Source organism: Ochotona curzoniae, unplaced genomic scaffold (genome assembly GCF_017591425.1).
Source record: "Ochotona curzoniae isolate NIBS_2020 unplaced genomic scaffold, NIBS_Ocur_1.0 contig_2294, whole genome shotgun sequence".
Classification (NCBI taxonomy): domain Eukaryota; kingdom Metazoa; phylum Chordata; class Mammalia; order Lagomorpha; family Ochotonidae; genus Ochotona; species Ochotona curzoniae.
In genome coordinates, this window is record NW_024465405.1 from 48,097 (window position 1) to 119,747 (window position 71,651).

At 45.9% G+C, this 71,651-nt stretch overlaps 1 protein-coding gene across 4 annotated transcripts; it reads left to right on the plus strand.

The window, feature by feature from the left end:
- Positions 1-2,232: 2,232 nt before the first annotated feature.
- On the plus strand, positions 2,233-56,313 carry LOC121151090 (nuclear autoantigen Sp-100-like). Of its 4 annotated transcripts, none has more exons than XM_040972278.1 (13): positions 2,233-2,380; positions 16,246-16,403; positions 17,339-17,504; positions 18,581-18,664; positions 27,046-27,180; positions 27,831-27,905; positions 37,160-37,273; positions 38,818-38,871; positions 47,693-47,740; positions 50,743-50,790; positions 52,103-52,207; positions 54,820-54,962; positions 56,098-56,313. In XM_040972278.1, exons 2-13 carry the CDS (start codon positions 16,248-16,250, stop codon positions 56,263-56,265), a joined length of 1,296 nt encoding a protein of 431 aa, XP_040828212.1. In that variant the 5' UTR covers positions 2,233-2,380; positions 16,246-16,247; the 3' UTR covers positions 56,266-56,313. The 4 variants fall into 4 exon arrangements, with proteins under 4 accessions (XP_040828212.1, XP_040828211.1, XP_040828214.1 ...); XM_040972277.1 differs by having other exon boundaries at positions 2,234-2,380; positions 27,831-27,914; XM_040972280.1 differs by lacking the exon at positions 50,743-50,790 and having other exon boundaries at positions 2,234-2,380; positions 27,831-27,914.
- The last annotated feature ends 15,338 nt before the right edge of the window (positions 56,314-71,651 follow it).

The following is a 71,651-nucleotide window of genomic DNA, read 5'->3' on the forward strand; positions in this document are numbered from 1 at the left end:
CCTGGGGCCTCTTGCCAGCCATCCACTTTCCCAAGAATTTGCTTTCCTGTAGCAAGAAGAATTACTTTTCCATTCCCAGGCATGATCCAGCCCCTCACAAGCTCTTCCCCCTGTGGTACCCAAAGGCCCCCACTCCTGTACCCCGTCTCTGAGTTTCCACTAAGCAGATACCCGTGTGGGGGTGAGGGTTGGGAGAGGAGGAGCCAGGCTCAGTGTCACCCCATATGTTTATCTCTCTCTCTTTTAAAGATTCACTTTCTTTATTGGAAAGACAGATTTATAGAAAGGAGAAACAGAAACTGAAAATTCTTTGTTTCCCCAAGTGGCCACAATGACCGGAGCTGAGTGGAACTGAAACCAGAAGCCACAAGTTTCCTCTGGTCTCCCACATGGGTGCAGGATCCCAAGATTTTGGGCCATCCTTGATTGCTTTCTCAGGCCACAAGCAGGGAGTTGCATGGGAGGTGGAGCAGTTGGGGTACGAACTGATGCCCATATGGGATCCCAGCACGTGTACAGAGATTTAACAACTGAGCCACCGTGCAGGTCCCCATCACAGGTTCTTCTAAAAGCTGCAGAGTTGGTACTGTGTTCTGCTGAACCGGGGTGGGAAGGGGGAGGATTTCTGCACAATCGAGTGATTCCAAGAGGCTGTTACTGCCCACCCCTGTCTCTGCCCACTTGGGGCACAAGCAGATGACAACCCACAGAGAGAGCCACCTCTGTGTGCTTGAACACTTAGAGTGTCAGAATGTGCCCCTCCCCGACCCGTTGCATCTTTTCTCACACTGATTTCCAACTAGATCTCCAAGTAGACATAATCAAAATGAGCAGACACGTGGGGACACACACACACCAGCTTTATTCTTGCTAACAGCGCTTGAGACATAGATTAGACAGGTGGAATAGACAGCCCTAAAATAGACTCCAGAATTGGGCTGATCCACAGAGCCCCAGGCTGCCCCACACCATCAACCAACATCCCCATCCCCACCCTCACACCAGCCCCTGTCACTGTGCACTTGAGCTTGGTGGTACCCTGTCCACAAGCCCTCCCCCTGCCGCAGCGAGAGATGTCTACCCCAGAATAAGACACAAAACAGACCATGCGTGTGCACCTGCAGGTGCAGAGGTCCTGTGTCCTGCCGAGGATGTCCTGCCCAGCATCGGCCACTGTGTCCTAAGTTGACTGATCCCACTCCTCTGTGGAAAGCGAGAGTGGGAGTGGAGAGACAAGAAGCCCTTTCCTCCCTGTGTTTTCAAGGGTGATGTGCAGGTGCTCTTAAGGCAGCGGAGTGTCATCAGATCCCCTGGGAGGAGTTGGGAATCCATTGCTCTTATGCCTTAGCCATCCACCCCCTGCTTCCCTGGGCCCTGGGTTCTCCACGCCCCACCCCTGCTACTTCCAGTCCCTGCCCCCTCGGTTCTGTCTGGACTTCAGCTCCCCAATGGAGTCTTACAGCTGCATTTGCTCCCCTGTGCTTTGATGCCTACACCCCACATCAGATCACGGGTGACTTCAGTGTGGAAGGGTGAATCGGCTGCGGCCCCTGGGTAGGGAATCAGGGGAGCAGCACTATGTACTGGCTTGCTTCCTACCTCTAGGGGCCTCCTCCTCAGCCCTAGCTGGGGTTGCAAAGCAGCCCGCAGTCCTGGTTGGTACCTTGGGGGCCCTCTTGCCCCAGCCTGATCACAAGGCATGCTGGTGGAGTGCCCAGCACCAGGCACCCTGTGCTTTCCACACGCGGGCCTGCCCATCAGCACCACTCTTGGTGCAGCCTGGGCTTTACATGGGCCCGTGAGAAGGGCTGACATTTCTGCTTTCCTCCAGCCACCCTGCCCCACAAAGGGGCAGATGGGCAGTCAGCACCTCCGTTTGCTGTGTGGACTGTGCCCTGCTCCTGCAAGGCAGAAGCAGCTGAGGACAACTTGGGTTCAAGGCATTTTATCTTTCTGACTTGGTATGCACAAGTGGACTCCCTGGAGCTGGTCCTGCTGGCCCCGGGATCCCCCTTTCCTGTCCTCCAAGTGGTGTCAGCCACCTCTGAGGGCAGCAGTGAGGAGACAGCTTGTTTAGCTCTCAAGTTGTAGTTTCACTTCTCTTTTCCCCGTTTGGGTGGAGCCTGCTGGCTTCCCAGCCAGGCCCTCTGCAGTCGGGGGGGGGGGGGGGGGGGGGGGGGGGCTTCCTGCTAGGGCAGGGCACAGGCAGGGAGCCTGGGGGAATCAGAAGTGGAGCAGGCTGTTGGCAGGAGGGGACAGCAACAGCTCTACCAGGAGAGTTCTTAGCCACTTCCTTAGCTGTCTGTCAGTCCGCAGAGCAGCTCCAGTGTCCTCAGCTTCTGTGGTTCCTGGGGACTAGTGCAGATTCCCAGGAGATCAGGTAGGTGGGCTGAGGGAGCCCGGTGTGCGGGAATGGGCTGTGTGGGGCAGCTGGGCCGTTTCGAAACTAGCAGGGGGCAGTGCGCTGTGAACACAGCTGGAGGATGTGTGACTTTCTCATTCAGCAGCTTCTACTCCTCTGGCCAGCTGCCAGCAGACAGGGCTGTCCTGGTGACGGGTGCAGGACTGATTTCCTCGCGGCCTCTGAACGAACTTTCTCTAGGGTCCCTGCCTGCTCCTTCACGCAGGTCATGGCCATCAAGGAAGCTTAGAAAATAGCAAACATGGGAGGAAGCGCTTTGCCCATTTTCCAGCTTTGGGCGTGGTGGGTCTCACCCTGGCAGCAGGACCAGCCCTGGACTGACTCGGGTCTGAGCTTTTCTCTGGAAGAGAGGGGCCCGTGGGCATCAAAGGCTGGTGCAGGCTCAGGGGCTTTATTTTCACTCTTAACTTCCAGATGAGTGGCACTTCTGACATAGTCACAGAAATCGTCTCTTTTCCTGTAGTGGGCTCAGAAATAACATGGCCTCGTCGTTTTGATTTAATTTTTCACAAAGAAACATGATTTTGTTCATAAAATTTCCAATGACACAGAGGTAGACAAGAGAAAGAAATGCTGTCGCTCCTTCCATTCTCAAGTCCTGCGATGTCTTGGATGTGCCTTCCGTATCTGTGCACTTAACATAAATAATTGGCTTTGCAAATATTGAGGGTGCTTCAAAAAATGGAATGAAAAAATAAAGTTTGGGTTTTTTTGATGCAGAAAATATTTGAAATCTGTATGTACAGGTGTCTCCAGGAAATTCACTGCAAATACAGGTTAGGAAAAAACTATGCATGAAATTCCAATGAACTTTTGCAGTCCACTGATAAAATTTACATATTCTCCATCAGTAATAAATGGGACTAGACTATGGGTATAGGGTCTGCATTTTTCATTTTCAATTATTTTAGCAGTGGAAATCTTAGCAGTCTTTGTGTTTATGTGTAGCTCTACCTCACTCTTTCTAACAGCTACATGACGTTGCTTGCATAGGATTTATACATCCTTATTGTCAAACGAGTACCTGTGGATGAAATCTAGACTCTCGGTTGTTCACTTTGATCAACAAGCCATAGTGATGGTTGTGCTTCTCTCTCGCTGTGTCTCGCATGTAGACAAGTATTTATCTTATGTCAAAAACCAATAACAGGTCTTTTTGTTTGTTTCAAAGATTTACTTAGTTTTAGTGGAAAGGCAGATTTACAGAGATAAAGAGATACAGAGAAAATAATCTTCCATCTGCTGGTTCACTCACCATGCGGCAGCAATGGGTCTCCCACGCGGGTCTTGCAGGCCTCTCTCTCGGGTCTTCCAGGTCTCCCGCATGTGGCGCAGGGTCCCAAGGCTTTGGGCCATGCTCAACAGCTTTCCCAGGCCACCAGTAGGGTGCTGGATGGGAAGCAGAGCTGCCAGGATTAGAACAGCTGCCCATATGGGATCCTGGCACATGCAAGGCAAGAATTTAGCCACTAGGCCACTGTGCTGGGCCCCAGCAAAAACAGGTCTTGAGGCAAGGTTAGAACATTTACTGGCTGGGTCAGTGTTTTTAGTAAGAGCAAATGAGGGAAGCCATCTCTCCCCACTTGGCCAAACTTTGCGACTGGTGACATGTGACTTCTTGTTTCCATTTGTGTTTTCTGGTTGCACGGGCAGCTGGGGAGTTTGTGTGTGTTTAACAACCACTCAAATCCCCTCCTCTCTCGCTAGTTCATTCTTTGCCTGTGTCATTTGGGTTAGGCATTTGGCCTCCTGTTCAGGACATGGGAGGATTTGCTTGATATTCTGAAAAGCAGAAGTACGCTTTCCTCATCCTTTATCTTCGCAGTAGTCATGGCCATATTGAATACTCATTAGGGTTTGGTTCTTTAAATGTATATTCTTGTAGGAGTGTTTCTGAGCTCAGTGCTATAGTTCCGTGAATCACCCATGAAGCCATCATGTCAGCCACCGTGTGTTTGTTTCTCAGCCTAGAGTTCACATTCCTGCTTTGTTTAGGTTGTTGGGAGGCCTTCAGCACCTTGGGCTACCCTCTGTCCCTGTGCAAGTTTGCCTTCTCTGCCCCTTTGTTGTTTGGCATGCTACCGTGGCCTCACAGCCCACCTCGCCCGTGCTTGCCCGGAAGCTGGCTCTCATGTAACTGCCTTGGCTGAAAGTGAATCATCTCCCTTCTGGGCAGTTGGAAGATTCTTCTTAGGTGCTTGTTTCACCTGGGGGTGCCACCCGTCTGCACACTGCTTGCCAGCGCTGCCCTCTTGCCCAGGTCAGCAGAGGCAACACAAAGTAGGGACTTATTGGGTGCAGGTTTTTTTTTAGTAATATATGGGAATTGTGTAGTATGAAAAAATTCTTCATGAGCCTGGTATTCTATGGTATAGAAACAGTGATGGCAGTGGCTTGCCTCTTGGTCCCAATCCTAAATCATTTTTAAGTTGAAGAAAAAATTTTTTTTTTACTATTGCACAAACAAGGGTGTTGCCTGCTGTTAGTTTTCTTTTAAAGAAGGTTTTCTCAAATGAAAGAAGTTTTACAGTTAGCGTTCAATATTTCCAATATGTAGTTTGGCTTATTTCTGCTGTTTCTCACTTATAATATTATTTTTTATCTGGGACTATAAAAGATGATATTTATTTGAAAGACAAAGTTAGAGAGACATGGAAGAGAGAGAGCAAGAGTGAGAGAGAGAGAACTTTTGTCTGCTGGTTCAATTGCCAAAGCGCAGCAACGGCCAGGGCTAGGTTAGGCCAAAACCAGGAACTTCTTCTGGCTTCTTTTAGGCCTCCCACACAGTTGCAAAACTGCTGTTTTCGCATGTACATCAGCAGAAAGTTGTATCAGAAGTGGAATAGCTGGGACTGGACCCAGCACCCACATGGGACACCAGCACTGCAGGTGTCAGTTTAACCCACTGTGCCACAGTGCTGGCCCTGTCTTTCTCCTCATCCTCCATATTAAAGCTTTTAGCAGCTCTTTTATACCGTCCTCCACCAATCACTTCTCCCTGTGGGTCCACTTGGCGCTACCTGATAGGCCAGTAGCAATGACATAATCACAGCAAGGGCATCAGCCTATCCCTGTGACTTCCTGTTTATCTGCTGGCGAGACCAACCCCACCTCCTGGTCCTGGGCCAGCCGCCATCTTGCAAAGGCCCTTCCTATTCCTGGGAGTGGCTTCCTCACCCCGCTCCCCACAAACATTGGATTGTAACAATGGGCAACAATGTTAGCTGTGTAAGAAAGGGATGAGAACCTAGAGGAATGAGAACTTATAGACATTAAAGGACATTAGAAATAACTGGAGATCCCAAAAGAGAGAGTTGGAAATTGATCAGCATTTTATGTATGAAATGACATGGCCTGGGATGTGTGAAGTGCTGATCATATCTGAGACTGAGACTTGGAAAATGCACCAGTTGGTAGGATATTGAAGCCTATATATTGGCTGGAAAAGTTGCAAAAACTTAAACATGAGATGTTAGACAGCAATGTGTCAATATACTTAAAGGCCTGGGAATCTATTGGATTTCCCAGTGGATATTGAAATTGTAAATTTCTTCAGCAGTTCTGATAACTCCAATGTTGAAGTTCTCAGTGAATAGGAAATGGTCAGTGCAACGAGAGAGAAAAGGATAGAAAAGATTTTATAGGCTATCGAATTGGTTGGTTTATGTTTAACTATTAATTCCATGGGAAGTTTATTTTTACATGTGAAATGAAATGCAAAGCTACTTTTAAAATCCAAGCATTTATGTAACAGCATTGCCAGACTAGTTTATCCTTTATTGCTTTGAAATAACATCAATTTTACATATTAAAGAATCTTGCAAGGAATATTTTACAAGGGGGTGTGCTCCTCGCACCGTGGGCCAAGCCACCACCATCCCATAAGGGTATTGGCTCAAGTCCCAGCGGCCCCACTTCTGATCCAGGTCTCTGCTGATTGCCTGGGAAAAGCAATGGAAGATGAGCCAAGTGTTTGGATCCCTGCCTCTTGCATGGGAGATCCAGGTGAAGCTCCTGACTTCTGCTTGGCTCAGCCCTGACCATAGTGGCCATCTCATTGGTCAACTAGCTGCTAAAAAAAAAAAAAACTGTCACTGTGACTTTCAAAGAAATAGATCTTTTGTTATAAAAGGCTCAGGGAAAATGCTTATATGAAAAAAGCATGTGTTTCCAATAATTTTTGCACTAAAAGTAAACTAACCATTTCATTCCATGTTTTTTACAAACTTTTTGAGGTACTCTCAAATGTGAGTCTGTGCAGATGATTTCTGTTGATAAGTATTCTTATTTGATAAACTACTCTTATTTGTATTTTAATATTGAAATGACTTATTGACCATTATTTTAATGGGAAGTACAATCCCTTTTCATAGATCTTTTCAAAGCACAGTTGGCTCTTCTGGAGTTTTATTCCCTGAGAAAAATTTCAGAACCAATTGATAATGTTCTGCAGCCTGTCTAGCTGGGAAGCCTTCCCGGGGCACCCTAACCTCCCCATCTAAGCAGTTCTGGCTGTCTTAGGCTGATGTGGCTCACTTCTGAAGCTGGACCTCTCCTGTGTTGGAATTGTTGTGGGCATAATGTGTGCTCTTCTTTCTTTCTGTCCTTCACTCATGAAGAATGCACAGATCTGCATATATTTTAAAAATATCTTTCATATCTGAAAGTCTACTTTCACAACTACCAAAACTGTGGTAAGCATAGAGGTTTACTATGAAAATTAGTCTACTTCTTTTTTTCCATTTTCAGTATTGCTAATGAGAAGCCTGCAGCCATTCAGGTTCTTGATCCTTTCTTTTGTATCACTTGCTTTTCATTCTTTGAAATTACCAAGTTCTTTTCTTTCATCCGTTGGTTCTGACATGTCTGGATCGTTTGGTTTAGTGTGGGTGTAGTGTTTAGTCACTTTTCTAAGTCCTTCAGGACTATTTGAGATGGAAATTGATTCCAAATCTCTTAAGTTTGATTCTAATGTTTCTTTGATTATTGTTGTACATCTTTGAACCTTTTAAAGTTCCTGTTTTTGGATTTTAGGTCCTAGAATAGGTCTTCCTTCTGGAGTCTTCTTGGGCTTTCTTGTGTTTTGCATATCTACCATCTATAAAATTTTTTCAGATTGTTCTTTGCTTGTAGTGATTTTTAAATTTCTTCCATTTGTTCCATTAAATAAAAGTGTAGGTAGGTTTTCTAATGTAACCTGTCTTAGAATTTCTGACATAATATCTTCTTGGTCCTGTCACACTGATTTTCCATCTGCTACTGGGTGGTATTTACCAATAGTTTACTGTAAGGTCTTTATCATATGTGTCTATGAGCAACTTTGAGCCCAAATCTTTATTTCTTAATTTGTAGTTGTCTGTTTTTGACGGAATGAATACACCAGCATCCAGAAGAGATTGGGAGTTGTGTGTGTCTGCTTTTCATGCTGGCACTGCAAAGCCTCAAGGGAAACTTCTAGGTCTGTTTCAGCTTGCAGTTTGGATGTTACAGTTCTGGGCCAGGAAGCCCCTAGTCTGATGTGTCCTGGAGGCTTCTCAGCATGGGTGGGGGGGAATGATCCCATGGTGTTCTAGGAAGCAGGGGAACAGCTAGATGGGACCTAACTCAGCCATTGCTCGAGAACACCTTCGAGGCTTGTCCGTGGCTCCCACTCCCACTTCAGCCACCAGTTAGATCAGGTCTCCACTCTTTCTTTTCTGTTGGGTTTTTTTGTTGTTTTTTTTTTTTTAGATTTATTTATTTGAACTTGAAAGTCAATTACAGAAAAAGAGAAAGATTTTCCATCAACTAATTGTCTCATTCAACCTGCCACAACAGGAAATGCTGCCCTGGTTTGAGGCCAAAGCCAAGTACCAGAAACTTTCATGGTCTCCTACGTAGGAGATTCTGCCTGCATCCTGTATCAGAATGCCTGGATTTTAAGTCCGTGATCCACTCCCAGGTCCAGCTTCTTGCTAATGAACACGCAGGGAGATAATGCTGATGACTCAAGTAGCTGGATCCCCACCAGCCTCTTGGGAGAGACCCAGATGGAATTCCTGGCACTTGGCCTTAACCTGGCCCACCACTTGGTCGTTGCAGATATTTGGAGGGTGAATCAGTGTATGGGAAAATGTCGCGCCCACGTGTCTTACCGCCCAGCAATAAGACGCAGACGCGAGTGAAGTCTTCTGCGGTAAAATTTATTGCGAGCACCAAGATGAGGAAGAGAGAGAGGGGCGACCCCAGCAGGCTGTCTGCTCTTATGTGCTGACTGGCCCCGCCTCCGCCGATGATAGGTCGGCGTCATGATCACGCAGGGTCCTGGGCGACCGGATTCGTCAGTCCCCAGTGTTCACGTGCCGGCCACGCCGCAGCTCACTGCGCATGCGCTAGGCACCTGCGCAGTACCGCGAAGGCTACGTGACTCTCCACCACGCACGAAGGTGTGGCTTCTTCGGCCGGCGCCATTTTAGGTACGGCATGTGGCCAGTGCATACAGATGCGGCTTGCAACATCTCTCCCCTTCTTATACAATAAAAAAAATAAGCTGGTATGGCCCTGTCTTAGGTTGTAGACTCAAGGCGCACGATCCGTCATAGGGAGGCTGCGTAGCTTGACGTAGTCCCTGTCTTAGACCGATAATTGTCTGGGTCTATCTTACCCGTCATGGGCTACAACCGCGGTGGTTGTAAAGAGCAATGTCTCGACAAGGCAGTTATAAGAGTGACTACCCTCTCGCGTGCAGTGGACAAGTCCTGCGAGGTGCAAGGGCTAGTCAGGTGCATCATGCTCGAACTCAGTGCAATGCCATAATGGCCTGAGGTGCAGGAGCCATGATGTCCATGCTCTTAACTAAGCCTGTTGAAGCATGCTCAACCATACCATGGGGGAGTCACCATTCTGCATGGCTAGTAGGGCTTGATGTATTGCCACACAATCTCGCTGAGTGCGGCGTCTCAGACGACACAGGCAAAAAAGGCATAAGGCACAGCCTGCACACAAGAGCAGAATCAGCACAACCACTCCCACCCATTCCTTAATATGGGAAGTGATGTTCCAAATCCAAGTGGCCAGGGTTTCAGCAACAACAGGATCCACCCGTGTAGAATTAATCTGGACAATGGCAATTCTCAACTCCGACTGTAAAATATCAAATTCTCTCGTCCAATTTCCTAAAAGATAAGAAGAAAGCTGGCAAGAAAGATTAGCAGTCGTTGAAACATTTTGAAAAGGAATAGAAGTAACACATAAACCTTGACACTAAAATTCTCAGGAAATGCTTGAATACAAAGCGTGTCCTGTAGGGGGAATAAAAAATTACGCACATTCTCCTTAATATCATCATAAGGGAGAAAAGGCAAATCCAAAGAAGAAAAAATCAAGGAAACACTCAGGCTGAGTGGGCAGCCGGTAAGGGTCGTGGAAAAACACTCAAAACTCCTCATCGTGGCTCAGCAATCACGGTCCTCACAAGCGCCATACAGACCATTAGTTGCACCATCAGCCGTGTTTGCACTGGGCGGGGCACCATTGTCCTGTGGGATTGTAGGAGGAGCTTCTGATTGCAGGGTTGCATGAATCTTCCCCAAGTCAGATCCTCGGGCAAGCGTTCCAACGGTTGCAGAAACGTCAGAAGGCGGTGATGGACAGAAACGAGTCAATCGAGCTGGAACCCAAACCGGAACTGGGGCGTCCTGTGGAAACACACAAATGGCTCCTCGAGCCTGCCTAATAACTGGGTCTGGGCCCTTCCATTTGGACTCCAGAACATCCTTCCACTTGACCCAAGATTGCTCTTGCGCCGTGTTGAGGGAATGACGATCTGCAGCACTGAGGCCTTGCTCATCCAGCTGTAAAAAATTGATGGTGAAAAGAGCCAGGGCTAGAGTGGCCCGAGGGCTCTGACTGGCGAGGCCAAGTGATTCCCAGGTGGTTTTTTGTTTTTGTAATATTTCTTTTTTTTTTTTTAAAGATTTATTTTTATTATTTTTTCATTGGAAAGGCGGATATACAGAGAGGAGAGACAGAGAGGAAGATCTTCCGTCCGATGATTCACTCCCCAAGTGAGCACAACGGGCCGATACTATGCCGATCCGAAGCCAGGAGCCTCTTCCGGGTCTCCCACGCGGGTGCAGGTTCCCAAAGCTTTGGGCCGTCCTCGACTGCTTTCCCGGGCCACAGGCAGGGAGCTGGAAGGGAAGCGGGGCTGCCGGGATTAGAACTGGCGCCCATATGGGATCCCGGGCGTGCAAGGCGAGGACCTTTAACCACTTGCGCCACCGCGCCGGGCCCTGTAATAATTCTTTAATAGAGCGATGAGCACGTTCGATTATTCCCTGACCTTGTGGATTATAAGGGATGCCAGTCACTAATTTGACACTCATTTTCTGCATTACACGTGCCACAAAATCACCAAAGGGCTCATCCGGCTCCTGCTTAACCTGTGTAATGCCCAGTTTCTCTTGCCCTTTAAGTGAAAGAGCCTTCCAAGCCTTTATAGCTGCAGTAGAAATTTGAGTATATACTGGCCATGGATATCTATTTTGATCATCAGAGTATTGGCCTTGTCCGGAAAGCATATTATAAGACCACGTCAAAGTGTCGCCGCCGCGCTGTTGATTTGCCCGGGCGGTCTCAACCAAAAGCTCTTGCCAGAGGCCCTTCCAATTTAGATATGATCCCATATTAGGGAGAACAGCCTTCACCACAAATTGCCAATCAGAGGGAGTCATATTCATTCCCCCCATACGTTCTAACAGGGACAAAGTGTAATTGGCATGAAGACCGTATTGCTTTACAGACATGGCCAATTCTCGCACTAATGCTGCATCTACCTGTCTGTAAACTCTTTCCCTTTCTTCTTCTAAGACGGGGAACATATTTTGAAGTTCCCGGCGTGTGGCTGGATCGATGAAGGAGGAGCCGGCACCACAACTCATGGGCGGGGCAGATGGCTTCACAGCAGGAGGAGCCATTAGTGAAATGGCTCCAGAGCCCTGAGGCCATGGGCCGAGCGTGGCCGGCGCAGTAGCACCGCCATTCTCTTTCTTCTCTTTTTCTGATCCTCCTCTGCTTCCTGCGGGTTGTTTGCGTCCTAAGCGCCTATCCCGCTTGTACCCTTCCTCCGCATCGGATGTCTCCAAACTTGATGAGGAAGATCCTGCTTTCAGTTTCACCTTTATTTTTTGCTTCAAACCGGTTCTCCTCTCCCGCTCTGTTTCTGAGAGACTATCCTGGGCAGACTGAAGGGCTTTGTCACTCTCTCTGACCGCTCCCTTACGGAGGGCATAAACCATCTGCAAAAATTTCACCAGAGAGACCTGTGCGCCCATGTCTATAACCAGAAGCAGTGGCTCATATACCTCCGATTTATGCTCCTAGTCACCCGAAAGTTCTCCCTCTCAGAGCTCCTTACCTGTTTTTTGGCCGCAGTTCTGACTTCCTCCCGTTCGAAATGGGAGGCCCCCTCCAGGTCCCGGGTTTCCGGCACCAGTTGTCGCGCCCACGTGTCTTACCGCCCAGCAATAAGACGCAGACGCGAGTGAAGTCTTCTGCGGTAAAATTTATTGCGAGCACCAAGATGAGGAAGAGAGAGAGGGGCGACCCCAGCAGGCTGTCTGCTCTTATGTGCTGACTGGCCCCGCCTCCGCCGATGATAGGTCGGCGTCATGATCACGCAGGGTCCTGGGCGACCTGATTCGTCAGTCCCCAGTGTTCACGTGCCGGCCACGCCGCAGCTCACTGCGCATGCGCTAGGCACCTGCGCAGTACCGCGAAGGCTACGTGACTCTCCACCACGCACGAAGGTGTGGCTTCTTCGGCCGGCGCCATTTTAGGTACGGCATGTGGCCAGTGCATACAGATGCGGCTTGCAACAGGAAAACTCTCCCTGTCTCTGTCTCTGTTTCTCTCTCTCTGCCTTTCAAAAAAATAGAGATAGGGTCCCGTTTTTCAGAATCTGCTTTTTGCTTCCTGGCCTAATGCAAGCACATGGCTTAGGCTCTGCTGTTTGAAAAGCCACATAGTGTGATGATCAAAGAGGGTGGTTGGAGGTGGGAGCGTTGGGAGTCAGGAAGCTGGAGAGAAGGTGGCCTGAATTCCAGTTCTGTCACTGTATGAATCAACTGGGGTAAGCCTGGCTTCACACCTGTAGAACACTGGTGACGGTAATGGTTCTCATTTCATGGAAGGGCCAAGAGAAGAGACAGTGTAGCACCATGGAAGGCACACTTAAAAGAGTGTGCTGTATCAATCAAGCACTCACAGTATTTCTAAATGTGTTGCAACAAATTGGAACCTTAGAATGCTGTACCTTTTCAGTCCTGAGTGTCCATTTAAAAAAAATTCAGGTTTTAAACAGCCCAGAAAAGGCCATGGAAAGCTACACACAGGCATACAATTGGCATGGGTCGGGGGAAGACCAGGCTGAATCTGTCCACGTCATCCATTGGCAAATCAGGCACCAGTGTGGGACTACCCATTTCGGTCGCAACAAAGACTAGTGCACAATACAGAATGTCAGGGTGAGGGTGCCTGTACTGGAAGGGACCACAGTGCCCAACCAGCCTGAGAACAAGAAAGGAAGTGGGCAGAGCCGGCAAGGGGAATAAAGGAGGGTTCCTTTGCTGGACAGCTACTTCCGCAGGAGAGCATAGGCTGGGATGGGGGCAGACCAGACTAGGCAGAGCTACCACACCTGTGTGCCTCATGTGGACTAGATCAGGGAAAAGCCAGGCTCGGCGGATTATTCCTACTGGTGCAAACAAAATTAAAGTGGGCGAGGGTTGTTTGGGCTTAGCTGCAGCATCAGCTGGAATCTGGGAGTGGGAGAGGTCTGGGAGGGAAATAGTGGGCTCATCCCTCTTGGGTTACCACTTCCACGGGAGGACATAAAACTAAGATAGCGGCTGGGGTGGAATGGGGTGTGGGACAGACTGGATTACTGCTACACATACTGGCAAACCAGGGTAGGGGGCGGGCCTGGTGGGGGTTATTGTGGGTCGCTCCAACTAGGCTGCAGCTCCCACTGGTTTATGTGAGGGCCAAGTATGTGCTGGGCAGAACCAGGCTGGACTGCAACACCAATTGGTTCCAGTGGAAGTTGGGAGTGAAAACAGAACCAACCCAGCAATTGCAACCACCAGCTGATCTGGGCGATGGACTGTGCCAGGCCCTGTGCTTGCTAGCACATCCAAGAAGTTTTTTTGGAGATCTTCCTAATCTACATGCTGGACTCAGAACCCAAACGAAGAAAAGAGAAGACAGAACAGGTCAACCAACTATCTCAGCTAGGATGGACTATGTCAATCAGTGGATTTTTCAAAGACCTCATAGTGCTTGGAGTGGCAAGATTGACAGCAATTCATAACTGTTGCAATATCAAAACCACTTGAGCAAGACCTCAGAGCATGCCCTACATCCGGGACCTGGGGAGGGTGGGAAATTTGGTGGGCCTTCTCCCTTAATATCCCCCTTTAAACATGAAGGTAACAATATGGAAAATATACTAGTATTATCCACTTTCCTGTAGCCCTTGAACCTTCTTACCCTAATTAACTATGTAAAGATTGTCAAAAAAAAAAATTCAGGTTTTTGTCTTTGATTTAAGTTTGGCTTAGCTACATTCCTTCTCTACTCAGGTTTTCAGAGTGTTTGTCATCAAGGATGTTGAACCTTACCATGAGCCTGTTGAGATGATTTGTTTGTCCTTCCCTCTGTTAATGTGATGGGTCATATTTATAGATTTGTGTGGTTAAACCACATGTACATTCCGGGAATAAAGACCACCTGATCCCAATAAATGACCCTGTTGGTGTGCTACTGTATTTGGTTTGCTAGTATTTTATTGGGGATTTTTGTAATCACGTTCTTAGGGAATTTGGCCCAGTAATTTCATTTTCTTAAATTGTTGTTTTCTGGAGTTGGTATCAGGGCAGTGCTGATTTGGAGGTGTTCTCATCAATTGTTTGGAACAGTTCGAGAAGGATTTGTATTATCCTCCTGATTGTTTTGTAGCATTCAGCCATGTTGCCATCTAGCCCTGCACTTCTAGTTGATAGTAGATTCTTTTTTGTTAGTAATTCAGTTTCCTTACTCTCTTCAGATTTTCTGTTTCTTCTTGATTCAGTCTTGGTATGTTTCCAGGAATTTCTCTATTTCCTCTAGGTTACTAAATTTGTTGGTATGTAACTATTCATCATAGATTCTTAGGGTAATTTGTGTATCAGTGGTATCAATTGTGATGTTTTCTTTTCACTTTTTGATTGGGTTGTCTGTCTCCTGATTAGTCCAGCTAAAGGCTTCTCAATTATGCTTTTATTTTCCAAGAATCAACTCTGACTTTTGTTGAGCTTTTTTCCTATCGTCTCATTTATTTTTCTGTAGTTTAATTCCCTTCCTCCTGCTGACTTTAGGGTTGGTTTTTCTTTTTCTGGTTCCTTGAGTTGTAAGTTGGATTGTTTACTGAGTTTCTCTCTTTTTGTTCAATCCCAGTGTCTATAGCTAAAATCTCTTCTCTTAGGATTGCTTTTTTTTTTTACCAAAGTTTTGGTATGTTATATTTCTATATCCATTGGTGTCAAAAACTTTAAAAGTCTTCCATTTTTGTTTTTTCTTTCACTTGCTGTTTGTTCAGTAATATGTTAACTTTCATGTGTTTGTGAATTTTTTCAATTTTCCTCTCATTACTGATTTCTAGTTCATATCATTATGGTTAGAAAAGATACTTGGTATGATTTCGGTCTTTCTATTTGTTGAGACTTGTTTTGTGGTCTTGGTGATCTATTTTCTTTCAACACACACGCCCAGGCTCTCTTTGGGAACCATTTACATAGACTGTGATTTTTCTTTCTTTCATTTTCAGTTGTGTGTCTGTGAAGTCAGCATGAGTGTCTTGTAGGGAGCAAGCAATTAGATCATGTTGGACTTACTATACTTTTTTCTGCCTTTTGATTGGAGAATTTGATCTATTTGCATTCAAAGTAATTATTGATAAGTAAAAATTTACTGTTGCCATTTTGTCAATTACTGTCTTACTCTTGCATAGTTTCTTTGTTTCTGTATTTTTTCTTGTTAAGTTCATTTATAATTTAATGCTTTTTGGTAAAGATAATACTTTTTTCGCATTTTGTGCATATACTGATTTTTTTGTAGTTATCACAAGGCTTGAAAAATATCTAGAGTTGTATGTAATTGAAATTCAGTTATTATCAACTAAAATAGAAGAGCACCAATTTGTGTTAACACAAAACAAAACCAGTTGTCTTGGGAGATATGGTTGCCATTCTTGTTACACTCTCAGCTTACAATTGTTATTATTACACCATGTGCTATCACTCATAACTACGTTTTTGAGGTAGAATGGCATTTCTCACTTAATTGAGTGGTTTGATGACTGTGATCAGAAATAGGGCGTTTTGCTTTTGTCTTTTTGTGATCTGTTTTCTCTTAATTGCTCATTAAGATATATTTTCAAGGACGGATCCTGTTTTTCTTTCATTATTTTATACTCCTGTCTGAATGCCCTTCTTATTCCATCTTAATTTTATAGGAGTTAAGGTTTTTCAATTGAAATACATTCTACATATGCTTAGGTGGGAAGTACCTATAATCGCTGTGATGCAGGATGGGCTGGGCAGTCCGCAGTTACTTCTTCTGTGACCTGTGCGCTTCCTCCCATTTCATCTCTATTGCTTTAGCTCCGTTCATTCTGGCATCTACCTAGGATGCTTGCTTTGAATGTGCTGGTGCGTGGTGGCCTTTCCTTCCCGAGTGTGACCTTAGGACCTCCCACGGGCCCTGTAATCCTAATGACCATTTTCATGGGGTGTGCTTTCCCACAGAGATGTCCACAGAAGACGAAGAAGAAAAGCTCATCTATGAGGCAGTGTTAAATCATTTCAAGAGCTGCAGAGTGGAGATCTCACATGCAATAACGCACACATTTCCTTTCCTGCATGGCCTCCGTGACCGTGGACTCATCACGGATAGAATGTTTCAGGTAAGTGAAGTCCACTGTGTCACAACCTGGTGTACTAGCAGCCACTTAATTTATGCTCTGATATTCCAGATTCAATTTCAAGTTACAACCAGTGACAGACAGGTGTTTCTGTAAGTGCTCCTGTATCACTCATGCCCTGCTTCTCCCAGACGCAATGGTGTTATGTGACGCCCTCTGGAGGTGGGCGGATGCACTGGTGATAAGCCAGAGTTCACACAATTGCACTCTTAGATGGGTGCTGTCTTGTATATGTCATACCATGTAGTTCAAACAATCATTCATTGTAACATAAACTAAATGTTATAAATAATTTTAGTGGATTAATGGTTTTACTGGTTTACTGAAACAGTTACTGGCACAGCACTTTATTTCAATTAATGTTGATTCAAAATATCTAAGTCCAAAAGCCTTAAAACTCATTGGGATGAATTTAGAAGTAGAGGCTTGCTTGGTTTTTCTTTCATTTGTGTGTGTGTGTGTGTGTGTGTGTGTGTGTGTGGCACTTGTGTAGTCTTAAGAGTTTGAGTAGGGCCCAGCATGATAGTGCAGTGGCTAAATCCTCACCTTGCATGGGCCGGGATCCCATACTGGGCACCAGTTTGTGTCCTGGCTGCTCCACCTCCCATCCAGCTCCCTGCTTGTGGCCTGGGGAAGCAGTGGAGGACGGCCCAAAGCCTTGGAACCCGGTACACGTGTGGGAGACCTGGAAGAAGCTCCTGACTTTTGGATTTGGATTGGCTTAACTCTGGTCATGGTGGCCACTTGGGAAGTGAACCAGCAAGTGGAAGATCGTTCTCTCTCTGTGTGTCTCTATCTCTGCACCAAAAATTGCCTTTTCAATAATAATAAGTAAATTTAAAAAAAAAGAATGAAACTGACTTCTGGAGCTTGTTGTAGCTTAATATTCTGTGTTTTTGTATTTTGTATTTTTTAAGGATGCTGAAGAATCTTGGAGAAACATGATGCCTGTTGAACATGTGGTGTATGATGTTCTTGAGAAACTGGAGAAGTTTGACGAGACTGTTTTCGAGGCAGTGTTCAGCGAGGTCAACCTGCAGGAATACCCCAAATTAGTTCCTGTTCGTAAAAGCTTTGAAATTGGTAATTATGTTAATTGTCTACCTTTAGGAGTTTAGGGTAAAATATTTTCAGCAAGCATGTACTGAGTTTCTAACACAAACCACAGACTGTGCTGGACAGTGGAGATAAAGTACTTGTCAAGACAGACGCGGCATGAACCTTCTTGGAGCTTCTGGCATGATAGCAGGGGTACAGCCGCCACTCAGAGATCTGCTGAGCCAGGCGTTTAGAATAACAAGATGACCAGCATGACACGGGCACCACGGTTACTTAGGAGGACACAGGACAAGTCACAGAAAATCCCAATGAGCAGAACCAGTGGCTTCTGTTCCACTGGAGCCCTTGTGCTGGTCTACACTGCAGCCCACCCCATTGACTGCAGCCTGATTTGAGCGATAGACAGTCTAACTAACTGTGGGTGCGGGACCCAGCTTGGCTTGGTACTCTGTGCTCATGGGGTCGGTCTCTTGTAAAAACCTCCCCAGCCAGTTTCAGGGACACCCAATGGGGGCAAGGCCAATTGTAAGAGTCACCACACTGAAGGGAGATCTCCTCACCCCTTACTCTGCTTTCTAAACAATAAAAGAATCTTTTTTAAAAAGAGGTACCAGAGAAAAAACCCCACATGATTCTCTTTTATTGAATATGTTGCTATCTGCTTTCTCTCTCTCAGCACTCTTTTTTTTTTTATTGTTGTTTACATTGTATTATGTGATACAGTTTTATAGGCACTGGGGATTCCCCCCTCCCCTGCCAAACCCCTCCCCCCATGGTGGATTCCTCCACCTTGTTGCATAACCACAGTTCAAGGTCAGTTGAGATTCGTTCCTTGCAAACACATACCTAGTCTCTCAGCACTCTTTAGGTAACACAGCCCACAGTGCTTCCACTTCTGTTTTCTCCAGCCTTGCTTGTCTTTTTCTGTCTGGAAAACATAAAACCTCCCTTGCTGACATGCCATCTCCCATGGACTGATGGGGAACGTTCAGTTCTGTGGGATGCACTGATCCGGAAACTGGAGAATCCTAAGCAGGTGGTTTTGTGACTTCCATGGTTCCTGCGAAGATCTCTAACCGCCTTCTCATCTCTGTCTTCAGAAGTCAACCGCAAGCTTCAATTCCAGAACAATGTCAGAGGCCACATAGAGGAGAATTCCAGGATTCAGCTGCCACTGGAACAAGGTAACAAGCATTTCTCACTTGTAGAGGGAACGGAGCCAGCTGGGTTCTGGACAGAGAGGATAAGCCAGGGATGGAACGTGGGAGGACACGGAGAAGGTCAGGGACACGAGGGAGGACATTGAGAAGGCAGCCGAGGTCAAAGTGGAGGAAGCCAGACTTGCACAGCTGAAACACCTGGAAACAGTAGTGCTAGAGAACCTTCCAGACAGGAGAGCTAGGGGTGGAGCCCTGAAGGGCTCAGAAGCATGGCCCGTGGCCAGCGTTAAAGAGGAGCCCAGATGAAAAGTTTCCACTATCTGGTCTTTGTCCTCTAACACACAGCATCTGAATATGTTAAACTGGTAACACGTGTGACTCCATATCCTTGATAACTATCTGTGTGTGCAGGTGCCAGGAACAGGGAGGGATGAATGGAGGAGGAGAAAGGGTTCAAGGCTGCAGGGTGTGGCAGGGCTCCCTGAGGGATCCCCAGGCACGTCGGGAGTGGAGAGCAAAGGGAGACAAGGAGAACCCTGCAGCTCACAGCCCACTGACACAGAATAAAACGGATGATTTGATGTACCGAGCATATATAGCTCTTCATATACTTTTTGTGGTAAGAACACTTAAAATCCGTTTTCAGTAATTTTTAAGAAAACGAGATGCTGTTGTGAAGCACAGATGAGCTCTGTGATGGTCCTCTTGTACCTGGCTTGTTTCCCTCAGTGTTGTGTCCTCCGGGTCATGTGGGTTGATTCAGGTGATAGGAGCTTCTTCCTTTTGAGGCTGAGTCGTATTCCTTTGTGTAGATGTCATCTTTGCGCATTCCTCTGTCGCCGGGCACTTGGGCTGACTTCACGCCTCGACTTCTGTGTCTAATACTGCTCTGAACGGGGGAGTGCAGGCACCTCCGTGACATATTGACTGCATATACTTGGGATAAATATCCAGGAGTGTGACTGCTCTGTCTTACGTAGTTGATGTGTGATTTTCAAGGAATCTCCATTTTGTTTTCCATGATGGCTGTACTATTTATAACCCAGCCAGCAGTAGCACCGGGGTTCCCGTTTTTAGACATCACCACCGGCATCTGTCCTCTCATGTCTTTCTGCTAAACACCAATGCAGCCAGCGTGAAGTGACATCTTCTCATGATTTTACGTTATGTTTCCCGGGTGGTTAGTGGTGCTGTGCATTTCCCATTTACACGTTGGTCACTTGTATAGGTCCTTTTGTGCAGGACTTTTTTGATAATAAAATACCCATTATTAATTTATTATTGAGTTGCTTAAGTTAGTTCCATCATTTGGGTCTCAGTCATTTAGCAGATAGATTTGCACATGTCTTCTGCCATAGTGTAGGTTGTCTCTTACCTGTGGGTTATTTTCTTGACTCTACAGAGCTTTTGGCTTTAGATAATCTTTGTTGTTGATTTTTGCTTGTATTGATCATACTTTATGTGTCACATTGAAAATCATTGCCAAGACCCATGATATGTAGCTCTTCCCCATGTTTTCTTCTACAGTTTTAGGTCTTAGATTGAAGCCTTTAATTCATTCTTGATGGATTTTTTCAGGTGATTTTGATGAAGGTCTAATGTCACTCTCTGGTCTCGTGTTATCCAGTTGTCCCAGTACTGCTTATTGACAAATGGTCCTTTCCGCATTGTGTGTTCTTGGCACTTTTTCTGAATAACAGTTGACCATGCAAGAGTTTATTTCTAGACGCGCTGTTGTGCTTCATCTATTTAGGTGTCTGTGTTTATGACAGTAGCGTACTGTTTGGCTTACTGTAGTTTTATAGTGTACATGTGTATTTTAAAGATTTATTTATTGTTGATGAAAGAACTACAGAGAGCAGTAAAACACACACATTCACACACACACACACACACACACACACACACAGGTATCTTCCATCTTCTGGTTCATTCCCCTGATGGCCACCCTGACCATAGCTGGGCCTTCCAAAGCCAGGAGCTGGTAGCTTCTTTCAGGTCTCCATGTCAGTTCAGAGAGCCAAGATCTTGAACATCCATTGGTGCTTTCCCAGGCCATTAGCAGGAAGCTGGATAGAACTGGAGCAGCTGGGACACAAACTGGTGCCCATATAGGATGCAGGTTTCACAGGTGGAGGATTAATATATTACTCCACTGCACTGTCCCAGTATTTCTTTGCTGTCAGATACTGTGACGCCTTCAGCTTTGTTCTTTGTCATCAAGTTTGCCTCAGCTAGTCAGTCTGTTGTGTTTCATAAAAATTGTAGACTTAGTTTTGTTTTGCTATATCTGTAAAAAAAAGTCATTGGAATTGTGAAAAAAAATTATATTAACTCTATAGAGAACTTCAGTACTACACACAGTCCACAATATAAATTTTTTGAATTCATGAACATGAAAAATCTTTCCATTTATGTTGTCATCTTTTTTTTCGAGATGTATTTATTTTTATCGGAACTGCAGATATACAGTGAGGAGGAGATATAAAGAGGAAGATCTTTATCTGCTGGTTCACTCCCCAAGTGGCTGCAATGGCCATAGTGGAGCTGACCTGAAGCCAGGAGCCAGGAACTTCCTCTGGGTCTCCCATGTGGAAGCAGAATGCCAAAGCTCTGGGCCATCCTTGACTGCTTTCCCAAGCCACAAGCAGGGAGCTGGATGGGAAGTAGGGCTGCTGGGATACACACTGGTGCCAATATTGGATCCCAGCAGGCGTAAGTCAAGGACTTCATCCACTAGGCCATCAAGAGCGGGTCTATCTTGTCATCTTTAATTTTTTTTAATCAAAGTTTTAGGATTTTTAGTGTACACATGTTTTACTCTAAATTTATTTCTCTGTATTTTGTTCTTTATCAGTTCCAATGTAAATGGGATTTTTTTTCCAGAGTGGCCATGGTTAAAAATGGAAAAGCAACATTTATAGAAACACCGCTGACTTTTTTTTCCTTCTTTTAAAATTACTGTTATCGTGCCCGGTGTAGTGGTGCAGTGGTCAAGGTCCTCGCCTTGCAAGCCCAGGATCCCATATATGCGCTGGTTCTATCCCGGGAGCTCCACTTCCCTTCCAGCTCCCTGCCTGTGGCCCGGGAAAGCAGTCGAGGATGGCCCAAACTTTGGGACTCTGAGGCCCAGAGGAGGCTCCTGGCTTCGGATTGGCATGGCATCGACCGTTGCGCTCACTTGGGGAGTGAATCATCGGACGGAAGATCTTCCTCTTTGTCTCTCCTCTCTGTATATCCGCCTTTCCAACAAAAAAATGATAAAAGTAAATCTTTAAAAAAAATAATAAAATAAAATTACTGTTATCATTTTATGATACAGTTCCATAGGCTCTGGGATTTCCCTCCCACCCTTGTCAAGTCCCCTCCTCCTCTCCCAAGTTTACCTATATCATTACTATAAGTTCTTCATAAGGAGTCATATGTCCATCATTGTGGGCATGGTAATGGCAGAGGGGCTAGCATTGTATTGTCAAGATGTAATTAACAGTTTCATTGGGAGTTCATCTTTGGTCTGGAAGTAGAGATACATACTGCATTGTATCCTCACATCTGGATATGACAGACTCCATTTCACAGTTACTGTACATCTCCTTAAGTGAAAAGCCACAATACAAAATCAACAGCAAAAAAAAAAAAAAATAGAGATTTACAATGCCATGAAGTTCAATAACATGATACCAGATATGAATATGAAAGTCTCCATTACAAAGTTACTGTACATTCCCTTAATTGAAAAGCCATAAAACAAAATGAACAACAGGAAACAAAGAAATTTAAAATGCCATGAAATTAAATAACATGTAAAATAAAATCAAGAACCTTCTTGAAGAAAATGATGCTCCTGTATGTTCTACGAGTCAGTGAAGAATTTAATGGGAAGAACATGTTTTGAATGGATAAATTAAAGATATATATATAAAATCCATGAGATATGGTTTCTGCTGATCTTTGTTGGTGAGATATTTCTCCTGTAGGCAACAAATAGATGGGTTTTGCATTTTTAATGCATTTTGGGTAAGTATGACATTTGACTGAAGAGTTAATCCATTAACATTCAGGATTAATATATAAGGGTGGTAATTTGGTCCTGTCATTTTAGCAATGGGTTGTTCGTTGATTTAGTCTTGTGTTGTTATTTCACTGGGATGTTCTTCACATTTGCCTTTGGTTTTGGTAGGCGCTATTCCTCTTCTCTGTCAAGAGAACATCTTTAAGTATCATGCGTAGGTCGGGTCAGAAAGAGGCATATTCTTTAAATTTTTTTGCTTTACTGTGGAAGAATTTTATTTTATTTTCAAAGACAAAGGAAAGCTTTACTGGGTATGTAATCCTGGGCCGACAGTGTTTTGCTTTGAGATTCTGGAATATGTTGCCCCGTTTTCTTCTGGCCTATGGAGTTTTTGTGAGAGATTTCCTGTGAATTTAACTGGCATTCCTTCATATGTCAATTGATTTTTTTTTCACATGCACATTTCAGGATCTTTTTCTTATGTTTGACTGGAGAGAGCTTGATTATCATGTGTCGTGGTGGAGATACTTTTGGTCAATCCTGTTGGGTTTCTGGATGTTGTTTGCCAATTCTTTCTCTAGATTAGGGAAATTTTCCCTTATTATTTCATTAAATATATTTTTGAACCCAGCTTCTCTTTCTGCACCTTCTAGCACTCCCATAACTCTTACATTTGGCCTTTTAATAGTTTCTCTTAATTCTTAAATACTTTTTTGAGCTTGACCCAGCTCTGCTTCCAGCTTTTTGTCTGTTTTCCGCTGGTGAAAGGAAATATCTTCCAATACTGAGATTCTTTCTTCTGCCTCCTTCATTCTACTTTGGAGACTCTCCATTATACTTTAATTTTTGCTTGACTGTATTATTAATTTCTGATATATCAACTTCCATTTGATTCATTTCCTGTGTGACATAGTCCTTAAATTCCTTGAATGCCTGCTTCATATGCTTCTCGTTGATAAGAAGCTTTAAAACAAGTGTTTTGAATCTGTATCCTCCACTTTCTCGATGTTCCTCAGTTAACTCTGAGGCTTTGATTCTTTGTAGGGAAACTTCAGTAATATTCATTGTGCCTTTGTTTCTTCTTTTGCTCTTGGTCATTGTGCTTCTGATGATCAGACTCTTCTCCTTGGGCCAGGTTTCTAAGCTGTGTCACCCACAGCTCTATAATTCGATTTTTCTTATTTGCTAAAGTTACTTGTGCCACTCCCTCCAGCGAGTTCCAGTTCTGGGATCTTATGTTAGACTTCCACTGTGGTCTCCATAGCCCCAGTTCCCGGCTTACCAGTCTCCAGCTCCTGTGATACCGTACTGAGGCTGCACCATTGTCCGTACAAATTTTTCTCCCGCTTGTAGGGGTTTGAGCAGTTCCCAGGATTACAGAGACACAAGGAGTCCTATATACCTAGGTTGTTGGTGGTGCTGCTCTTGCTGGAACCTGTTGGCCATTAGGTCTGAGGGCCACACGGACCTATTTTGACCTGTATGATGCCAAAGTTGATATTATTTTCCCTGTGGGACAATTGCTCAGTGAGTACGCTCAAGCTCAGTACAGACACAACTCACCGTGTTCCTTTACTCCTTTTTTTGTTCTTAAAGATTTATTTATTTATTGGAAAGTCAGATATACAGAGAGCAGGAGAGACAGAGGAAGATCTTCCATCCGATGACTCACTTACCAGATGACCGCAATGCCTGATGCTGCCGATCCGAAGCCAGGAGCCAGGAACTTCCTCCAGGTCTCCCACGCGGGTGCAGGGTCCCAAATCTTTGCGCCATCCTCTACTGCTTTCCCAAGCCACAAGCAGGGAGCTGGATGGGAAGTGGAGCTGCTGGGATTAGAACCAGTGCCCATATGGGATCCCAGGCGTGTTCATGGCGAGGACTTGAGCTGCTAGGCCATCGCACCGCCAGGCCCTTGTTTGTGTTTTAATAGACCTTGCATCATACAGCCATATAGAAGTGTCTCTTCTTTGTTCATACTGACATTGCAAGGAACTTCCTCTTGGATCCATTATTGTTGGACTCCATTAGTTTTAGTATGCTGTGTTCCCATTTTCATTTCTTTCACGGCTTAACAATGTTTTCCTTTCAGTTTCTTCAGTGAGATAGATGCTGGTTCTTCTAGAGTGCATTTTTGCATTTTTGGATTATTTATTTATTTGTCTTTATTTGAAGGACATAAATTTAACGCAGCAGTCATCAGAAAGCTAGTACAGACTGAGTCGGGTTCCCATTGGGAAAAGTCGGGCACTGTATTGTTTGTATGGTCCTTTAACATCCTCAGGTAGTCAGCACTGATCTACACAGCCCTGTACCTCCTCATGTAGTCAACCCTTGTCTGCATATCCCTGTCTCTCGTACAGTGACTCATACTGGCCGTGGCTCAGGCAGCATTCAAGATGTGTTGATTCCCATAGTGACAGATCTCTGCCCACAGTGTCTTCTAGGGTCATTTCTTCATGTATCTGCAGACTTCCATTCAAACACTGAATAGCATCTCTAGGTAACCATCAGTGATTTCTTGCTCTGTAACATAACAAACCATGCCAGAATGTACAGGCTCAGATCATCTTCGTTGAATTTTCTTCATCGTATCTGTCAAATCCTGTATAAGTACCCCTAGCCTGTCCAATATCTTCATCCCCAGCAGGATCGCTCTGCCTCAGCTCCCTGCCACTCTCACTCACATGGAGAAAGAGTCTCCTGTCCGGCCTCTTCCTCCAATCCTGCTCTCCTCACACCCATCCTCCGCACTTCAGCTGAATGAGTCTTTCAAATATGCAACCCAGGCCGGATGATTTTCCTCGTTAGAATTCAGGTCCCTCTTGTGGCCTCCCCATCAGGTCACCATTGCTTGGCTAGGTACTGAAGGGGGCCTGCCTTGCAATCAGATTCCATCTCCTGCTTCTCAGCCCACACACAACAATCCCGTCCTGCCCAAATTCCTTGACCCGTTTTAGTGCCTAGCTCTCTCTCTCTTACACTTCAGTCTTTGCATATGCTTCAAAAATAGTTCAGGGTATCTTCTCAGATTGAAAATATACCTACCTTAGATCTTGCAGAGACCAGTAGAAAGGTGTGCTGTGTTCATTCCGTAGAAAAGAATGATACAGCAGCACTGTTCGTAAAAGCCAAGCACAGCCCAAATGGATAGAAATGTGTTTATTTTGTATGGTGTATACTATAGAGCAGTGAAGATGGCTATACAAAATGAGTATAATGCCTTTTATAACTATGTTGAGTAATATATATGAGTAAAAGAGACAGAAAGTGTGTGTGTGTGTGTGTGTGAGAGAGAGAGAAAGAGAGAAATGAGAGAGAGAGAGAGAGAAGAATTCTTCTGGGAGTATCAGAATATTAAGAGAGTATGATTCCATTTGTATAAACTGCATTAAGAGGTAAAATTAATCTTGGTGTTGGAAGTTGAGATGGGGATTCTCCTGGGGCAAGATGGCGGGGACAGGGAGTGTGAGAGGTCCGTGGGTGGCTCCTATGGTGCTGATCATCTGCTTCTGGATCAAACCGTTTGCTTAGCGTGCGATCACTTAATACCCTCTGTTATTTATGTGTGCTCTACTGCAAGCATAGTCTTTATTTTTTTAAATAACAAGGGAAATACAGATTGAAAATTGATATAATAAGTAGATGGGTGAAAATAACAAGAGTCAAAAGGGACAGCTAGGGAAGGATTCATAAAGAGCCGCAAAAGAGGGGTGGAGTGAAGCTTAAACACAAGCATTGAGATGGACGCAGAGAGATTTCCTAACGACGGTAAAGGCATCCTGAGAAAGGGGCAGTGAAAAGTACCGAGTAAGAGATGGTAAGGGGACTGCTGGAGAAACAGATGGTGATGGAGCCACTTGGAGTAACAGATGGTATGGGAGCCCCAAGCAAAGATGGTTGGGTGTCCCTGGATTATTAGACCATGAGTGGCTCCTGAAGTAACAGACGGTGAGGGGACGAATGGAATAAAAGATGGCCATATGCCGCTCAAGTAACAAACAATGAGATCCTGGAGTAATAATGGTTAGTGGGCACATGGAGGAACAGATTGTGATGGGACCCTGTAAAAGATGGTGATGGGGCCCTGAGTAATTGATGATAAGGGGGCCCATAGAGTCACAGATGGTGAGGGGACCAATGGAATAAAAGATGGGCTGGTGCCTCTGTGATAACAGATGTCGAGGGAGCCCTGAGTAACAGAGTGTGAGGTACCCCTAGAGTTATAGATGGTGAGGATGTCCCTGGACTAAGAGATGGTGAGATGGCCCTGATAACAGATGGTGTGTGGCTAGACCCCAGGAGGAACAGGTGGTGAGGGAGCCACAGGAGGAACAGATGGTAAAGGGTCCCTCAGTAACTTAGGGTAATTTCTTATTTCTCTTTGCTCCAGGTTCAGTATCCCCTGGCCCTGTAATCCACATGAACTCCTCTCCTTTGCTTCTGATGGATATAAAGAAGGAAAGGGCAATTTTAGACTCAGGAGCCCAAGCAGGAACTGACTGCAAGCAGCCCTCTGAGATCATAGGTAAAGTGACTGAGAGAGTTTTGCTTAATTGTGATTCCCAGGTGACCAGCATTGGGGCTGAGGAACTCCAACGGGGAAGGTCAAACAGAGCATGTGCCCGGGATGCAGGCTGAAGGGGAAGGTTCCGCACTGTGTCCGAGCTCAAGGGAGGCTTTAGTTCAGCAGAAGGGATGCCTGAGATTCAGAGAAATGGATGTTGTGAGTATTGACATCAGAGAAACTATTTTCAATAAAGAGAGGAAGGCAAGAGGCTAGGCGTCAAGTAACTGGGACAACAACCAGGAAACAGTGAGTGTGGAGGGAAAAGCAGCAGCAAGACGAACAGGTGTAGGGAGACACGGGTGCCAGGACAGGAGAATGGGACAGTCGGGTGTAGAACCCAGTAGAAAGCTAACATAGGAGTGAGAGGCAAGTGTGAGTGTGGGGACAGACATGGAGTGAGGGTGGAGGTGGAAGATTCTGGTGGGCTTGGTGAAGCTGCCCACTCTGCGTCACTTTGGTTAGCTTTCGGCTTAGGGCCTGCAAGCACCTGCCAGTCCCACACATTCAAGGCATCAGCCAGGGACTGAGTTCCCTCAGCCTCTCGGGTGTTCTGATGATGCTCTTTGCTGCCGCTCGAGACTAAGGGAGAGTTTTGCTCCTTTGTGCAGTCATCCACAGCAAGGAATCTGAAGCGCTCACCCATGAAGACCCGCCCCCAGAAGCCTCCACTTCAACCGCGGGAGGTGAGCCTGGTAAGGAAGGGCCGGCAAGGCTTGGGCGGCGGGAGTCAGAATGCAGAGTCATGTTTCCCTAAGTGTTGGATTCTGGGTCTATTGTCTACGATGGTTCCAGCTTATCCTAGGAATCCCATCATCTGCATTCATGCTACTCGACTCTTTTAGGAAATGCAGGGAATGAAAATTGCAAGAATTTATTTTTGAGAATTGGACCATGCTTTGGATGTATGTAGGGATAGGATAGCAAAATGATGCATCTGTCTTTAAGGTTCGTTTCTATGTCTACAAGGTTTTGGATATATGCAGTGGTGTCTATGGAGGACAGAAAGCTAATATTCCCTGTGGGAAGGTCACATTGTCACCTGATCCAAAGCTTTGAACAGTGGCAGAAGAGAACTCACCAGCCAGCGGGTGGGAGCAGCAGTAGACAGCTCAAGCTCTCTGGACCCCAAGTTTTGTTTTTGACAAAACTGTTCTCCCATGGGTCATGGCGTATACAGTGATTTGTCAAGAGATCTGCATAAATAATAGTTCCTTTTTCTCTTTACACCAATTTTGGATGATAAGAGGCACGGACATTATCATCTTTATTTCCAAATGATAAAACCCAATCACGTAAGTGTCAGGCGGTCTTCCCTCACAATTGCATAAGGGAGTAAAGACAAGGCTAGCGTCTCGGATTCTGTGTTTATTTGCTTTGCAAAACGAGCAACAGAAACACTTGTCAGAATGTTGAGTTATCTCAGTCCTGTCTACAGCATGTGTTGGAGTCAGTTTGTAATTCCTCTACATATTTTTGTGGACTTTTTTTAATAGACCCACAGGATTTTAGAAGCACAGCTGGAAAACACACTAAGGAGAGACCTAAAAACTAATGAAAATGTTACCTGTTCTGAGGTTACAAAAGAATCGTATTTAAAGAATTTGTTTGTTTTATTTTCTCATGATGTTCTCTAAAAGGAAATGTAAATTTGCTTGAATTTACAGACACCACACATCGCAGCATTTTTGTTGGTATAAGTAGACTACTTACTCTAAGGAATACTTCCAGTGCTGTGGCCTACACATCTTAATCTTTATTCCAGGTTCTTACTGAAGCAGAGATAAGAATTCATATCAGGTCCATACTTACAGGGCACAGATGAGGCAGGAATAAGAGAGAATGAGTGGACACACGTTCAGTCTTGAGTGTCAGCTACTTCACTTGGTGAGAGCTGCTAGAGAGCTGCCTATGAAAAGAAGTGAGTGAGGGCTGGTCCAAAAAAAGACCCCCATGCATAGTCAAGAACAAAAGAAGACCCTTCACAACCCCTACAAGTTATCAGGCTGTTTTATAGATATGGGGTGGTGTCTGGGTGGAATTTCCGCTTGTGTAGTTTTCTCAGATTCGTTGTGCCACCATGTCGAGTTTTAGCTTCGTCTTGCCATCATAGCTCTCCCCTTCCTGGTGTTAGAAGAGACACAGTGCATTCTGGGAAGGTGAGCATACTAAATTGACAGGTAAAATGACAAAGTTGCACAGCAGGACTCGCAGAAATTTCAGCTCACTTATTCCTCCATAATCTCCCAGCCAACTTCCCACACATCACTAAAATATACATATATGTATTTATATATGTATACATATATATGTATTGGCTTGAACACTGAAGAAGATAATTTATCAGCTTTGTAAATAGTTCAAGGAGGAGCCAAGTGTGGGCTTAAGGGGTGGAGGAAGTGCCCGGTTTTAGCACAGTATTTCAGGTCTTCCCTCCATCAGAGAGATGGAGAAGATAAAAATGTGCAATAGCCAGTGGAAGGGGTAAGAAGTAAGAGAAAATTGTGTAGTGTGGAAAGGGTAGAGTGAGGCAAAGCTGACTTCCGCCAGCAAATTGTCGCTGCTTTTGGAGACAGAATTGAGCATCAGTTACCTACAAGGCAGCTATAGGTCAGGTACCAGAATCTGCAGGTTTCCAATGTGTTTTCAAATGTTCTCATTAGAGACTTTCCATTGAATTAGTTTCTTGATCACACACTGAATCCCTGAAAGAATCCTGCTCTTATGTGCAGCAACAAGAACCATGACCCAAGTGAGGTATTAAATGAGGAAAAAAAGGCCCAAGAAGTCTCTCTTTCTTCTGACCCCAGACTATATCAGTAAGAATATAAGAATTGCAACCCCAGGGCCCCAGAAGAGCAAATCCAGTGCTCTGCTCCCTGATGGTTCTCAATACACCTTGAGCTGTACTTCTGGGATACCATTGTTTGCATTTAACCTTTGCGGTCCTCTTGGGAAAGAGAAAGCATCGTGAAATCGTTAAGACTCTTGCTTAACTGGATAGCTCCAATTGCATTAATGCTACACTAGTGAGACTTGTGGAGTATTCATTGTTCCTCTAGCTGGATCTATTCTAAGTGTTTGTCTCAGCATAAGTTATAAGTGCAAGAATAGGAGCAGGACATACTTATCTAAAGAGATTAAACAGATGGTGCACATTCAGAGAAGAGAGTGTGAGAGAAATGCAACTCACCCGTTCCGTGGCTTTGTGTGTTGGGTAAGGGGTGGTTCTCTAGTTGAATATACAAACAAGGATGAGTTTCAGGATATGTATGTGTGAAACATGGAGGGGGAATAAGGGAGAGAGAAGAATAATGGAGGGAGAAATGAAGAGAGGGAGGAGAACTCTGCAAAGAACCTGGAGCATTTCTCTGCGAAGGTCAGTAAGCATGTGTTCATCATGGTATCCTACTTTGTGATGGAGGAAGCTCAAGTGCATCATGGGAAAGTGGGTGTACGGAATAGGCTTAGAATGATTTTGTCCTATTTTGTTCAGATAATGCAGAAGTAAGGTGCAGATACTACTAGAAACCTCTCAGCTTTTTGTTCACTGACTCCCTGCCCAGGTCGTATCAAAATGATGATCTTGTCTACCACACCTGATCCTATCTGTTAGTACTGTTGAGTTGTTCTCTTTCACCACCTCTTGCATTTTATAAATCATAGCAAGCACGGTGTTCCACTATTTGTTGATGAGATCATCATTAGTCACAAGCTTCAAAGGTCATCAAAGGATAATTTGTTATTTAATTAACGTGGATAAAAGGGTTTCAATTATAGTGTAAGCATTGTCTTACATTGTGATTTTCCTAGCAGTATTTTGTTATGCAAAGCTTCATTTTGTAATCACAAAAATCTTAACAACGAAGTAGGGTAGTCAAGCTATCCTGGCTTTATAGATGAGAAAACTAGACCTCGTGATTGTTAAAGGGTCGTTGACGAATTTACCTAGACAAACAATAAAAGGAAAAGGGGATAGGATCCTGAAATCCTGTCCCTGGGCCTCAAGTACAAGATTCCACACAAGTGTAGGTGGGTGTGAAGGTGCTTTAAGTCTTGGACAACAGATTTGATTAAACTCACAAAGGCAGTGAGTATAAATTTATCAAAGGAGGTTGGAAGCTGGCCTCTGGAAAGCACTCAGCTCAGAGATTCCCCGATGACTGGGCACTCCGACCATGGGGTGGCTGACACAAGGCACACATGTTTCTCAGGCTGCTGCCTTCTCCCTGCACTTGTCCTGGGTTGGTCTTTAATCTCATACAGGTAAGTAAGCTGTCTTTGGGCTAGCTGCTTCGAAGCTGGCATTTAAAGCAGATAAATAGGCAATTTTGCTTGAAAGAATAAAACAGTTTTAGCTTTTGTTTTTCGATTTTCCTGCATTGTCCTTTTTCTTGATATTTCCGTTGGAACCTGGTCATTTCCCTCCCTCAGTAGGAAGGGGAAAAAATTAATCAAGTTTTTATGATGATGACAATCTTGTCTGCATGTGAACTGTCATAGAATGCTAAGGTTTTTTGTGTCCAAATAATGATTCTCCTGCTTACAGAGCCCATGGATTTCAACAACTCATCTACATTTAAGAAGCAGCTTAGGAAAAGAGGTTGGAGAAAATAATAACTTCATAATTATCAACAAGCAGTATTTTCTAAAGGAGATTCATTCTATTCTTTGCTATTGCCTTCAAAGTAAAACACAAATTTGATTTCATAGTTTAGCCTTTGCATTTCGCTGGCAGGCTCATATAAACCCAGAGAAATCAATGACTCAAATACAATAGAAACTTAGCTTTTGTCTCAAGTAAGCAGTCTACAGGCTTTTTACACAAGGGGAAGATGGAGCCCTGTTTGTCAGGGACGTGACCAAGCTGAAGATCTGCCTTCTTCAGTGTCAGCCTTCTTGGTTTCCCCTAAGAGAAAAGCGAGGCTATAAGCCAGCAAAGATACATACTTAAAGGGACAGGTCAAAGAAGAAAGATGATGCAGTGTGAGAAGCCAGAGTCCGACACAGAGCAGGATGCCCACTGGGGGATGACATTTTCTCAGCTTACCCACACAGGTCGTCAGTTCCAGGCAGAACCCCTCTTGCTGTGTTATTTCAGCATTTCCCAGTTTCCCATTGCTATTAAACATTCCCAGAATGGTAGGGAGCAGCCACCATAGCATTCCCTAAACTGGATCCACCTGCCTGAGGCACTGCAAGCCAGTCATTGACACTGCAGTGCTGGAAAAAATCAGGTGTTTATTACAAGTGCAAAGGGAAGGAGCCAAGCGTCTGGGGCTTGATTCCCATGGTCCCTGAGTGTGTAGGGGGTAAAGGCTAAATTCTGTGAATCTGGATTAAAAGCTGGGGAAGACCACTGCATGATCAGCTCGTGTGTGGGTCCCCTATTGGTCTCCAGTTAGTTCCCAGCACTGGTGGATTGCTTTTGATGATTCAGTGACAGGCAAGCAACTTGTTCTGAAGATGCTGGATGGCAAAGTGGGCTCCAGCCACCGAGGGCCCATGGGCTAGTTGATTCTTACCTTGTTTCCAACAGAGTTGGAATCTTCTGCAAAACATCTCCCCTGAAGGCTAACACCAGGATGTTGGCCACGGGAACAATAAATGAGTTTGAAGGCCTCCCTGTAGGTTCTTGTGAAGCTCTCAAGGTGTTAACCATAAGGACAGGTGTGTCACTCTGTTGCCTTAGTGAGTTGGCTTTACAGAGGAGCCACAAGCTCAGGAAAAGGTAGTGGGACCCAGTTACACTTGGAGTAGAATATGCTCCCATCTTGGTTCTCTTGTTGCTGCTCACTGAGACACCCAGGAAACATTTGCTCCTTTTTGCATAGAGAATACGTGAACACAACTCTTCAGAATGCAGTGAGGATGAGGCAGCCCCAGTCTGTGAGAGCTGGGAGCTGAGGAGTGAGCTTGGTGAGAAGGGTAAGGACTGCCCAGCTACAGAACCTCAGGAACCAAGATGAGAGGTTTTCTTTCCTCCTGCATTGAACTCTGAGCACAGCCATGGTCGCCTTCATCATGGGAGCTCATTCTCTGTATTTACCTCTTCTGGGCATTTTGGAAATTGCAAGAAAGGACACGCATCACTATAAATTTGATTTGGCAAGAACGAAGGCTGTAGGTGAATAACGGTGCCCTTTTTGCTATATATACACCAGTTTTATAAACCCCAAAGAATCGGCTCTCCAATGTGATTTCCACTTCTATCCATTCTCCATTTTACAGAAAAGAAGGTGCAGTGTAATATATTGCCCAATCTTGTTGAAGATTGATGCAAAACTCGAAAGGCACTGATCATCCTGTCTGATTCTCAGCAGAAAGACAGTCTTCCTTGTTCCTATCAAATCCAGTGCCTACGTTTTGACAGATCCTCCCAACATGACATTGGCCTTGCAGCAATGCTCAAGATAGCTTAGCAATTCTGATTTAGCTTCACAACAGCTTCAAAGGAGAGACAAGATAACTGTCATTCCTCCCACTTCACAGGTGGGAGACCCCAGTACCTCAACATTTAAGGATCTTTTTACACATGACATACAGTAGGTCAGGAGAAGAGACAAGACTGACATCCCAGATTCCTCCTCAGAAACCTGTAACCCTCTGTACAGATTCTCCGAGGCCAGGTACATTTTGGAATTTTGAAGTGTTGATGATTTAGACAGTGTGGTTGTGTTCTCCATGGGCGGAATCCCGTTCTCAGGCATTCTGCATTCAGGTTTCTGCAGCAGTACGCACGTGGTCATCATGGTGTCCTCTTGTGATGGAGGAAACTCAGGTGCGTAGAGCTGTCTGAATCGTCACACCAAGACTGGCTTCACCTAGACTCCTGGCAGCTCACATCCTGATTCACTGCTTAACTGATTCACTAGTTAACTGCCGAACTTGGACAAAAGCTTGTTTTCAACTGCCTTTGATTTTGGAGTTCAAGTAGAGGATTGAGACTCTGCTCCACTGGTAGTGATCTGGTTCCTTAGATGGGAAGAGGCAGATGACCACCACAGAGCCTTTGCAGTCTACATCCTACCTACAACCTAAGTGGTAATCAGATTCATAAACTTTCCCTTCTAGATCCTGCGACTGCTGGGAACACGTCTGTAGGCGGGACACCAAAAGGAAAAGGCACAGAGCAGTTAAAACTCTTGACATAACAACTCGTTACTTCCCGATTCAAATTCCATTCCATCTTGTGCTATATTCTGTAAAATCAATGAATGTGCTGGCATTTCAGATGATTGTACATTGTGTATTTTGAATTAGATGAGCTGGGCTAATTGATGTCACAGACAGACCTCAAGACATCCCATGGCATGAGTGCAGTGCAAGCTTGTTCTTGGCTCACATGAGCAGGACGCAGTAGTTCTGGGGTAGCAGGTACTACAGTCCGCACTGTTGGACAGGGTTCAGCCGGTAGAGGTTCTGACATTTCTAAATGTTTCTTTTGTGATCCCTGGCTTAAGAAACAGGTGGGAGCAGCAGAGAAATACTCCAGGAGGCAGGAAGGGTCAGAAGAGTAAGAAATAATGTCTGAAGGGAGTGCCTGTGGTGGCCAGGTTGCCTCAGTCCTGGCCTTGGGGCAGAACCTGGAACAACCTGAGGCATGGGCCAAGTGAAGCCACAGGGTGGCCTGTGGGTGGCATATCCCTGTACCTCCTGCAGTCCCTCACGAGTGACTCAGGTAAAGAACAGTGAGCTGTGGAACCCTGGCCTGCAGGGTGTTGGGAATCTGCATTCAAAGCCACTGTTTTCCAGAGGTGTTTATTCCAAGCACTTTGACCGTCTGGTATTCTGTTACTCCCAGAAAAATGAAAGGAGGTGGGAAATTATTATGAATTCAGCAGATGAGTTCTGTCGACTAAATGTATATGATGATATTGCTGTCATAGACAAAATAAATAGTAAAACGATGATATCCACTTTCACACCCACTGTTGATAATTAGATTTCTCTCATGACATATTGATTGCCAACCATTTCAGTTAGTATCATGAAATGATATATATCATGAAATCATGAGATGACTGGCTTGGCTGTGCAATCATAGAAAGAAAAGCTTCAGATAATTACTCTCAAATCTTAGTGTGGCTTTCGACAGGTGCCCACCACTGCATAATCCAGTCATGCTGTGTTATTTTAGACCTTCTTTTGTCACCCCAAATGCTTAAGATTCAAGCTAAGTCTTTCTGTTCTCACTTTGGGATGAGGAAATAGAGGCACAAAAATACGGTGGTCAAAAAACTAAAGGAACAGCAGGTACCCACAGCCCACAATGTCACTGTGAGTTGACATGTAACAGGCAAGAGGAGAAAGCTGTGTGAGGTGATCGCAGTCCAGAGAGGACCCCAGGGTTTCCCTGGGAAGTGTGCTTGTGCCTGATGTAAGACAGAAAGCTTACTTAACAAGAACAACATACACATACGTTTAGACACACATGCACACATGTATGTATACAATCCCAAGTAAGGGGGGGGAATTATGAATGGAACCAGCCAGTTGTTATTGCAAAGCATTTGGAAGGACAGATTCAGAAAGGATAAACAGAGAAATATGGGGCAACAGATAAAATCATTGTTGACGAAAAGGAGGTAAAGTAGCATGGGCAACCAAAAAACCAGGGAGATCAGAGGCTCCCCAAATCAAAGAGCTAGAAATGTACAGAGGCAGCCAGGCAGGAGGAGAAGACCTGCTATCTTGGAGGCCATACTAGGTATGGGGTCAGGTGCATTTTTTTTCACAGTTCATTTTGGCTCTGGACATAGCTCAGTCTGGCCACAATCAACAGTGTCCTGGCTAGTCATATGGGAGACCCAGATGGAGTTAAGGCCCCTGACCTCAGCCTAGCTTGGCTCCTGCTGTTTGGGGTCTTTGGAAGGTGCGCCTGCAAATGAAAGATCTCTGTCTAGATCTCTTTGACTTTCAGATAAAAGTAAATAAATTTATCAATAAAGGTTAACATAAAGATGAGCTTGAGAGAGAGCTATCATTGAAGAGAGAAGAGAAAGGGAAACAGCGGTAGGAAGACAACCACTCCACTAATACAATGAGAACTAAGCAGAAACAAGACGTATGGGATGATGGATGGAGAGACGCAGAGATGAGATACATGATGAGAGCTATGGAGAGAGTTAAAGAACAGTGGTGACAGGGACGGGGCAGTAGTATGAAAGGGAGAGAACAGATGGAGAAACCACGGGATCTGGGATGAGCACGAGACCAAAGCACCTGGGAGTGATCACAACAGCCAGGAGTTGTCAGTCAGGTGTGTCTCGGTGTCACAGCTGCTCCTGCGACTCACCTGGATTACAAAGAACCTCACTCCAGTTCCAAACCCAACACACCCAAAGCCTCATCCTTTTTTTTTAAGATTTATTTATTTTTATTGGAAAGTCAGATATACAGAGAGGAGGACAAACAGAGAGGAAGATCTTCCGTCCGTTGATTCACTGCAGAAGTGGCCTCAACGGCTGGAGTTGCACTGCTCTGAAGCCAGGAACCTGGAGCTTTTTCTGGGTCTCCCACATGGGTGCAGCATCCCAAGGCATTGGATTGTCCTCGACTGCTTTCCCAGGCCACAGGCAGGGAGCTGGGAAGTGGAGCTGCCAGGATTAGAACTGGCATCCTTATGGGATCTTGACGCGTTCAAGGGAAGGACTTTAGCCACTAGGCTACTGCCCCAAAACCTCATCTTTCCCCTAAAGCCAGGCTGTGTTCCTCCAGGGCTCTTTCTTCAAAATGTGCACTATCCATTTCTTCAAGTTGAAATCCTCTAAATTATTCACAAAGCGGGGAGGGGGGTAGAAACAGTGGGGAACATAGAGAGGAAAGGGATTCCTTCTTGATGAGGAGTGGAGAGGAAGGGGCCCCTAATGTTGGGGGGTAGAAAGGATCTGTGGGGAGACGGGTCAAAAATGAAACTTCTTTACATGTCACAATTTAGGAGCAGAGCTGTATTTGCATCGACCTGAACATGGGAATTGCCACTGTGTCATGTGCTTCTCAAAGGGAGGCCAAGAAGCACAGACTGGGAGTAACCAAGCTTCTAACACGACAGGTAAGGGAAAGCTGCGTGAGGGTGCTGGGGTGACTGTGACTCAGCACGTACCACAGACCCTGCAGTGGCACGTGGCAGGAGGTGGGGTTCAAGGAGTACATCAGGCAGCCTTGGGCTCTCCATCAGGAATCTGCAAGTGAGGGTGTGGGGACTCTGACACCAGAGCTGCTGCTTCTCACTGTGCCTGCCTGTGAGCATCCTGTAATAAGGAGCCAGACTCTTTTCCCCTCTATCTGCATAACCTGACTCTTTGAGAACTGCGTGGAAGCAAGAGATTGTTGTGAAGTCGTGTTTAGTGGGACACAGCCTGTTGGTTAAGTATGGACAGTGTGGTAGAAATGTCCTGGTAAAACAGGCAGTATCTAATTTGCTGTATCAACCGCAATACTAAAGAATGGATTTCTGAGATGACCTCTGCCCTTGTCTGTGAATCAGTAAGCTGAATATTCTGTTGCTGCTAGATAACGGGTCACTTTGTCACAACCCTCACTGCCAGCAGATAAAAGCCTCTTAAACTCAATGTACCGTTTTGAAGAGGGCCCCCTTCTCCCATTAACAAGAAGCTGGATCGGAAGCAGAGTCGCTGATATGAAATGTGGGATGCCAAGCTGCAACGTAACCCTCTGCTCTGCATCACCTGCCCCTAATAACACTTAATCATTACATCTGTGACACACACTGAACAAGGCGGATGTCCTTGTGAAGAAAGAATTTTTAAAATAGCCCCGAATCTGCTGCATGCTGGCCCCTACCGTCACTGTGGTAATACAGGTCTAGTTTAAACTTGCTTGTCCATGTTTCATTGTTGGCTGTCAGGTTTTCTATTTTAGGGTAAAGACCTGTGCTGTTTAGATGCATGTTCCATTTTGCAGAGTGACTCCAGAAACTTGTTTCTTGAAGTACCTTTAAATATTTCTTCAATTATTTTTATTTTCTTCAGGAATTCCAATGACTGGTTCACTGCCTTCTCTTGACTATTTTCTTTGTCGTTTTTAATTATTCTTCTTCATTTCCTTTTTGCTTTTCCTTCTATAGTCTGTGTCCTGCACTTCAATTTCTCGAGTTTCTAATCTCTATTATCCCTATAAATTTGTCTTTATTTCTCTGATGATTTTTCTTCTACCTACATCTTAAGTTCTGACTGTTATAAAATTCTGTAGGTATTCAAGCCAGGCTGCTGAATTCCAGGAATCAAAATGCACCAGTGATTTCTGAGGGCTGCAGTGGCCTGACTGCCTTGACATGCCCCTGCTTCTAATGTTAGCTTTCACCTGACTTCAGCTGCTTTCCATATTTTCTCTATTGTAAATGGATAATAAAGCCCCATGTGGATATGTAAAAGCACAGTGTACGTTTTGGCTGTGTCTAAGTGTACAATGTTTTGTGGAAATTATTATTTCCCCATGATAATAACTGCCAACATGGTATGTTAATGACTGGGGAATGAAGATTTAAAAATAAAATACCTGAAGGCTACTGATGTAAAGAACTTGAAAATCTGCTTCTCTTACAATCTGAAAGATTATTATTTTTTCTGTTTGAAGGACAAAAGCAGAGATGCAACAATAAACAAAGAAACCTCCAAGGTGCTAAGAAAGGTACTGGGGCGGCAGGGCAGCAGGGATAGGCACAGCGGGGGCACTGGGTTGTGGAGGGTGGTCCTTGGCTTTCTCCATGGTGCTGATCTTTCTGCCAGATGCTGTTGTCTTTGCTGCAGCCCACAGATTTCCTGTGTGCCGTGATAGCTTCACAGCTGCTGGATTATTCAGAGTATAAGCTATGTCATTACAACAAATAGTATCCAAAACAAGCAGTTTCAACACAAATACATTAGTTGTCATCTAGAATTCCAGAAGTGGTAGGGAGAATCTGCCCTCCTTGATAGGTTTCAATCTCCAGGCCCACAAAGGCCACTCTGACTGTCATTGTCTCCCATCGAGTGGGAATGGAAAAAATGAAGAAGAGAGTAAGCCTTTCATTTCCTTGATGAAAATCTGATCACATCTTTTTGGCCAAAACTTAGTCAAAGCTAGCTTCAAGTAAGTAAGGCTAAGAAATATGATCTCTGGCCAGGCACTGAAGGATCAAGCTGTGATTCTGTGCCCATGAGAAGAAGTGATTGTGTGTGACCAACACCACTCTGTCCACCTGCCTTACGTATTTGCATTCAAATGGCTGATTCCCTGAACTAACAAGGAAAACTGAATTGGCTCAAACCCAACCATCTTTGATAAGAACAGGATTTGGAACTGAGGGTGCAGACCAGAGCTGTGGTAAAGGACATGCCAACACTGATTTAGAAACGAAGAAATAGAATAAAACATTGGAGAGACTGTGTGTTGTAACAATGAATGCAGAAAAGAGGAGACAGAACAAACACAGACAGACAAAATCTGAACAACTAAATACAAGCCAAAGCATTAGTACAAGATCAGTTCCAATCCTGGGAAACTCATGACTCCTTAAACCCAGTTAAGTCAGAGCATACCCAAAACTGGATTTACACATTGAGGCATGGGTGTGTGAATGATGTAGGATGTTCCATTCTGTGCACCACAAAGGGAAGTTGGACATTTCTATTGCATTTCTATTTTCAGAATTACTCTGTCAAGTGAACCAATTTCATGTATTCCACAGCACAGATTTAGTAGCATAGTGACTGCCCACCCAACGCTCCCTCCTGGCCACATTCCCCACACACCCTCCTCCTTCCTCATTTCTTCTATAGAAATGTTTACAATGACAGGATTTCAGTTCATTTCACAATCACAGGCTGATCACGGCATTGGATGAAGCATTCAACAAAAGCAAGTAGAAAAAGAAAGCAATGTACAGGGCATAGACCAGGACTGTAAACAATAATCAAACCTCAACATGTCAGTTTTGCTCCTATAGATTACATTTGTTTGTATTTTGTGCATTAGTTACCATAGATGAGGAACGCGCACAATATTTGTGTTTCAGGGAACTGGCTTATTTCATTAAGCATAGTGGTTTCCAGTTGCATCCATTTTGTTGCAAAAGACAGGATTTCATCATTTTTTATGGCTGACTAGTGCTTCATACTATATGATTACCACATTTTCTTTATCTATCAATTGGTAGACATCCAGGTTGTTTCATATCTCAGGGCCACAATAAGCATGGAAGTACAAATAACTTTCATATGCTGATAAACTCCCAGGAGTAGAATGGCTCGATTGGATGGTAGATCTGTTTTCAGAATCTCCATGCTGTCTTCCATAATGGCTGTACTAGTTTACATTCTGCCAACATGCTACCCAGCATTTATTCTTCTTAAATTGTTGAATGTGAGGTGAAACCTCATTGTAGTTTTTATTTGCATTTCCCTGATGGCTAGTGTTCCTTAGATTTTTTTCATTTGTTTACTTACCATTTTTATTTTAACTATTGAGAACCATCTTTTCTTCTCATATTCTTTGTCCATTTATTAACTGGATTGATTTGTTATTATACAGTCTGATGCTATTAGGTCATAGGCTTAGATTTTTGATCCATTTTGAGTTGTTTTTTGCATGAAGGGTAAGGTACGTGTCTTCTATCATACTTCCGCACGCATAGATCCAGTTGTCACAGCAGCATTCATCGACTAGACTGTCTGTTCTGCAGAGATTAACTTTAGCTTATTTGCCAAAGATTTGTTGGCTGGGGATGCGTGGGTCAATTTCTGGGGTTTATATTCTGTTCTCTTGGTGCCAGTACCAGGCTGTTTTGATTTCTAAGCTTCAGTTTATTAACTGTCCCATACTATGCCTTGAATTCTGGTATTGCTATCCCTCTGGCTTTTTTGTTTGTTTGTTTAAGAATGCAAAAGTTACTTGGGGTTTATTTTGTTTTGACATAAATTTTGGCATAATTTTTCTAAATATGAGAACAATGTCCTCAATATTTTGATTGAGATCACATTAAATCTAAAAATTGCTTTGATAGTATGGACATTTTGATGATATTAAGTCTTCAAATCCATGAATATGGAAGATTTTTTCCATTTTTATGTGTCGTCTTCCACTTTTTCTTTAATGTTTTGTAGTTTTCATTCTAGAGTTCTTTCAAATCCTTGTTTGAATTTATTCTAAGATTTTTAAATTTTGTAGCTATTGTGAGTGGGACTGGTCTTACAAGTTCTTTCTCAGCCATTGCATTGTGTATACGAAGGTTATTGATTTTTGTGTGTTGGCTTTACACCCTATCATTTCGCCCAGTTCCCTCATGAGCTCCAGCAGCCTCTTAGTAGAGTCATTTGGTTCTTCTACATACAGAATCATGCCATCCGTGAACAGGGATAGCTTGAGCTTTTCTTTTCCAATTTGTGTTCCTTTGGCTTCCTTTTCTTGCTTTATGACTCTAACTAAAATTTCTGGGACTCTAATGAAAGCAACAGTGGAAATGGGCATTCTTGTCAGGTTCCAGATCTTAGTAGAAATGCTTACAGTTTTTCCCCATGAATGTGGTGCTCACTGTGGATTTGTCACATGTTGTCTTGTGTTGAGGCATGTTCTTCTGTATCCAAATTGCTTATGATTTTTTTATCATGAAAAGATGTCATATTTTATCAAATATGTTATTTGATAATTAAACATAATTTATTCATGCTATGTGTCACATTTCTGGATGTGCATTTGTTAAACAGCCCTTATTACCAAGGATAAATCTCACTTGGCATGAATGAATCACTTCTCTAATACGCAGTGGAGTTGGATTAGCCAGTAATTTTGTTGAGGATTTCTCCATCTTTGTTTATTAGGAATATTGATATGTCGTGTTGTCATTTACATTTGTTTCCAGGAATTTTTAAAAAGAATATTTTTTCTTTTGATTTCTTCTATGATCGACTGTTCATTCAGTGGATTCCTGTGCAAACATATCAGTTTCTGTGTGTTTGCATATTTCCTAGAGTTTGCTAAGTTGTTGCTTTTCACCTTCATTCTATTGTGGTCAGAAAAGTTGCATGGTATGATTTCAATGTTTTGAATTTGCTGAGGATGATTTATGGCCTCAAATACAGTCTTTCCTTAAAAAAAAAATCTCACAGAGTGATGAAAGAATGTGTTCTGCAATGGTGGGGTGAGATGTTCTGTAGACAACGACCAGGTTCATTTAGTCCACAGTGTAGATGAACTCTGTGTGTTTTGTTTGCTTGTTGCTTGCTGATTTTCTGTCTAGTTGATCTGTCCATTGATGAAAGTGGGGTGATGAAGTTCCAATTATTATTATGTAATGATGTCTCCCTTTAGATACACTAACATTTGTTTTAAATAGCCAGCTTTTCACTAACTTTTTCTCCTTCACATTCTGTAATGATGACTATTTTTCCTGGTTTCTATGTGCAACAGGTTCTTAAGAACCATTTGTAAGGCTAGACAAGTGGTAACAAATTCTCTCCATTTTCTGTTCTTGAAACTCCTTATTTCACCTTGCTTTGCTGGGCACAGTATTCCGGATTGAATCTTTCTTTTAGGACCTGGCCGGTGTGTCTCCATTCTCTCCTAAACTGAAGGGTTTCTTAGAGAAACCAGCTGTTAGTCTGACTGAGAAGCCCCTGAAGGTGATCTGGCATTTCTCTCATGAACATTTTAGAATCTTTTCTTCATGTTTTACTGTTGCGTGTTTGACTATAATGTGTCATGGTGAAGATCTTTTCTGATCATATCTAATACAGAGAGTTCTGTGTGCGTCTTGAACTTTATTATCATTTTTCTCCTCCAAATTAGGGAAGTTTTCTGTCATGATCTCACTTAATAAACATTCTGTTCATTTCACTCTTTCCACACTTTCAGGAACTCCTAAGATACATAAGTTTGGTCATTTGTTAATATCCCACAGAGCTCAAAGACTATCTTTAGTGTTTCTCTTTTTTTGTTGTTGTTTTTGTTGTTGTTGTTGTTGGTTTTTTGTCTGACTGAGATATTTCCAAGGATTTGTCTTCTTGCTAGGATATTCTTCCTCCTGACCCACCAAGTCTGTTGTTAAGATTTTTTTCTGTGTTTCCCATTTGACAGATTGAATTATTCATTTCAAACAGCTAAGTTTAATTTCTTCTCAATATTTATCTCAGAAAAAATAACCATATCATACATTAATTCCTCTGTGTTCGTTTCCCTGTGTTTCTGTGTAATCTTATGATCATTCTTTTTCAGACATTTCATCTATCTCTTCATCATCGTATTTTAATATTGAAGTGCTATGTTTCTTTTGGGGAATCATTATCTTTTCCTTGTGCATGTTGTTTGCATTTCTGCTTTTATTTTTAGGCATGAAACACTTGTTGGTTTCTCCCCTCTGGTGACTTGTATCTTGGCACTGTGCCTCTCTGGCTGGAGTTTCTACTCCTGCAGTAAATATCCAGAGGTGTGTGCTAGGTAGGACCAAGGAGCTCTGAAGCACAAGGGTGGGACAGGAGTCCACAATGACACCTAAGTTGGGCATGATAGATCTTTATGAACAGCAGGGGGAGATATGACCACATTGGCTGGAGTAAGCCCACTGTGACCACAGCATGACCACTGTGAGCCCCCCATGACCATGGTGTGACCACTGTGAGCCCCCCATGACCATGGTGTGACCAGTGTGAGCCCACCATGACCATGGTGTGACGACTGTGAGCCCAACATGGTCACAGTATTACCACTGTGAGCCCACCATGAGCGTGGTGTGACCAGTGTGAGTCCACTCACTTTCTCACTTCCACGATGATCAATGCCTAGAATTAGTCCACAGTAATGAGTCCATCCACAGAAGCACATAAATTACACAGTATCTGTATGGTCCTCAGGGTGAGCCCGGAACCCTCTGCACTCATGAAACTGTGAGCCTTGAAGTAGCACCTGTGACATCCCTGAGATCCAGCCACTCTCCATGCCCTATCATGCAGTCACAGAGTCCCCACCTTGCTTTGCTGGGCAAGGTACAGTAAGGGGGAAGCCACTCTCAGTCCCATGAACCTGCTAAGCCATGGAGAGAAGCAAGGCATTCCCTGAGCCTCTGCTTAGCCCCCACAATTCCTCTAAGCCAAACTCTGTCAGTGGGGAACAGAAATGTATCCTTCTCATAAAATCCCCTAATCATATATATGCAAGCCACCACAGCTTGGAATTGAAGACTCTGGAACGTCCTGGAAATTATGACAGCGGAGGTTCTTTCTAATAGATTCCCTGGGCAAAATGTGTCTCAAAAATACCCTGTCCAGCTCCCATCTTGACGATACCAGGTCAAGGTAATCCCATTTGTTTATTGACGCTGTTATTGGCCCCAAGTCCTGCCTTCATCTCTGCTCATGACCTTGCAGCTCTACACGTTTCCAGAGTGAGTCTGAGATCTCCAGTGCAGGGTAGGGTGAGTGTATTTAGACTTTACTGTTTGGCTGAGTCCTGGAGATGGGGATGGCTGGTGCTGGCAGAGGGAGAGCCCCTCCATTTCTGGCAACAGGACTAGACCAGCACCTTGCCTTAGGATGCAGAGCATCTGTTGCACCTTCCTTGGATGTTGAGGCATCTGTTGATGTTCTGAATAAATCAGTCAGCTGAACATCACCCACACTCTTTATCTCCAAATACTGGTCCCAACTAGAGGCAAAAGTAGTTTTGTGTGACTTAATTTTTCTAATTTACTACTGCATTAATGAGCTGATGCTGGTTTTAGTATTGTGCAGTGGCTGACTCAAGAAGAGCCATATCCTAATTTCTCCAAGTATTCTACTTCCTAGATATAAGACAGTAGCAAGGGACCAGAGCTCACTGACACACAAGGAACCACTATACAACAGGACTGAGCACTTTGTTTCATATAATGTGACTGGCAACCTGAATTTCTTCATGCTGAGAACCAAGAGAGACTGCCTACGTGCTGTTTCTTTGCTCTGAAGTTGTTTGCTATCAGTACGTTTTAATTAAAAGGGAAACCCAGCTAAGACACAGAGCAAAACCATGTATGTTGCTCAGTAATAGCTATTGCTGCAGATCCAGGTTACATACAACCAGGGCCAGGGCGTCATCTTGGCTACCTTATAGGGAAGGGAAAAGCAGACATAGTCCAGACATAGCACAGGTGTCTTCTCATGGGACCCCAGGGACAAGGGATGGAGGGAAGAGGCAGGGGAAGGAGACAGAGAGACACAGAGAGAACGAATCAGAAAAGGGGCAGAAGAAGAGAACAAGTAGGTTCTCTTTTTCCAAGATATGCCTTCAGCACTGTTAGTGACAGGAGGAGAATCCCACACAGAACAACTTCATGGGTGACTTTGACCCTTGGCAGCCACAGCATTACCCTACTCAGCCCAGTACCACTCTTTGATCAATGCAGAGCAATTTCTGATTCTGAAGATCAAGCAAGAAGTACTCTACCTGCTAGAGTTCTTCATTTCCCCTGCTTGTTCCTCTCAGGCCTTTAGGACCCACTGCCAAGCTCTTACTCCTGAATGCAGGCTTCGTCACCTCTTCCGACAGGTGCCTCCCTGGCATCTTCACTTCCCTCCCGAGGGCAGCGTTTGTGAAGCAGAGCATGTCTTGATCTCGGGTTGTGAGTCCTCTCGGCATGGCAGTCATCCCTTAGTGTCTTAGGAAACCCGTTTTATCCTGGTGAGGTGTATAGTGTATGTAAAACAGAGCCTTGCAACGTGAAGCAATGTGATCAGCACCAAGAAGTCCCGTCTTGGATGGAGGGAAGTACTCTGAGCGGCATTCCGTGGGGGCAGGACTTTAGAAACAATACCTGTTCTGTCCCTTGACTTTAACGCTCAGACACTTTTGAATGCTGCAGCCCTAAGTGCATGTATGGAGAGTGACTCATGTTGAGGGACAACACATCCAATCAGTGCATGAATCAGGCACCTTGCTCCTCTGAAATGCATTTGAATTCAGGTGCTTGTGCTTTTAATTAGACCTTGGCCCTTCATTTCTACAGATTCCTCTCAGTGGCCTGGCTTTTAAGTTCTTGATCACTTCCCTTCTTCCTCAGTACAAAGATTTTATTTAAAGTTTATATTTGTAGCATCAGTCTCTTCAGTTAAAGTCACCATAATGTTGGTTTTAAGGCCTTGTATTGTTGCTTTCATATTTTATCTCTGTCTCTTTCCCAAAGGAAACCTGTTCAAAACTTATATTTACTTTCCCTTTTTATCTATGAGCATCACTTTGTCTTTTGTAAAATAATGGTATTACTCTCTGTTTGATAGATTTTTTCTAAGGATGAAATAAGTTAGTGGAACCAAAAGTCTAAAATCAAGTTAACATATTGTCATTATTTTACTCACCCTGAATTACAGCAAATGCTGTTTGCAGTTTCTTTGAAATGACTTGGGAGCTGATTTTTAAAATACAGTATATCCAGTTTCAAGCATCTTGCTTGTTAGTAAGACTAGGTAGGGCCCGGCACAATAGCCTAGCAGCTCAAGTCCTCGCTTTGCATGTGCCGGGGTCCCATATGGGCGCTGGTTCTGGTCCCGGCACGCTCCACTTCCCATCCAGCTCCTTGCTTGTGGCCTGGGAAAGCAGTCGAGGATGGCCCAAGGCCTTGGGACCCTGCACCCATGTCGGAGACCTGGAGGAAGTTTCTGGCTCCTGGCTCCAATCAGCACAGCACCAGCCATTGTGCGCACTTGGGGAGTGAATCATCGGACGGAAGATCTTCCTCTCTGTCTCTCTTCCTCTCTGCATATCTGACTTTGTAATAATTATAAATAAATCTTTTGAAAAGACTAGGCAGAAGGTTGGCAAACTACATTCTACAGGTTACATCTAGCCTCCCAACTGCTAATAAAGCTTTATTAGCACACAGTCACAGGCGTTTCCTGTACGTATGGGCATGAATGTTTCCTGGTTTGCCTGCAGAGCTGAGTAGTTGCAGCTGCTAAATATCAGCGGGCCCTCTAAGAAAAGCTCTTGACCTCCAATCAATTAATTTGTTTCACATGTATGTGAAAAGTGTTAGACCCCAAAGGGATGTGGGGAGAACCAGAAGGAACTATGCCTGTGGTCCCTGATTCTCACGGTGCGAGCCCCAGGACCTGCAGTTGTAGCTGATCCTGGAAGCTGGTTACCAGCACAGGCAGAGGCAGAGGCCTTGGGTTGGGGCCCGGCCCCCTGTGCTGCAACGCAACCTCAGGTGACCCCGGTGCCTGCCCCGGGGAGAAGCACCATGTAGGAATGTGGTTGAATAGAATGAAGTAGAATTCCTTAAAAAGTATAGAAAGAACAATCATTAGTATATATCATTACTATGCATCTACTAATGATTATACAGTAATAATAATGAAATGTCGCAGCATATAAAACAAATTTCATGTATATTTTAAGTACTAGAAAGGGTCCTGAAATTTTACCTTTGTGTGGTGTTTTGTAATGAACTGCTGTTTGCAATGCAGTGCTGTAAGTAACAGGCACATTGCTGTTCCTTCTTTCTCAGGGACAAGAAGAGTCAACAGTGATCCTTTGAAAAGAGGCAGGAAGAGAGGTAAAAACAAATGATTGCCACATCTTAAATAGTTAGTAGGAATTAACTAACAACTTATTAATAATGACGATTCTTCCTGATTTCTGCCTTGGGCGTGACCCAGTCCCACTGTTTTCCGCGTTTGGAAAGTAAGAACAAGTGGGAAGTTTTTCTGCATTTCTCTCTTTTAAACACAGTTGATCTATATTATACATCTGTAAAACCACAGTTAAGTTATTTTTCTTCCATTTTTTTTTCTTTTTTTAATGTAAAATTTTATTTTTACATAGTTAATTAGGGTAAGAACATTCAAGGGCTACAGGAAAGTGGATAATACTAATGTTTTCCATATTGTCACCTTCATGTTTAAAGGGGGGTATTAAGGGAGAAAGGCCACCCAAATTCCCACCCTCCCCAGGTCCTGGATGTAGGGCATGCTCTGAGGTTCTTGCTCAAGTGGTTTTGATATTGCAACAGTTATGAATCGCTGTCAGTCTTGCCACTCCAAGCACTATGAGGTCTTTGAAAAATCCACTGATTGACATAGTCCATCCTAGCTGAGATGGTTGGCTGACCTGTTCTATATTCTCTCTTTTTTTGGTTAGGGTTCTGAGTCCAGCATGTAGATTAGGAAGATCTCCAAAGAAACTTCTTGGATGTGCTAGCAAGTACAGGGCCTGGCACAGTCCATCGCCCCAATCAGCTGGTGGTTGCAATTCCTGGGTTGGTTGTTTTGACTCCCAACTTCCACTGGAACCAATTGGTGTTGCAGTCCAGCCTGGTTCTGCCCAGCACATACTTGGTCCTCACATAAACCAGTGGGAGCTGCAGCCTAGTTGGAGCGACCCACAATAACCCCCACCAGGCCCGCCCCCTACCCTGGTTTGCCAGTATGTGTAGCAGTAATCCAGTCTGTCCCACACCCCATTCCACCCTAGCCACTATCTTAGTTTTATGTCCTCCCATGGAAGTGGTAATCCAAGAGGGATGAGCCCACTATTTCCCTCCCAGGCCTCTCCCACTCCCAGATTCCAGCTGATGCTGCAGCTAAGCCCAAACAACCCTCGCCCACTTTAATTTTGTTTGCACCAGTAGGAATAATCAGCCCAGCCCGGCTTTTCCCTGATCTAGTCCACATGAGGCGCACAGGTGTAGTACCTCTGCCTAGTCTGGTCTGCCCCCATCCCAGCCCATGCTCTCCAGTGGGAGTAGCTGTCCAGCAGGGGAACACCCCCTTATTCCCCTTGCCAGCTCTGCCCCCTCCCTTCCTGTTTCTTACACTTTCTGGTTGGACGCTGAGGTCCCTTCTGGTACAGGCAACCTCACCTTGGCATTCCATATTGTGCACTAGTCTTTGTTGCGACCGAACCTGGCTCAACACACACTGGGTCTCAGGACGGGGCGTCTTATGCCTGGATCCCAGACAGCCGCCATGTGCACATGGTGAGCAGTTCCCGGGCCTCCTGGGCTCCGGGGGCCGCTTCCTTCGGGGTGAGTATACTGAGGGGGGAGGTCTCCGGGACTGGGCAGGTCCGGGACCTACCCACCGCCTTCATTGCAGACAATGAAGCCTGGGAGCTCTGGGGATTTGATTCTTTGAGTCCCTGCTTAATTAACTCCATGTTGAACCCATTGTGCTTCTTGGACCTGAAACAGGCAGTAACTCTTCCTTTGTAAAACTTGTAATCACTATTAATGCTGACCACCAAATACTAGTCCATGCAGAAGCTATGGCTTGGGACTTGTCCTGCAAAAGTAGCTCCAACAGCTGGCTAATGTGTCAACTGGTAATGGAACAGAGTAGATCAGGCACAACTGAGCAAACCTTAGCCCAGAAGTGAAACTAGAAACCAGGAGGGAGCACAGGTCATGCTGAGCTAGGCTCTTGTACCTACTGGTCTGTGGGAGCCAGGGACGCTAAGCCACAGTGTCTAAGGCAGAGTTTGGGATGGGGGAGGGGTTGTGCCAAGCTGAGTCAGAGCATCCACTGGCATGTGTGTGATCTATGGCTGGGAACAGGCCCAGTTGGGGAGCAAAGGGGACAACCCTAGCTGAGCTGAGGTTCCCACCAAGAGACGCGTGGCCTGGAAGGGGGGCTGCGTTCTGATCTGGAAACAGTTGTAGTCTCCCTTGGCACAAGTGTGGACTGGGATTGGATGCACCGAACCGGGCCGGACCCCAACACCACCTGGTGTCCTGGAGGACCAGGGCAGATGTGCGATGGACTAGGCAAGGTCTCAACCCACTACTGAGCCATGTGTGAGCCATATGTGGGTATGGACAAACCATGGCTGGGCTGGAAATCCAACAGCAAGAACCAGATTGGGTTGAAGGCCAGTCAGGAAAAGCCACAGTTCCTGCTAGGACAGGAGGTAGACTGAGTAGGGTTGGCTCATGGACCCACTGGTAAGCGTGAAACCTGGCATTGGGAGAGGTTCTGATGGAGGAGCCTGGGCAACTCCTCTGGCAGGACACAGACCCAGCAGGTAAGTGCAAGAAACATGATACGAAACAGCCCAGAACAGGCCATGGAAAGCTACACACTGGCATACAATTGGCAGACGTGGGGGCAAGACCAGGCTGAATCTGTCCCCACGTCATCCACTCGCAAATCTAGGCACCAGTGTGGGTCGACCCAGGTGCGGTCGCAACAAAGACTAGTGCACAATAAGGAATGCCAAGGTGAGGTTGCCTGTACTGGAAGGGACCGTAGCACCCAACCAGCCTCAGAACAAGAAAGTAAGTGGGCAGAGTCGGCAGGGGAATAAGGGAGGGTTCCTTTGCTGGACAGTTAAGTTTTTAAAGATGTATAATACATATCTAGTCACAGGTATGTATAATGCATAACTATACTAAGTCAATATATTCTTATATGTCATGTATTTATAATTTTATGATACAATTTTTGTAAGTATGTCCCAGATAGGCTTCTGAAAAGTTACCTCTGTATGGTGTTTTGTAATGCACTACTGTTTGCAATGCAGAGCTGTATCAGGCACATTGCTGTTTCTCATCTTTTTCAGAGACAAAAACTGTCAACAATGGTCCTTTGAAAAGACACAGGAGAACAGGTAACAAGAGCAGAATGCTAAAAAGTACTGTTAACAATTCAAGGTCCGAGCTTTTATTCAGCGCTGCACGTCCTGAGCAGTGAGTGGGTCTCCTGAGCTGGCTTCTGCAGCTGCCCTAGTGCATGGGGACTGTGGCAGCATGACGGGTTGGTGCTAACACCCACCTGCTGGATTAGCCAGCCGATCCAGGAGGCACCCTAGGTCTGGCAGCACCTCCTTAACTGCAGATGCCATTTGAGGAGGGAAAGAAGAGAAGGATGGAAAGGGCACACCCATGTAATGCTTAGCCGACCCTTTCCTTGCACACGTGGAGAGCCATTGGTGGCTCCACCCAGATCCATGTCCTGACTCCCACTCCACCTCTGACTGACATCTGTCCTGTTTTGGCGTGGGAGGTGGTGGTAGATGAACTCCATCAAGTGCCCCAGCTCTGGGCCTGCCCCAGCTCTGGTGGCCTGTGTATCTCCAAGTGGTTCTTGGAGGACTGAGGGCAGCCCATCCTCCTACTTACCAGTCTGCAGCCACTCTGCCACAGAGGTTCTCTCTAAGACTATGCTGCAGTGGAATCAGATCCCTGCAGGCCTCTAGTGCAGGGTGCAGGCTTCCCTGAGTTCCTGCAGCTTCCTCTGCAACACATCCACCCGGCCCCCCATCACACCAAGAGCTGAGTCCAGGAAGTGAAGCAATACACAGGGAGGGGGAGACAGACACCTCCCACTGGGAGCCCACAAGCCGCCCCTGCATGTTCCTGCTCCCCCTGCTGATGCCTCAAGTTGGAGAGGGACAAGACTAAAAGCTACTGGTTTTGCCTCCCATCTACACAATTCCGAATCCATAGCACCAGGAAGCTGTGGGTTGGCCAGCAGCTTGGTGTTCAGATTGTGCCACACAAGACAGGATTTTGGAGGATGGCAGTGGAGGTGACATCATGTTTAGGTGTCCAGACTGCCATGAAAGAACTCAAAATGTAACTCATGGGGAATCCTTGCTGTGTATTCTAAGCTATGAAGGGGGAATCTTGAACTGTTGCTGTCAGGGTGCCAGGTGGAGTCCCAGCTGACTGCCTTCTGCCTGGGAAAACAGCAGAAGATGGCCCAAGTACTTGGGCACCTGCCACTCACCCTAAGGACCTGGATGGAGTTCCTGGTTTACCCAGACCTGGCCACTGCAGCCATGAGGGGACTGAAACAGTGGAGAGAATCTCTGATTATCCCTTCCTCTGTTGTTCAGTCTTTCAAATAAGTAAATAACAAGAACAGCCCATGCATAATAGTAGAGGATGACGAAATGAAAAAATGTATGCTTTCTGTAGGTCGAAGAATTCCCAGAAACACAACTGAAAAATTTAAGGGTCCTGAGCTTCCTGTCGAATGTGGACTCATGAATGGGATTCTATACAAGAATCTGCTGCAACAAGGTGAGCTTCGTGGGCTTCTGTGAGTTACCGCTGAAATGCCCCTGCAAAGAGCGTGCAGTTCAGGAGGCAGACCACCACGCTGAGCCTCCAAGCCCCGCTGTGGCCTGTTACATCGCCAGGAGAACCCCTAGGACTCAGTCTGCAGCTGTGCCCCCAGCCAGTGGTTCTCTAAGTGAAGGACAGCACAGCAGAGTCAGCAAAGGAAAAAGACACTTAGCTCTGGTCCAGAGGAGACCGAGAACAAGCCCCTTGGGAGCCCTATCTGCTGCAGGCGCATAGGGCACAATCCTGCATGTGTCACATGGTGACTGCCAGGGAAAGCCAGGATTTCCATCAAAAGGTAATCAGTCATGGAGACGGCCTCTCCATGGCGCATTCCCAATCCCAAACTCACAGAAGGAAAGCAGGTGTTCTGCATAAGCTGCGTGGCTTGCACACACACTTGCAGGCACAGCTGACCACTCTTCTCAGTTCTGAGGATGGCAGAACCCCTCCTGAACTCCATCCCATAAGGCCAGCTCAGGACCGACCATTCCCCATTGGCTCTTCTAAGGATAGTCCCAGGCTCATGGTGCTAGCTTTCTTATACACACACGCCAGATGTCCTGTAGTAACAGTGGCTTTTCCAACCTCTGAAATGCATAAGACATTAGCGTACCGGGCCATATCTCCTCTCATCATGAGAAAGGTCCACAGGATGCCATTTAGCACTTGACACCAGCTCAAGCAGCTCAAAACCTGGATTAAAAATGCACACATCTGAGAAATCCCACAGGCCCTTCATGGGCCCTCTCCCCATAGCAGCCTTATGCTAGGGGCGCAGAGCTCAGGATTTGGAATCAGAAGAAAGATCAGCAGCCTGTTTCAGTCAGTTTTCCATTCCTACAATGAAATACCAGAGGCAAGCTCCATTATAACAAAAAGAGGTCGGCTTAGCTCTTGTGTTTGGAGGCTGCAAGTGTGAGATGAGGCAGCCACATGTGTCCACCCTCCAGTGAGGGCCTCCTGATGGATGGCACCTGGATGGGTGGACATGAGAGGAGAGCACACTGCGAAGCAGAAAGCCCAAGAGCAGCTGGACTCCTGCGATTCCTTCTGTGGGCAACCCCTCAAGCACCTGTAGGGTTCCCATGAGGCCTGACTTCTTCAGGGTCCAGCCACTTCTCCCATGGCCACACTAAGGACCTAGCATCCCACACATGAAGACTTGGGGGACAAACTCAGAAAATGCCTTCGCCATGACAGTGTGCATCAGGTGTGACATGATACTCAGTCGCTGTGGCTCTTAACTTCCCCCCCACACAATGAGAACAAGTAAAACTTGCCTCCCCCTTCTCTGCCAGTTTCTCCCACTTCTACAGTATACCTCTGGGCTCCAATGGCTGTTTAAGTATTTGCTCTATGATTCTATTTCATATTTGTAACTTAACTTTTCACTTTGGAAAACATTTCTGTAATAGAAGGTTTATTTAGTGCCTCACACTGTGTCTCACTAAATCTTCACCTTGCAAGCACCAGAATCTAGTTCAGGTCTCAGATACTCCACTTCCCATCCAGCTCTCTGCTTGTGGCCTGGGAAAGCAGCCGAGGACAGCCCCAAGCCTTGGGACCCTTCACCTGCGTGGGTGACCAGGTAGAAGCTCCTGGCTCCTGGCTTCAGCTCAGCTCTAGCTCCAGCTGTTGAAAATGTTTGGGGAGTCATCCAGCAGATGAAAGATTTTTCTGTTTCTCCTCTCTGTGAATCTGCCATTCCAATTAAATAAATGTATCTCAAAATATTTATTTCCATTGGAAAGGCAGGCTTATTTACAGAGAGAAGGAGAGACAGAGAAAGATCTTCCATCTGCTGCAGGTTCACTCTTCAAATGGTCGCAACAGCCGAAGCTGAGCCTATCCAAAACCAGGAGCCAGGAACTTCTTCCAGGTCCCCCACGTGTGTTCAGGGTCCCAAGACCTTAGGCCAGCCTCTGCTGCTTTCCCAGGCCATTAGCAGGGAACTGGATTGGAAATGCAGCAGCCAGGATTCCAACCGACACCCATATGGGTTGCTGGTGGAGGATTAGCCTGTTGAGTCATAACACCAGAGTCCTATAATAATAGTTAGTTTTAGCATGAAGTAGCCATGAGTGCAGACCATGAGAAAGAGTTGATGATCAATCATTATCTTGAGGAATGAAGTTATGCAAGTCATGTTGGAAGTAGCTGTAAAGACAGTTTCCACGTGGCTACATATAGCATGGGGCTGTATGTCCTCATCTGTCCCACTGATGTTTAGGCTGGCACAGAACCAGAGAGAGACAGGGAAGACAGTCCTGCTTGTTCTTCAGTGCTATTCAACTGCTTTTTATCATAATAAAATACTGTGAACGGATAAATATTGCTGGCAGTTATTCTCCACCTCACTGCATGAAAGTCCCAGACACAATACATGATGCAGAGTCTCCTTCGACCTTGACCTTTCTTTCTGGGAATGGAGCACTGAGGTCTGGTGGGGAAACAGTCTCCTGCGACAGATGCAGAACCCCAGATGGGCAGCTCCACGGCCAGGGTGGTAGGGAGCCAGGCTTTAGTGTTGTCGCCATGGAGGAGCTAACCTTGTCCTGGTCTTACAGGCTCCGGTCAGAAGTGTATACAGGGTGAGGATGGAAGATACTTCACCCTGCGAGAATTTGAAATTGAAGGCGGCTACGTGACATCCAACAACTGGAAGCAAACCGTGCGCTGCCTCGGGTGGCCCCTGAAAATTTTGATCCAGGTATTTTGGTGACTTTGAGGTCTTGTCAATGGTTTACCATCAAGATTCACCAGTCTGGACTTTGGGGGACCTTTGCTGTGTCCACAAAGCCATCCTGACTGTACATCCTAGGGTGAAAATGCAATTGTAGCTTTACTGCACAACTCAGTATCTCCATGATTGGCTTGCTTTACAGCCTGGTCCTGTAAGTACATTAGCATGTCCCCTTCGGGGGACAGGATGGTTGGTACCTTGTGGTCTTCATTCTGCCACAAAGGAATTGTGCAGTGGGTCACATGAGGGGAGAAAGGAGTGTGCAACTTTAGGAACCAATAAATGTACCGTCATAGAATTATGTATATGGAAATGCTGAATGGTGTGGGTAGTTCCTAGATTCTAGTGTATTTCAGCTAGATGAACCAGTCAGTGTTAACCTTGAAAGAGGACATAAACAGAGTACATTATAAGTGATAGCTTTGCCCCTTCCATGAATCCCCTGGCATGGACAAGGCAGGAACAGGCTCTCCATGCAGATGAACCTGTGGAATTTCAATCCCGGATACCGAGCTCTTCCAGCACACCTCAGACAGTCCTTGCTTGTGGCATTCTTGCAATGAAGAAAGGGATTTTTGTAAAGCAAATATTTAATGAGCTCCATCTCAAGCTACAAGAGAGGACCAGGTATGAATCCCAAACCAGGGAGATGGCTGCCCCCAACCACGGAGTAGCATGGGGCGCATGCTGGAGTAAGGAGCATTGGCAGGAGGTGAGGAAGCAGCTGGATGAGGGACTGTCGTTTCTGGCTCTGAAGTCAAGGGCAGATTCCCGGGACAGTTTTCATGTCCAAGAACAGTCTGGCAAACAAGAATGATGAACAGGGCATCATATGTGCACACACAGGACAGCCAGAATTGTGCTGCGCCATATGCTGGGACACATCCGGTTAAAAAGGCTCCAGTTGTTAGCTCAGCTGATGGTAGAGGGCAGGAAGCCCTCCATCACCAGAGCATCGTGGAAAACAATCTCCATGAAGACATCTTGACTTAGAGCTGACAGTGAGACACCCAGATAGAAATTGCTAGAAGATAGTCATAGACACAAGCCTCACAGAACAAAGGCAAGATCCATGATGTCGTTGACTGTTTCTGTCTTTCAGAAAGGATTTCTGCAAAACCCACCAAGAAGCAGAAGAAAGATGACTATTAGGAGCACTGAGCGGTCTGAAGAAACAAAAACAGTAAACTTACTTACTTCGGGACTAGGGAGAGCAGCTTTCTCTGGCTCTTGCCTGTTGTCGACTTTGGGTCCCCACTCTCTCTCGTAATGACCATCAGGATCATTCCAGAAACCCCTCAAAACAAACTAACAAATAAACAAATAAACGAAAAAAAAAACTAGAATAGATGGAGAACAGCAAGGAAAGCTTAGAAACAGACAGGAAACGGGCAGTGGAGATGCACTTATAACTCACCTGGTGGGACACAAAGATTAGTTACTCCTCACTAGGGTATTGAAGATTTCTCTGCACACCCCTCCTAAAACTGTTCACCTAAACTGTTGACACATGTCTTGTTAGAGTTATAGAGTTAGACTACCTAAAAAACAGCCAGGTTCTGCAAAATCATGCTTTAACGCTATGAACTGCTAAATACTAAAATTAAGATAGACATGAGACAGCTGAATAGTAATCTGTAGTCATTTTGAGGTGTATAGAACCCAGTTGTATATAAACTAATAATTGAAATGTCAATGTAGAAGTCATAGGATATGGTTCAGAACTTGCACTCTTTTCTCTCTCTCTCTCTCTCTCTCTTTGAACATGCTGGTTACTCAATACCATGCCAACTAATTCCATTACGTTATATATTGTTACTGATGTAATGCTGGGGCTTTTAATTGATTGGGATGATACTCTGTTGGCTCTACCTTCAGAACAAAGACGGTCTCCTCATGAAACTGTCGAACTTATCTGGACAATAAGGTGCTGCACTCTATGCTTTGTAGATGCTTGCAAGGAAAGAATCTTAACTGAACAACAATGCAACAAGATGGAGGAATCCACCATGAAGGGGAGCGGGTTTTGGGGAGGGAAGGAAGGAATCCCAGTGCCTATAAAACTGTGTCGCATGATGTAATGTAATCAATAAAAAATAAAGCATAAAATAAAATAAACAATAAAAACTTAAAAAAAAACAAAATAGATTTCATAAGCAAAAAAAAAAAAAAGAAGATGACTATTGCTGACTTCCTACCAGTGTCTCATCCATCCAATCTGATTTTCTGTGATAAAATTTAGTTTTTTTCATTATGCACTTGCTGCTTCCAAACATCGCACAAGGTAGGAGGCTTTGGGCACTGGAAGCTGCAGCTGGAGATGGGAGCAGTCCTGCAGAATAAATGATCAGAGTGAGCCCCCCTGGTATGTATTTCACTGTCACGCCACCTCCAGTGGAGCTTGCGTGAGAAATCACCAGGCCGAGGCAGAAGCTTCAAGGAAGGATGCCTCCTGGACTCGGCTGCATCTCTAGTGGTCTTGGCATTCCTGACTGTGCTCTCTTTGCTCTTATCTTCATGGCTGGAATAATACTACTTGTGTTCGGCAAAGGCTCAATGTTCCTTTATAGTTCTATGAAGCCTTCTGACAGGGGACTGGACAAGGCTGGCAAGCAGTATGAGATAAAACTATCAGGTCACTAGCTTTAACAAACCTACCTGGGACTATGTTTGAGAATTCCTAAAAAGAAGATTATACTAGAAATCTATAACTTAAAAAGCCATACAGGAAGAAAAACTAAGAAAAATAGACAGGTTAACATTAAAGCCAATGTAAGGCACAAAACACAATGAGAGCTAAGCGCTTAATGATTAAAACTGCAGCTGGTGCCACACCGCGTCCACAAGAAATAGCAACTGCAGGCTGTCACCAGGCTGTTAGAGAACAATCTTTTATCAGCAGACCCACTTACCTCCCTGGAATAATTGTTTGTAGAAATGTAACCACATGAATAAACAAAGAAAACGTCCCTTTGCAATCATCTACTATATATAAGCTGATGCCTTGCTTTTGCAAAATGCACTCACATACAACTGCCTTGAGTTGTCGTGTCTGTCTGTTACTCGCTGAATCCTTGCCCATCGTTCCCGGGATCCTGTTCCCGTCGGACTGATTGCTCCCAGCTGAGCCAGTCTGTCGCATTTCACTAGAAGATCTGAAATGTCACACTTTCTTAGAACTAAGCACAGAATATGGGAATGGAGTTTAAAAAGCAAGTGTGAGTTTGAAATACATACAGGGAAGGAGCAGCTGTTTCGCTGGGAACATCCTATGATCACACTAAATGATCTAATGTAGAATTCCCCAGGGAACATACATCACCCAGTGGGGCAAACAACAAAAACACATCCTCTGCCTTTCATGCATACTCTCCCTGCACTGCACATAAGCTTGTACACACACACACACACACACACACACACACACACACACACACTCACACACACTCACACGGGAAATGCTTTTGCTTTATTACATTCTGAGAAGAACAGGACTGCAGCAGAAGTGCCCTGTAAGCCTGCTGATCTGCAGTCTCTCCTTTGTGAAGAGACCTCGGCCTATCAGAGGGGCTCTACAGACCCCATGCCATCAGTGATGGTGGAGACTCCCTCCGTGTGAGCGAGCCATTATGGAGTTCACAGACCAGCGACCTCCATGCTGTGTGGACTCCAGAGAAAGTAGTGAAAGCACTGCCTTGCCTGTCCTCGCCAAGGCTGCGGGTGAGCGAGCAAGCACGTGGTGCAGGAGTGTCAGGGAAGGACTTCCATTTCCATAACCTGTGGCATAGGTAACCTTCCACATCCCTTGCATACCAGGAAGCCAGTCCTCACAAAGCTGGCCAGGGGCCATTTTCTTCACTGACTTGATAACTAGAGATGCAGGGACAGGCTTCTACATCCACCAAGGTTTCTGGAGAGAAGTGATTTGATCTATTGATTAAGTGAGTTCAGCATAGGCTAATCAAAAGCTGGTCATCTCCCTTCCCTTCGCTTCATCACAGGTGCTCCCCCGCCATGCCCTAAGCACCTGCTCCAAAAGTGAAACCACCTCAGCTCCCAGAGGGTCACTCCACCGGGTCTTCCACCCCAGCCCTTGGCTTCTGATTCTTGTGTTATGCATCCATTCAACAAGCAACTGTGGAGCAGCTATTAGGTGCCAGGTGTTATGCTGATCAGTGGTAATGCAGAGGAGGCCAAAATGACAGAATTGTGTGAGCCTCCTGCCTGACCTGGCATAATAATACATGGTGGGGCTGGGGGAAAATGGAGTTCTGCACCACTCAAAGAGGTGGGCAGTGACATGGCCATCATCTCCAGTCTGTGTGGTCTGAGTCATACTAGGTGCTGTGGGCAGGAGGTAAGAGCTGGGGTAGCCATTGTTCTAGGCTGGAGGGAGGCCAAGCCATCCCAGATACCCAGGGTCCATGTAGCTGGGATTCAGGAGAATGTGGAGAGGTCCCATCTTGAGGAAGAAGAGCTGTGAGCACTGGAGACTCTGGGAACTTGTGGTCCTCAGCATTGCATCCCACTGAGGAGGTCTTTTGGGGGCTGCTGCATTGCTCTGAACTGAATGGTTATGAGAGTCAGTGAATGGTGACCCAGCCTGGTTTCCACGGTCCTAACTTAGAGGAAAAGGGCCAAGGGCCCCCACGTGGGAGGATCAGCACAGTGTCGTGGCTTAGTCTGGGAACCAAGGCCAGGCTCCCTGCATGGCCTCCAAAGGCCTGCACCTGGGGTTGAAGAACCAGGTCTGAAACCTACTTAAAGCCAAACCTCCATGAACACAGTAATGAATGCTTTCCATTCTCTAGTTTGACACCCAGCCACATAAACACAGATACAAAATAAAACCAAGGGAGGGAAGTGGCACAAAAGACTGAAATGTTCTGTTCAGGTGTCACAGGTTAAACTGCTGCCTACAACACTGGCATGCCATCTGAGTGCTGGTTGAAGTTCTGGCTGCTCCACTTCTGATCCTAGTCCCTGCTGATGCACCTGGGCAATGCAGCGAAAGGTGGCCCAGGCGCTTGGGCTTCTACTTCACATGGGAGAGACCCAGATGGAGTCCCAGGAGTCAGGCTTGGAGCTGGCTCAGTCCCAGCTGCTGTGATCATAGGGGAGTGAACCAGAAGATAGAAGATTCTCTGTGTGTATGTGTGTGTGTCCCTCTTCCTCTGTAAATCTAATGGATCTTTAAAAAATAATCAATGGTGCGTTATTTTTTTCAGGGTGATATAATTTGTTGTTGATGTTGTTGTTGTTGATGTGGCTATTATGAAATGATGTCAGTCCGAAACAGTAATATTATTTCAACCCAAAACAGCCTGCATCTCATGCAATAAGATATTATGAAGTAACCAATGAATCAATAATCGATATGAGTCAGACTGCTTCTGATCTACACCAAAGAATTGTAAAACCTAATATACTTGTAAGGCCCTATGCTACTCAGAAATGGGGAGAGGAGCAGAGAAATCTTACATCACCCTAGAAAGTGTGAGGAAGACGGAAAGTATAACCTATCAGGATCATAACTGATAACTTATAGACAACAGACTCAAATCAGCATTAGACAATAGCAAAACTACAAAGGCATATGGGGGGAATCAGGAGCAATCCCAACAACCTCTTAACAGGAGGTCATATGCACAGAGCAGGGGGGACCCCAGAGTGGAGCAGGCAGACAGGAGGAGGCTTGTATCCCAACCCTGAAGACTCCTAGATCCTCACCAAGGACTATCAATATGAGCGCCGAGGACTACATCCCAACCGCCAAGACCACAGGGAATTGGAGTGCCTTCGAAGGCTGAGAAATCTGAGGTCACCCACCTGCATCTGGATCTCCCACATGGGATGGAAGAAGCCCAAATCCTGCCTTGCAGGATCCAAGGTCATCGGAACGACAACCAGGAGCACTGAGTGGTCTGCAGAAACAAAAACAGTAAACTTACTTACTTCGGGACTAGGGAGAGCAGCTTTCTCTGGTTCTTGCCTGTTGTCGACTTTGGGTCCCCACTCTCTCTCGTAATGACCATCAGGATCATTCCAGAAACCCCTCAAAACAAACTAACAAATAAACAAATAAACGAAAAAAAAAAAACTAGAATAGATGGAGAACAGCAAGGAAAGCTTAGAAACAGACAGGAAACGGGCAGTGGAGATGCACTTATAACTCACCTGGTGGAACACAAAGATTAGTTACTCCTCACTAGGGTATTGAAGATTTCTCTGCACACCCCTCCTAAAACTGTTCACCTAAACTGTTGACACATGTCTTGTTAGAGTTATAGAGTTAGACTACCTGAAAAACAGCCAGGTTCTGCAAAATCATGCTTTAACGCTATGAACTGCTAAATACTAAAATTAAGATAGACATGAGACAGCTGAATAGTAATCTATAGCCATTTTGAGGTGTATGGAACCCAGTTGTATATAAACTAATAATTGAAATGTCAATGTAGAAGTCATAGGATATGGTTCAGAACTTGCACTCTTTTCTCTCTCTCTCTCTCTCTCTGTCTCTCTCTCTCTCTCTTTGAACATGCTGGTTACTCAATACCATGCCAACTAATTCCATTACGTTATAAATTGTTGCTGATGTAATGTTGGGGCTTTTAATTGATTGGGATGATACTCTGTTGGCTCTACCTTCAGACCAAAGACGGTCTCCTCACAAAACTGTCGAACTTATCTGGACAATAAGGTGCTGCACTCTATGCTTTGTAGATGCTTGCAAGGAAAGAATCTTAACTGAATTTGACCTGTGGTAATGCAACAAGATGGAGGAATCCACCATGAGGGGGAGCGGGTTTTGGGGAGGGGAGGGAGGAATCCCAGTGCCTATAAAACTGTGTCACATAATGCAATGTAATCAATTAAAAGGTCTCCCCAAGAGGCCACTGAACTTATCTGGACAATAAGACGCTGAACTTTATGCTAGGCATGTGTTTGCAAGCAATGAATCTCAACTGAACTTGAACTATGGTTATGCAACAAGGTGGAGGAATCCACCATGGGGGGAGGGTTATGGGAGGGGTGGGGGGAATCCCCAGCGCCTATAAAACTGTACTACATAATACAATGTAAGCAACAATAAAAAAAAAAAAAAAAAAAATTTTTTTCATAATCTTTCAAAATCTATATTCAAAAATGTGACTCATGAAATGTCATATCCAATATTGTGACTCAGTCTTTCTCTTTTCCACAGCGTACACAGCAGTCTGACAGCAGAATCTCTATTGACCCTTATGTAAGTACAGACTCCTTCCTGTGATCCTGTGAGAGTCCGGGCTTCTCCCCAAGCACATGATCTCAGTCCTACTGCTGTCCCCTGCCGCATGCTCACAGTTGGCGGCAGAATGCCTTTCGTACCCTGGTTCTTTCACCTCAACACACAGAACTCCCGGGACAGGGTCTGCACCCAGGCCCGCACTTCAACTGCTCAGAGGCTTATGGATGGAACTACGGGACACAGAATGTCACAGAAATTGATTCCATCATATTAAGTTCTCAAGGAACTGCCCTGGAACAAGTCAATTTAAATGATGAATGTAGCTAGATAACACACTATGTTTTGAGGCCAGGCTTTGCCAACCAAAAAATAATTGATTCAGATGATTTTTAGTTCATTTTTGGCTGCCCGGCCAGGGAGCTCCGGGTTTTGGTTCTTTGAGCCGCTGCTTAGGTACCTGGGTTGAACCCATAGGACTTCTAGGACGTGAAGCAATCGTAAAGATTCCCAATGACAGTAACTCTTCGTTTGAAAAACTTGTAATCACTGAACAATGCTGACCACCAAACATCTGTCCGTCCAAAAGCTATGGCTCTGGACTTGTCCAGCAGAACCATATCCTGTTACCTGACATGATGATGGATCAGGAGAAGGGTCACCTTAAGCAGGGCCATTACTTTAACTAGCACTCAAGAACCATAACTGGGGGTAGATTCTGAGAGGGATGTGGGAGCCAAACCCTGTGGAAATTCTACCCCCACTGGTTAGCTCAAGAGTTGGGGTGGTGATGGACTAAGCTAGGTATGACCATGGAGCCTGCCATCAATCACAGGTAAAGGAACCCCCAATAGTCTGGACTGGTCAGGGCAGCAGCACCCAAATGTGCATTCTGAATAGGGTGTGGGGTGGGCCAGCTGCAATGTTCACTAGCTCATACAAGGCCAAATGGAAGGCCAGACTGTGCCGGGCACTGGCCTAAACCCAATGGCATGTATGAGAACTGGATCTGGGAGTGGATCAAATGGAGGAACTTGAGAATCTCCCTTGGCAAGTTATAGCTCCCGCTGGTGAACATGTGGTCGAGACCTGGAGGTTGGACAACCTGGGAAAAGTAGCTCCAATGGCTAGCTAATGTGTCAACTAGTAATGGAACAGAGTGGACCGGGCAGGACTGAGCAAACCTTAGCCCACAAGCGAAACTAGAGACCAGGAGGGAGCACAGGTCATGCCGAGCTAGGCTCTTGTACCTACTGGTGTGCATGAGCCAGGAATGCTAAGCCACAGTGTCTAAGGCAGAGGTCGGGACAGGTGAGGGGCTCTGCCAAGCTGAGTCAGAGCAACCACTGGCATGTGCATGATCTATGGCTGGGAACAGGCCTGGTTGGGGAGCTAAGGGGACAACCCTAGCTGGGCTGAGGTTCCCACCAAGGGGCACATGGCCTGGAATGGGGGCTGCGTTCTGATCTGGAAACGGTTGTAGTCTTCCTTGGCACAAGTGTGGACTGGGATTAGATGCGCCAAGCCGGGCCAGACTCCAACACCATCTGGTGTCCTGGAGGACCAGGGTAGATGTGGGACAAACTAGGCAAGGTCTCAACCCACTACTGAGCCATGTGTGAGCCATATGTGGGTATGGACAAACCATGGCTGGGCTGAAACATCCAACAGCAAGGACCAGTTTGAGTTGAAAGCCAGTCAGGAAAAGCCACTGTTCCTGCTAGGACAGGAGGTAAACTGAGTAGGGCTGGCTCATGGACCCACTGGTATATAGCGTAAAACCTGGCATTGGGAGAGGTTCTGATGGAGGAGCCTGGGCAACTCCTCTGGCAGGACACAGACCCAGCAGGTAAGCGCAAGAAACCTGATAGGAAACAGCCCAGAACAGGCCATGGAAAGTTTCCCACTGGCATACATTTGGCATGGGTGGGGGAAGACCAGGCTGAATCTGTTGACGTCACCCACTGGCAAATCTGAGCACTGGAGCAGGGTGGGTCGAGCCGGGTTCGGTTGCGACTAAAAACCAGTGCACAATATGGAATGCCAAGGTGAAATTGCCTGTATCGGATGTGACCGCAGCGCCCAACCAGCATGCGTGAGAACAAGGAAAGGAGGGGCAGAGCCGGCAGGGGAATATGGGGGTGTTCCTCTGCTGGACAGCTACTCCCACTGGAGAGTGTGGGCTGGGCTGGGGGCAGACCAGACTAAGCAGGGCTACAACACCTGTGTGGCTCCTGTGGACTAGATCAGGGAAAAACCAGGCTGAGCTGACTGTTCCTACTGGTGCAAACAAAATTAGAGTGGGTGAGGGTTGTTTGGGCTTAGTCACAGCATCAGCTGGCAGAAGCTGGCACTGGGGGCTAGTTCTGTCAAGTCAAAGCACAGAACTACCTGGAGAGTGCATAATCTGGGAGTGGGAGAGGCCTGGGAGGGAAATAGTGGGCTCCTCCCTCTTGGGTTACCACTTCCACAGGAGGGCACGAAAACCAGGACAGGGGCTGGGGTGGAATGGGGTGTGGGACAGACTGGATTACTGCTACACATACTGGCAAACCAGGGTAGGGGGCGGGCCTGGTGGGGGTTATTGTGGGTCGCTCCAACTAGGCTGCAGCTCCCACTGGTTTATGTGAGGACCAAGTATGTGCTGGGCAGAACCAGGCTAGACTGCAACACCCATTGGTTCCAGTGGAAGTCGGGAGTGAAAACAGAATCAACCCAGCGATCGCAACCATCAGCTGATCAGGGTGATGGACTGTGCCAGGCCCTGTGCTTGCTAGCACATTCAAGAATCTAGTCTGGAAACACCTCAGACAAAGTTTCTTTGGAGATCTCCCCAATTGAAATGCTGGACTCAGAACCCTAACCAAGAAAAGAGAGAAGACAGAACAGGTCAATCAACCACCTCAGCTATATGTTGGCAGCGAAATACAGGGCAAACAGAGACTCTATGATGGACTATGTCAATCAGTGGATTCTTCAATGACCTCATAGTGCTTGGAGTGGCAAGACTGGCAGTGATTCATAACTGTTGAACTACCAAAACCACTTGAGCAAGAACCTCTGAGCATACCCTACACCCGGTTCCTGGGGAGGGTGGGAAATTGGGTGGGCCTTCTCCTTTATTACCCTCCTTTAAAATGAAGAAAACAATATGGAAATAATAGTCTTACCCACTTTCCTATAGCCCTTGAAGCTTTTTACCCTAATTAACTATGTAAAGATTGTCAAAAATATAATTTAAAAAGAATATAATTTATATAAAAAATATGCATGCCTGGTGGAAAACATGGTGAAGAAAAAAATTTTTTAAGGTAGGCTAGGAGGAAACATTTGTGCAGATAGATCTGAGACAGCAGATGCATCCCTGTTATCCACCAATACACAGCGAGCTATTAAGGCTCTGCAAACCAGCAGGAAATAGACGAGCTGTGGAGTGGACCAAAGGCAAAAAGGGCCGTGGGCCTACTCCAGCCTCGGAGCCGCCAGATGTCACATCTGACAGAAGCCTCGGGCAGAAGTCCAAAGGCCACAGGTGACAGTTCTCTGCAGTAAAGGCTATAAAATCCGAAAATTGTCCGGGATGTCCTGGGGCTGCCAGCAGGCACATTCAAAAGCGGAAGAGGCAGGAAGATGGCTGAAGGGTGAGACGCACTCAACAAGGCACCCTTGGGCCCGGTGCGGTGGCGCAAGTGGTTAAAGGTCCTCGCCTTGCACGCCTGGGATCCCATATGGGTGCCGGTTCTAATCCCGGCAGCCCCGCTTCCCTTCCAGCTCCCTGCCTGTGGCCTGGGAAAGCAGTCGAGGACGACCCAAAGCTTTGGGAACCTGCACCCGCGTGGGAGACCCGGAAGAGGCTCCTGGCTTCAGATCGGCATAGTATCGGCCCGTTGCGCTCACTTGGGGAGTGAATCATCGGACGGAAGATCTTCCTCTCTGTCTCTCCTCTCTGTATATCTGCCTTTCCAATGAAAAATAATAAAAAATAAATCTTTGAAAAAAAAAAAAAACAACAAGGCACCCTTAGTGACAAGAAAGGGGTCTGGGCCAGGGACTGGCAGCTAAGGGCGCCTCCTGGTGACAGCAAGTAGGGAAGAAAGACCACACCCTGAATGGCCTGGGACAGAGTAATCAATCGTTGGAAGGTAGGTGGGTTGAGAAGCCGGTAGTTTAGTCTTAAACTGAGCCAATCAGAGTGGCCCTGAAACTCTCAGAACAGGAAAGAGAGAGATTAATGGGAAAAGACCGGAACCACAAAGCTAGGAGCCTGGGCTTGCATCTGCAATGGCCGGCTTCAGGTGGCACCAACAGGGTGGGCACAGGGCCCTGGATCCAGGAGAGAGATTTCAATTCTTGGCCTAGCCCACCCAGGACCATACCAGTACCATCGTTAAGGGTTTCTGAGGTGAACCAATATTAAGATCCAAACTTCCTATCTGAAAAGCTGGGCATCACCCCGTGTGGCCTCCTGCACTCCCAGTCCAGAGAGAGGGGCCCGAAGAGAGCTCCTTGGAGAGTGACAGCTCCAAACCCTGCCTGGCAGCCATAAGAAAAGACAGGACCCATGGAAATGACCCACATTTCCAGAACCAGAGGTGGGCCTGCAGGAGTGTCCACTCAGAACCGCATGCAAGTGCGCGTTGGTAAATAAACCGGACAGCAGGTGGCGCCATCTGCCGCTTCAAAGGACCTGGGAGCCGGGCAAGCAACCAGAGAAACCCTAAAGCGCTCGCCGCACGTTCCTTGAGGAAATGACGTCACCCCTGGGCGTCTGCCGCATCCACAGCACACCGGGGCCAGACCGCGGTGGACACCGCCTTTGCTGTCCCTCCCCGCTCCTCGCCCAGCCTCCCACCCCAGACCTCAGCCTGACAAGAGCAAGTGGTAAAAGCAGGGAGAGGTTGAGTGAGAAAGAGAAGGCAACATTCCGCACCGACCCCGACAGAGAAAGGCCCCAGCTGGCCTTTGTTTGCCAACACTCCCACTTTTATGGGCATTAACCATGTGCAGGAAGGCTGTATGCGCTTCACCTGCCGCACTGCCTGCCGCTTCTGTACGGGCAGGGAGGGTGCCCCTTTGCTTGGGGAGGCAATCGGGAGGTACTGAAGACTTTAAGACTTTCCAAGAATCCATCCCCATCCACGAAGAGACAGGAAGGAGCTGGGTAAGTCCCACGGCCACCTGGGCTCTCGCCCTGGACAGCTCTGAGTTCTGGGCATCCCCCAAGCACCCCGTCTTGGCTCACCCCCTTTCCGATCGCCATTTGTCACCGTGCTCAAATGCAGATGTCAGGTTCAGTCTCCAAGGAGAACCAAACCAAGACAGCACCAGAGGAGGGTGGGGCGGAAGGTGCTGCTGGGCGGCCATGGACTCCATCCCACGAGGTTCTGGTCTGAGTCACGTCGAGGTTGCCTGCTCATAACCTGGGCACGGTGGCCGCGGGGCTTTCCAGTCTCCCTGCAGGTTCACCACATCTTAACTGAAGCTGCGCGGGCTTCAACAGTCATCATCCAACGCCGCTGCCTCCTTCCTGTCTTGAACTTTCCGTTTCCCCCGGCTGGGAACTGAGCGCACGCCTGTGGGGGCCGCAGCTTGCAAGGCGCAAAGCTCAGCAAGTCAGGACAGCTGGTGTCCAACAGAACAACAGCCCCGCTGCCTTCTTTTTCCTATTAAAGTGTAATTGACATATGAATTCCATCTCTTGCAGGTGAAGCCCTGACACTTTTTAATCTTTTTAAAATTTCCCTTGCAAAATATCACATAAATAAAAGGATATTTCCAAAAGATCATGGAAAAACTAAGGCCAAAAAGTCAAAGCGATGTAAAACAATGTTGAAATTCGCAAGTAGCCTTTTTTTTTTTTTTGATAACTTGTAAACTTTTTTGAAGACTCTTGATAGGCAGTGTGCATTTCGAAGTTTGTTTTTTGTTGTTGTTGTTGTTGTTGTTTTCACAAAGGTAAACTTATGTTTTAACAAAGATGTGTGTATTTACCTGCTAGAGAGGCAGTGACACACAGAAAGAAGGAAAGACGAAGAGAACAGATCTTCCATCTGCTCTGGTTCACTCTCCAGCTGACGACCATGGCCGAGGCTGGACCAGGCGGAGGTTAAGAGCCAGAAACTCCCATTGGGTCTCCCACTGAGCGGCAGAAGCCCAGCTCCTGGACCATCACATGCTACTCTCCCAAGTGCCTGAGCAGAGAGCGGCTGGGGCTCAGCCCGGCCTGCAGGATGGGATGCTGATGTCCATGCTGCACCACGTCGCAGGCTTTCCATGTCCTTCTCTGGGAACTCTGCACTTGTTGAAGGACCCTCGCCTACGTATCTGGATACGTTGGCACCAAATGAAGAAACTTGGAACTTCATATAGTCAGAGGACACCGCAGATTTGAAATGTAATGTTCCTGGGAAGCAGGAAAGGTGCCCCGCAATATGGCACCTGGGCATACTGGCCATTTTAAAGTTGAAGAAAATTGAAAAACAACAACAAACCGACAGAGGCAAGATGGACCTCTGCCTCCTTCCTCTTTCCCTGACCCCACCATGCGGCACACCTCCAACCTGCTCTTCTGAAACTGGGTCATGAGACCCTCATGTGACAGGAGTCCCATGCCTGTAAGGCAAGAAAAATGTGGACCAACCAGCCTTGCTTACTCTCCCCCAATTTGCTGCCACTGGGTCATTTCCTTTTGCATCTTATCACACTTTGCACAACCAAGCACTCTTCATCAAATCCAAGCGTAAAAGGGCAGTTTTCTCTGAATCTTTGGGTCTCCCCTTCTGAAGGCTTCCAAGTAATAAGAAACTTCGGTTAAATACATTTTGATTTTTCTTCCTCTTGCTGATCTGTCATTTGTGGTTAGAGAATCAGCCATGAACCAACAAATCCAAGTGACCAAACCTGTGGGGACAGTTTCTTTTATATTCCATCCGTCAGCTCATGAGTTGGCTAATCCTCTGCTGTGATGTGGCGTGCAATATGGGCACCAGTTTGAATCTCAGTTGCTCTGCTTCCAATCCAGCTCCCAGGATATGGCCTGCGAGGGAAGCAGAGGATGGCTAAAGTGCTTGAGCCCCTGCACCCACTTGGGAGACCTAGAAGAGGTTCCTGGCTCCTGCTTCAGATTGGCTCAGTTCTGGCCAATCTGAGAGAGAAAGATTCTCTCTCTCTCTCTGTAAATGTGCCCCTCCAATAAAGAGTAAATAAATCTTTTATTTATTTGAAAACCAAAGTGAGAGAGAGAGAAAATATTCCATCTACTGGTTCACTCCCAGTTGGCCACAATGGCCAAAGCTGGATGAAGCCAAAGCCATTAGCCTGAAACTTCACCTGGGTCTCCTACTAGGGAGCAGGGTCTTAAGCACTCGGGTCATCCGCTGCTTTCCCAGGCACGTTAACAGGGAGCTGGATTCGAAATGGAGAGCTGGAACTCAAACCGGATCCACTGCAGTCTCCTTTTATTCTGTGTGTCTCTCTGACTCTCTTAATTATCATGGCTGTAGAGTAAACCTTGGAATAAGACCATGTAAGTCTCTAACTTTATTTAGGTTTGTCTGGGCTATTTTAAATCATTTTGGATTTCTACGTGAATTTCAAAATCACCTTCTCAATTTGTTACAAAGTCATCAGTGAGGACATTTGCTGAATTGGCCCTGACTGTCTAGGCTAAGGTAGGGAGGACTAACATCTTAACAAATCTGAGCGTCCTGTGCTGTATCGAGGCATAGAAAAGACACACATCCTGGCTTACCTGCTTATTTCCTTGAGAGGCAGAAAAAGACAGACAGATGAAAAAGAGTTCCCACCTGCTGGCCTACTCCCTCAGAGACTTGCACGGCCAGAGCTAGGCCCAGCAGAAGCTAGGAGCTGAGCACTCGACCGAGGTTTCCCACGTGGGTGGCAGGAAGCCAGCAACTGGCGCCATCAACACTGCTTCACAGGGCACGCATGAGGAGGAGGTTGGAGGGAAGACCCCGAAGTGGGACTTGAGCCCAGGTTCTCCACTCTGGGGAGCCAGGTGCCTGCCGCTCACTGTAGAAACCTTGGTCTCCCACTCCAGGTTTACTCTTGGCTATTTGATGGCTTCTGTTGCTTTCCCAAGGGTAAGTTTAGGGTAAGGCACGAGGGGAGAAAGAACCTGTGTCCCAGATGCCCCTCTGGTCTAATTCAAGTCCCAACCCTGACTGTTCTACAAGATACCTCCATAAAATTCTCCACTTCTGGCCCCTTGTCTCTAAAACTTCAGTTCTTTCTTGCCTGTAGATTTCCTAGTCCCAGCTCCTAACTCCCATTCATGGCTTGGTGTAACAGGAAAATGCATAAGATGATTTCCCACAATCTGGAAAGGAACGGGCTTCCCCCACCCCTCCCTCTAGCACATTCCTCTCCTTCTGAGGCCCATGCCAGACTCCCAGTGCAACTGGGAGCCCAGGAAATGGAAGCACCCATAGGGGCCAGGGCAGCTGGAGGAGAAGAAGCAGAGCAGATCTTAGTCCATTTTGGGATGCTGGGACACAGGCGCCCGGACTGGGTAGGCATCAAGGACAGGAACTCACCTAACTCACCGAGCTCCCAGTTCATGAGACGCGCGGTCACTCGGCTTCTGGCAAAAGCCATTTGCTCATCAACTCAGGGTGGAGCAGAGACAAAGGCCCTTGTGGAAGCCTGGGAGTGGGGGAGTAGCGAGGCCACATCTGTGACAACCGACTCTCGTGAGAACTAACCCATGGCTGCAAAAGACAAGTTTACTGATATATTTACCTTTAAGGCCTCCGTGTCCCAACAGCACTGCACTCAGCAAGTGGGACACACCGCATGCCAAGCACAGCAATGACCCAGCTTCTGCGAGCCCAGGGAGGCCCCACATCCACTCACTTGCCTTCCTCTCACTCCTTCATCTCTCTCATTCTTTTTATGACTACAAGGGGATGTAAGCTGACTCACAGAATCGTGTGGAAACGAAAGGACTAATGGGGACACGGCCATACAGTGAAACCAGGTATGGGTGAGCAAAATTGTGGCAAAGAAGCACAGCCAAGGTGTGTGGAGAAGCCAAGGTCCCAGGCAGGGCCAGAGTACAGAGTAGACCCAGAGCTCTGGCTTCAGTCTGCGGGCCCAGGGGGCATCATGTCCAGTCTGGAGCAGCACGGTGACTTCTCCCAGTGATTTGCTCTTCCAGGTTCCAGTCCTACCCCTTCCCCGACAATCGATGTCAAATCCTAGTCAGCGTGAAGTCTTCACAAGTCAGTCCCAGACCGAGAGAAAACACATGTGATAGAAATCCAGTGTCTTGAATATTTTAATAACACTTTTTTTAAAAAGGCAAGTAGCCCAGTGTAAAACTTGGCAAAGACTTGGGACAGCCATTTCTCCTGAGAAGATGTACCAAGCACATGAGAAGGTGCCCATCAGGCGTTAGCCATCAAAGC

Coding starts and splice junctions, on each gene's coding strand:
- LOC121151090 (XM_040972277.1), top strand. CDS start 16,248: ATGTCCACAGAAGACGAAGAAGAAAAGCTCATCTATGAGGCAGTGTTA. Junction 27,181..27,830: donor GCAGCCCTCTGAGATCATAG/GTAAAGTGACTG, acceptor TCCTTTGTGCAG/TCATCCACAGCAAGGAATCT. Junction 52,208..54,819: donor CAAGAATCTGCTGCAACAAG/GTGAGCTTCGTG, acceptor CTGGTCTTACAG/GCTCCGGTCAGAAGTGTATA.